Consider the following 72,089-nt stretch of genomic DNA (forward strand, 5'->3'; position numbering starts at 1 on the left):
TAGGCTATGTCACATATATATATATATATATATATATATATATATATATATATATATTGTTACATAGCCTATGATTTCATCATCCTTTGTGTAATTCTAGCCACAGTGTGCTGCCTGTTTGATCACTTGAGCGTCCCCTTCTACCGTTATAGCAAGTCGTTCTTTCTGTTGTTCAGGCGGGATTCAACTCTTTGTCCCCATGGCTTCATTTGCATCCTGCACAAGTTGTATCCAAACTCTGCCGGCCCCTATATAATGAGCTCGAGTCTCTACATTAATTGCCACTTAGATCTACTCCTCATTTTGCTCACATCTCTGTCCTCCCCTATTACAGTTGTTATTATTGTGAGTGCTCAGGAAGTCTCAACCATCTAGCAGCTGTTTATTTGAATATAACTGTTATTGCATTTTTTTCTTGTACTGTGTAGCATAGGGTTAATTCTTAGGCCTAGTGAGGTTTTTGTAATTTGTGTAAAGGTTCTTGTTGTCAGCCATCATTAATAATAATTTGTATCTGTAATAATATATCTGGCATTCACTGAGTATTATCTTGTATCTCATTTTAACAGGGCTGACTTAGAGTAAATTACTCATGCTAATTTCAGGCTATTACAGTGTATATATTTAATCTGTTCTTGCCATTACATCATCCTTATGAGTCCTGAATGTTTTGTTGTTAGTTTGAGCATTAAACTTTAACCTTGTAATTTTACCTAACTCTTTTGTTTTGAACCTGGAACACGGGACAGTAGTGATTAGTATTCTCACTTAAAGTGTACATTATTTTTCTCTGTTCCGTAACACATAAATTTGGGGACCTCTTATCAGGATATTCAGGATATTATCATAAGGATATTGCTTGATATTTTGTGGCTGTATTTATTCATGATGTCTACTATTACTACGCTTGATGAAGCCAAAGATTTTTTGTCAAAATGTGCAAACAATGTTGGATGTAGAAAACAGAACAAAAATGAACTTAAGCTTGTTGCTCAACAATTGAATTGCTGTTGCTCTCATCATTCTAAAGATCAAATTGTTGACATGATTAATGAAAGCTTGTTTAATGTAACTCCTCAAAACAAACACAGATTGAATTAGCTAAGTTACAGCTAGCCCTGCAGGAGGCTCGAGGCTAGAGAGGCGGTCAGTGCTAAGGAGGCTGAGATTTCAGGCCCGTTCTAAGGAGGCTGAGGCACAAGTTGAAATTGCTAGGATTCAGGCAGACCATGAGTATCGCATGAAACAAGGTGGAACTGGATCATCTAGCTCTGATGATTTTGATGTGGCTAAAAATGTTAAACTTGTCGGTCCTTTTAATGAATCTGATTTAACAAAGTATTTTCAGTTGTTTGAGAGGGTAGCTACAGGTTTTAATTGGCCCAAAGAGTATTGGCCAGTGCTCCTTCAAACTGTTCTCACCGGTAAAGCTCAAGTAACTTATGCATCTTTGCCTCAGGATCAATCTGATAATTATGATGTAGTTAAGAGCTTGATTCTTAAGGCCTATGAGCTTATTCCTGAAGCTTATAGAGTAAAATTTAGGACAACTTACAAGCAAGATAAGCAATCCCATGTTGTGTATGCAAAAATCAAAGAAGATCTGTTAGAGCAGTGGTTAAATTCTAAGAATGTGGATTCTGATTTTGGTAAATTTAAGCAGATGATTTTGCTGGAGGACTTCAAAAGGTGTATTAGTAAAGATGTAAGCCTATATCTTGATGAGAAAAAAATAGATAATTTGTCTGATGCTGCAGTTTTAGCTGATGAATATGTTCTCACTCACAAGAGATATTCTAAAGAAAAGGGAAAGCTGAGAGTAATTACTTTGCCTCTACTCAGTGTACAGGTAACAGGAAAGAGAATAAAGATGATGTTTCTCGGGAAGTAAATACCAGCTTCACCTCTAGATTTCAGAAAAGTCTATCTATCTATTGCCAGACGCCTCAATCCCGTTTGGGGTGGCAACAAACAAATCGCCTCCAAGTCGCCCTGTCCCCCGCCATTTCACTGCCCTGCTCCCAACTCACACCCCCCTCTCTCATATACCTCTCCACCCCATCCTTCCATCTCATCCTCGGCCTCCCCCTCCCTCTTCCCCCCTCCACCTCACTCACATACACTCTCTTCGTCAGTCTTTCACCCTCCATCCTCTCCACATGGCCAAACCACCTCAGTGTGTTCCTCATAACGCTTCCTATCACATCCACATCCACACCACAACGCTCCTTTATATCCTCATTCGTCAGCCTGTCTCTCCACGTGACTCCACAGGCTCCTCTTAAATAACTCATTTCCACTGCTCTCACTCTTGACTTGTGTCCTTCCAACAATGTCCAAGCTTCACTTCCGTACGTTAGAGTTGGTATCACAATACTGTCATGTAGTAACTTTTTCACTTCCATGCTCACTTCCCTGTTTCTTATCACTGCTTTCAAGGAACCAGCAACCTTTCTTCCCTGCTGTACCCTTTCAAGCACTTCACCCTCCAAACCTCCATCCTTACTCATCACACTACCCAAATACTTAAACGTACTCACATTTTCCAATTCCTCACCATCTAACCTCGCTGTACATTCACTAACTTCACCTCTCTCAAAGAGGTAGTAAGCTTGGTCATACTACGGAGAAATGTTTTAGGAGACAGCGTGATGTGAACAAAAAGGAGTCTTTAAATATTCAGTCAATTGGTCAGGTGTCCACTCTTGAGAGTTCCCAGAATTCTTTAACTGAGTTAACTGAACCTGCTTTGAGAGGTAACTTAAATTCTCATGATGGAGCTCCTCTTTTGAGCAGTAACGTGGGTGACACTCTCAAGAGTTCATGTGCTAATTTCCTGTCTGATGGTTTTGTCAATCCTCTGGGCAGTAATGACAGGAAATCAGTTAAAATATATCGTGATACAGGTGCTTGCCAATCCCTTATGCTGACCAGTGTTCTAGGCTCTAATGTTAATTCCTCTGATGAAACTGTAATCTTACAAGGTGTAGGGAATAATTACTTCTCTGTCCCTCTGTGCAGAGTGAATTTAGAGTCTGGTTTTGTTAATGGTTCCGTTATGGTTGGGTTGGTTGAGACACTTCCAATGTCAGGTGTAACTTTCTTACTTGGAAATGATATTGGTGGAAGTCAAGTGTGTCCAGCTCCTCAGTTGTCTAGTGAGCCAGTGGCTGCGGCCCAGGATTGTGATGTCCCTGATGAGTTCCCTGCATGTGCTGTCACTAGGGCTAAGTCTAATGTTACTCGTGATTTAGAGGATAATGATGATGATGATGTTATCCTAGCTGACACTTTTCTTGCTAATTTGCATCACTCACCAGATAAGGCAGTACCCCGTAGTGTTGATAAATTGTCTCGTCAAGAGTTGATTGAGTTGCAGGTTGCTGACCCTGAGTTGAAAGGTCTAGCTAACTCTGCTTGCAGTGAGGAAGAGTCAGCTGGTGCTTCTACTTGTTATTATATAAAGTCAGAAGTACTTATGAGGAAGTGGAGACCCCCAACAGCATCAGCCGACTGTGAATGGGAGGTTGTACATCAAGTTGTCATCCCTCGTGTTTGTAGGCAGGATATCATTAGAGTGGCTCATGATTCCAGTTTGGCAGGACACCTTGGAGTGAGGAAGACTGTGGCACGCATTTTGAAACACTTCTACTGGCCAGGTATCTTCAGGGATGTTTCCTGGTTTTGTAAGTCTTGTCACACCTGTCAAGTTGTGGGGAAGTGTAATCAGACCGAAAAGGTTGCACCTCTAGTTCCCATTCCTCCTTTTGAGGCGCCTTTCACCCGTGTGTTGGTGGATATTGTGGGCCCTCTTCCTAAGACTTCTTCAGGATTTTCTTATGTGTTGACCCTGATTGATATGGCTACTCTTTATCCTGAAGCCATTCCACTTAGAAATATCTCAGCAAAGAACGTGGTTAAGGAAATGCTAGGGTTCTTCATAAAGTTTGGTCTGCCCAAGGAGGTACAGTCAGACCGAGGAAGTAATTTCATGTCAAATGTTTTCAAGCAGTCTCTGAAGGAGTTGGGCATCACCCAGATCACGTCTTCAGCTTACCATCCCCAGACTCAAGGAGCGTTGGAGAGATATCATCAAACACTCAAATCGATGCTCAAGAAATACTGTTTGGAACATCAGAAAGACTGGGACAAAGGTCTTCCATTCGTTGTATTTGCCGCAAGAGAATCTCCAAATGAATCACTGGGCTTCTCACCTTTTGAACTACTGTTTGGCCATGAAGTAAGAGGACCCCTTAAGTTACTCAAGGAATGCTGGCTGTCAGAGGAAGATGACGTCAACCTGCTGGAGTATGTGATGAAGTTCAAAGAACGGCTGTCCGCTGCTTTACAGCTGGCGAGAGAGAATTTAGGAGCTCCTCAGGAGAAGATGAAGACTTGGTATGATAAGAAGTCCAGGTTACGCCACTTTCAGCCAGGAGATCAGGTTTTGATTCTGCTACCGGGGCATGGGCAACCTCTTCAAGCCAAGTTTAGTGGTCCTTATTTCGTGGAGAAGAAACTCAGTGATGTCAACTATTTCATCGCCACACCGGATCGTAGAAAGAACAAACAACTATGTCACATCAACATGCTAAAGTTATATCACAGGCGGGACGAAAATAATCCAGTCTGCACTGTAGCTGTTCCACCCGAGTCTACAAGTGAAGCTCTCCCATGCAGTATGAGCCTGAGTGATGGTTTGGGGAAGAATCCTGATATCATGAATGATCTCCAGACTAAGCTTTCTCATGTACCTCCCGAGGAAAGGCAGGAGTTTTCTGCATTACTGCAGGAGTACCCGCAAGTGTTCCGTGCCACTCCAGGAAGAACCACTGTGTTGATGCATGATGTCGATGTTGGAGACGCAAAGCCAATTAAATTGCCTCCTTACCGTGTGAACCCAGTGAAAGTTCCTCTCATCCAGAAGGAGTTGGACCACAAGATGATTGAGCCCTGTCAGAGCGAGTGGAGTTCTCCTGTCACTCTAGTCCCTAAGCCAGGTGGGTCACAGCGGCTTTGCATTGACTACAAACGTGTTAATCAGATAACCAAAACAGACACCCTCTCCCTTGTGTGGAAGATTGCATAGACAAGATCGGAAAGGCTAGGTACATAAGTAAGTTTGATTTGTTAAAGGGATACTGGCAAGTACCTATGACTGAACGTGCTAGGGAGATCTCATGTTTTGTAACACTAGGAAAGACTTTTGCATGTTCCGTAATGCCATTTTGGTATGAAGAATGCACCAGCCACATTTCAGAAGCTCATGAATGTTGTAACAGAGGGTTTGGCAGGGTGTGTTGTTTATATTGATGATGTATTAATCTTCAATGACAACTGGAAAGATCACCTATGCCATGTCAGTAAATTTCTTGAGCCTTTGGGTCAGGCTAATCTTGTAGCTAATTTATCAAAGTGTGAGTTTGGTCAAGCTAAAGTTCAGTACCTTGGGTACGTAATTGGTGATGGACATGTTGCACCACCAGGAGCTAAGGTTCAGGTTATAAGTGATCTTCCCAGACCTAAAAGTAGGAAAGAGCTACAAAGATTTTTGGGAATGGTAGGTTATTACAGGAGATTTGTTCTTAACTTTTCAATTCTTGTATCACCACTTACAGACCTACTGAAAAAGGAGTTAAATTTGTCTGGACCGATAACTGTGAATCCTCTTTCAACAAACTTAAAGCTATCCTATTAAGTCAGCCAGTGCTAAGCTACTCCAAATTTTGCTAAGCCTTTTAAGATGGCTGTTGATGCAAGTGATACAGGAGCTGGGGCTGTTTTGCTGCAAGAGGATGATCAGGGTATTGAACACCCTGTATCTTATTACAGTAGAAGTTCACTCCACCTCAGAAGAACTACTCAACTATTGTGAAAGAGCTTTTTTCCTTGATTTTGGGTTTACAGCATTTTTCATTTTATTTGTGTTCTGGTTTTTATCCCATAGTCATTTATACCGATCATAACTCACTGAAATTCCTTAGAAAGTTTAAAGATAAAAATCAGAGATTGACAAGATGGAGTCTACTTCTTCAGGAGTATTCATTAGACATACAACATGTCAAGGGGAAAGAAAATGTTATTGCTGATTGCTTATCTAGACTTTAGACAGATTGTTTTAGAGTAATAAGAAATTTCCTTTGTAAATTTCTTTTTTCTTTGTGGGGAGGTGTTACATAGCCTATGATTTCATCATCCTTTGTGTAATTCTAACGTACAGTGTGCTGCCTGTTTGATCACGAGCGTGTTCTACCTTACTCCCCCCCTTCTACCGTTATAGTAGAGTAAGTCGTTCTTTCTGTTGTTCAGAGCGGGATTGTCAACTCTTTGTCCCCATGGCTTCATTTGCGCGTCCTTCTTACAAGTTGTATCAAGCTCTGCCGGCCCCTATATAATGAACTCAGTCTCTACATTAATTGCCACTTAGATCTACTCCTCATTTTGCTCACATCTCTGTCCTCCCCTGTACAGTTATTATTATTGAGTGCTCAGGAAGTCTCCAACCATCTAGCAGCTGTGTAATTTGAGTATAACTGTTATTGCATTTTTTTTCTTGTACTGTGTAGCATAGGGTTAATTCTTAGGCCTAGTGAGGTTTTTGTAATTTGTGTAAAGGTTCTTGTTGTCAGCCATCTTTTTTTTTTTTTTTTTTTTTTTTTTTTTTTTTTTTTTTTTTTTTGCTTATCGACCATTGAATCAGCCATCATTAATAATATTTTGTATCTGTAATAATATATCTGGCATTCACTGAGTATTATCTTGTATCTCATTTTAACAGGGCTGACTTAGATAAATTTACTCATGCTAATTTCGTGTTAATAGAGGCTATTGCAGTTAACCATATATTTAATCTGTTTTTGCCATTACATTATCCTTATGAGTCCTGAATGTTTTGTTGTTAGTTTGAGCATTAAACTTTAACTTGTAATGTTACCTAACTCTTTTGTTTTGAACCTGGAAGTTTACGGGACAGTAGTGATTATTAGTATTCTCACTTAAAGTGTACATTATTTTTCTCTGTTCCGTAACAAAATATATATATATATATATATATATATATATATATATATATATATATATATATATATATATATATATATATATGACAAATATCCCCAACCCTTTTCAGCTCAGAGGGTGGAAAGATGCCGTCAAATTGGACGGTGGATTTGACTGTACTCTTGTCACTGCATCCTACCCCAAATTTTCCTCTTTTTGTAGCTTATTTCACACAGCACAGTGACAGAAAAAGACAATACCGTAGCTCTGCATCCTGTCCTCGGCACTTTTTCGTGACTAGCGTCATATTCTAGTGTCAACCTATTGTTTCAACACTAAAGATGGAAAGATAACAGATAGGCCAGGTTTAAAAAGGAATAGTAACCAAGGAGACTCATTCATACCTCATAACTAAGGTTCATTAGTTTTCGCACAACCACAAATTAGTATTCAAGTTGTCGGAGTGGCCTAGTTCTGTTAGGTGAAAATAAACCAGCTATAGGAATTCAACACGGATATATCTTTCTTGAGATGTAGGTGTGGGTGAGTCAGCGGGGCGATGGTGGTGGTGGGAGCGTGTGCTGGTGGGCGTGTGGATGCTGACGGTGCTGGTGCTGACGAAGAGCTATTCTGGGCACCTCATGTCCCTCCTGGCCGTCAGACACATCGACCATCCCTACCAAACCCTCAGGGACGTGATCGACGACTCCAATGTTAAGATCATACTTGTCGCTGATATTGCAAGCACTAATTATTATCGGGTGTGTAACAGGCACTATACACCTTTCACCTTAACTTCGCCCAGAGTTTCCTTTTGCAGCTTATGATACTGGCAGTAAAGACAATACGCAGGCTCTCCATCCTTTTCATAGCACTTCGTGACTAGTTTCATAATCTACAGTTCTTTCACCTTAACTTGACCGAGATTTTCGTCCTCTTGCAATATATTTCGCGTAGCTCAGTGGTAAAATCAGACAATGCTACGGCTCTCCTTCCTTTCCATAGCACTTCTTCGTGACTAGCGTCATAATCTACAGTTTCGGCCCAGATTTTCGTCGTTTTGCAGCTGATCTCATATACCCCACTGGCACAAAGAGACAATGCTATGACTCTGCATCAGTTCCAACGCACTTCTTCATGCCTATCATAAATAATCTACAGGTCTTTCACCTTAACTTGGCCCAGATTTTCGTCCTTTATCCACCTATTTCACGTGGCTCAGTGGCAGAATAAGACAGTGTCACAGCGGAACATCCTTTTCATAGCCATTCTTCGTGATTAGCATCATTATCTACAGTCCACTTACCTTAACTTGCCCTGGGTTTATGTCCTTTTTCACCTCTCACGTACCTCACTGGCACATAAAAAACAGTGCTAAGGCTCTACGCTCTCTCCATATCACTTCTTCGTGACTAGTATCACAAGCCAGTATTAATCTACTGCCAGATATCAACATTCAAGATAAAAGCGACGGTAATTTTAGGCCAAATTAGAGTTAAAAAAAATGTATAAATATCAAAAATAATTAAAAAGAGAATGATAACTTCCACGCCACGAGGGAAAGTTAATTATGACAAAATCCTGCAAATACTGAAAGGCGAATATCGGTATCAGTAAAAACAGATAAAAGTATTCAGGCTATTTCCTACTTCTTCTTCTTCTTTTTTTTTTTTTTTTTTTATATACATGCATATAGAATCCATTATGAACTGCAAGTGTTCAGTTGTGCTGGAGAGGGACTCTTCCCGTGGTGGCATCAGTATAGGGTTGGTTGGTTAAGATTCGTCCATCTATATTTTATTAGTATGGACACGGGCAGAATGAAGCCCGTCAGGCATCAGCATGAGTTTGGTTGAATAATATTCTTCAATCTATAATTTAATTAATGTGGACGGTAGAATGAAGCCCGGCATCAGTATAGCCCAGGGATTCTACTGCCATGTTATAGAAACGTCCTATAACTCCTTCCCTGTCTTTACAAGGAGGGTGGACTGCAGGAGAAGGCTACTTTGGTCCGTATTCTCGTCGCGTAAGGAGACTCCCTAACACTTCTTCCATAGCAATTGATTTCTGGATATCGCTGAGTAATACTGCTTTGTATGGTAATTATGCAGAGTATGGCGATGTTTTAAGGATTGGTTTAACACAGAATAGGACAGCAAGGTGTAATAATAATTTACTTAGCAAAAGGTGTTAGGGAGCTTTTGGACTGACGACAATCCTGGGATCACAACATACATACAGTGCATACATACGTGCATACGCATATACATACATAATATGCGTGTGTTTACCTATATAGCTATGATCTACAAGAGTCATGTGCGCTTTCAGCCAGAATCTTGCTCATCCTTGTGGAGTGGATGCGGAATTGTACTAAAACAACTGGACAAAATTCGGAACAAAGGTATCAGAATTATTAATAACCCAGCAGTTACAAAATTAATGAACTAACTCCCCTACAAGTTAGGCGGATGTTGCCTTCCTTGCAGTATTTTACAGATACTTTTATGGCAAATGTTCAGAAGTAGTTGCATCCATTGTGCCACCTCTTCATGCCTTACCCTGTGCTACACGAGCATCTGGTAGCGCTCATTACTGGACTGTCACAGTGCCAGATTGCAGAACTTCTGCCCATCAAAATTCTTTTATTCCCCGAAATGTTCCTCTTTGATACATGTTTCCCCAGTTTAGTTTCCCCCAAACTTAAATCTCCAACAGTTTAAGTCCGACTGTTACGGACAATTGTAATCTGGTGTACGGATTATTTAAATTTCTTTTTATTCCTTTGTTCATCTTTTGTAAAAAAAATATATATATATATATGGGGTATAACTTGATAGGAAAAATGAAAAATGGAAATTGAGCTTTCCTATATTCTTTCAAAATACTGTATCGTCAGGGCATTTCCTAACGGGTTATATCTTACCCGTATTTGTGATTTAATGATAATATACATATTTATTTTACTACTCTCTTTTTACTCTACTGTAACTTGGCTCAGATTTTCGTCCTTTTGCAGATTATTAAATGTTGCTCACTGGCAGAAAAAGGCAATAGTGCGGCTCTACATCCTTTCCACTGTATCGCTTTGTGACTAGCATCATATTGTGGTGTTAATCTGTTGCTACAACTCTGCAGTCAAGGTGGAGAGTGGGCAGTTCAAGGCCAGTTTAAAGTAAAATGAGTATAGTGACAACCCATTTCCTAACAACACAGGCAAGGAATAGAGAGAGAGAGAGAGAGAGAGAGAGAGAGAGAGAGAGAGAGAGAGAGAGAGAGAGAGAGAGGCATTTTGTTAGCATGGATAAAAAGGACATTGTTTTGCATCTAAATATATTCCTGTATCGTAGTAATTCTTTATTCCGTTAGAGTACTATAGGAGGAATTGTGAAAATAACAGAACAGAGCTAAGATGAGGTTTTCTTTTTAGAAGAAAAATTTGATTTGTACATCAGTTAAAAAAAAAAAAAAAGAAGTGTGGAGTAACAAAGGCGATTCTTGATTATTATTTTTTCGATGTTTACCGGAAGATAATGATGGATTATCATTTCACGTGAAGAACTGAATGTGAAAGGCTTCATATGCTGCTGTTTATATTAATTACTGACCAATGAATGTGTGGTGTCCACGAACTACTCTTATCTCATTGAGGGTATAAGCACTGTAGAAATATCAATTCACTATTGAGAATATTAAGCTTACACGTTTGTAACAACAGTTGTCACCTATACACTTATTGCATTTTGTTGTTTCAACATCGGGATATGCAGCCAGAACTTGTCTGGCTCAGGGAAGATGGATGCCCCTGTCCCGCATAATTCTGGGTCACTGTTGGGCAAGGTGTACAGCACCCGTAGTCCGCCAAAAAGGTAGTAGGTGGACGGTTACCATCGTGTCGACAAGCAGTACCATCGCAGTGATATGGGGCCTTGCACAACATTCAGGCAGGGAACACACCCACGTTTACCAGGTACTCTTACGTATCTCATATATACAGCTCATTCAGCTGGGGGGCTACGATTCCTACAGTTTCCCTGCATCTCGGGATGTGGAAGGACCCTGTTCCGACCCTGGTGACACGCTCTCTGATACAGGAGGGCAGCTTCTTGCTTGTGACCGATGGATCTGCTCGACCAGACAGAACGGAGTAGAATAGCAACAACAATATTAACAACTCTTTCACTGTTGCAGAGATGTTAAATCCATATCAGAGTGAAAAGCGCCTTACAACAAATAAAAACTAGTATAGAAATAAACTAGTGGCAGATTACCGTGTACTGGGCACTGGCGGATTTAGGGAGGGCCACTGGGGTCATGCTCTCCCCCCAGGAGGTATGTTGGCGCCCTCTGTAATTCCTTCCAGTTGTTTGCTGTGCCTCTTATTTTTTTCAATTCCTAGGCCCATAGGCAAGAAAAAGCGTCAGGCACCTCACCCTCACCCAGACATATAGATGCTGCACACGAAAAGTATGTTTTAATACATGCGTGTGTGTGTGTGTGTGTGTGTGTGTGTGTGTGTGTGTGTGTGTGTGTGTGTGTGTGTGTGTGTGTGGAAATGGGGAAGTTAGTGATCACTGTAACCTTCCAAAAGTTACTCATAAGAATTAGATATATACAAAAGAAGTAGTGAAAATTTAAATATGCTGCCTACTAGCGGGTGCCCCTTTCGTGCTTAGTCTCCCCCATAATAGCCATATATGGCGCCCCTTTCTTGCTGGACCCCCCCCCCCCGGAATAGCCATCTAAGGCGCACCTTTCTTGCTTGTCCCCCCCTCAGAATAGCCGTCTATGGCGCCCTTTTTGTGCTTGCTCTCCCCCAGAATGGCCATCTATTGTGCATCTTTCTTGCTTGCCCCCCCCCCCAGAATAACCGTCTATGGAGCCCCTTTCTTGCTTGGCCCCCCCACCAAAAGAGCCGTCTAGATCCTGGTACTGGGTAGGAACATTAAATCTTCATTGTTAATAGGGAAAGGTGAATGTACATTTATATCTATTACTTAGAGAATGTGTGTGTGTGTGTGTGTGTGTGTGTGTGTGTGTGTGTGTGTGTGTGTGTGTGTGTGTGTGCACTTTTTATGTGTTTATGTGTATGTGTATGTGTGTATATATATACATTTTTTTTTCAGACCGTGAAAACTGGTATATTTCGTGAATTGGGTGACCTTCTTGACACGGAGCGAGTTGTATTCAAGAAGTTGGGTGAGATGGCGGACAGCATGAGCACGCTGGTGAGGGCGCGCACACACATGATCTTCGAAGTGGACACCATCTTTCACACCATGATGGCTACAGATTTTTCCATTACAGGTAGGGTCTTTTAAGCTCTATAGGTGTAAGTGAGGGTAGTAGGTTCGTTTTAACCGCTGCTCACCAATGTAAGTAGACGTAGCCGAGGGGTGTAATTATACAGAGAAGGTTATCTGGCCACCAATCTCGATGGCGTTGTTTTAGGTACTTTTAGTGAGATAGGGCACTTGATTATGGATCGTTAAGCTCAGCCAGAATTAAGTAGTGAGACGTAGTGTCAACGAGGTGAGTTACAGCACTCTTGGGTTACAAAGTTTATTGCACACAATTATAAAAGAGATGAGTTACAGTTCAGTAGAGCGTGATACTAGCATTGGACCTTCTCACCAGCCCTTCTCTCCCCTTTCTCTCTCTAACCCCCTTCTGATCCAAAGGGAATCTCTCCGACATTGTATAAAGCATAGGGAGGATGTGTATGGTAAATTTCCTATCACGTGGACTAACTGGCTAGGGATGGTTACTCCACATGCTTTGGATACGTCATGAAATTCTTGTTCGTCTGGCCTACGAGGAAGATAGAGATACATCGTATGGCTTAAGAATTCTTGATGGTCTGGGACAACAAGGGTTGTGGATATACATTATGTGAATTGACATTCCTGGTTCGTCTAGGCAAGGGGATGTGTTCTTTAACTCTTCCCGGAGGACTCAGACATAACTACCTGTTCTACATATTGTTACCTATAGTTATATACAGTAGTTGCATATAGTATTGTGTTATATTATGCCTACATATCGTCTTTTAAGCTTTATAGGGTCTTTTAAGCTCTATTTGGTCTTTTTAGCTCTTTATGGCTCTATAGGGTCTTTTAAACTCTTTTTGGCCCTGTAGGGTCTTTTAAGCTCTCTATGCCTCTATAGGGTCTTTTAAGCTCTTTATGGCTCTATAGGGTCTTTTAAGCTCTCAATGGCTCTGTAGGGTCTTTTAAGCTCTCTATGGCCCTATAGGGTCTTTTAAGCTCTCTGTGGCTCTATAGGGTCTTTTAAGCTCTCTATGGCTCTATAGAGTCTTTTATGCTCTCTATGGCTCTGTAGGGTCTTTTAATCTCTTTTGTGACTCTGTAAGGTCTTTGAAGCTCTTTGGCTTTGTGGGGTCTTTTAAGCTCTATAGGATCTTTTAAGTTCTTTTGGTTACGTTGGGTATTTTAAGATGTTTTTTACTCGAGTCTTTTAACCACTTTTTTGGCCTTTTTCTGGGCCAAGAGTCCTGAGAGTCCGGCGGTATAAAGCTGTTTTTTTCTAGTTTTAATTCACTTATGCACACATGCCTTTCACATCTGTTTCCCACCTCTTCCCACATATGCTCCCCACCTCTTCCCACATATGCTCCCCACCCCTTCCCACATATGCTCCCCACCTCTTCCCACATATGCTCCCCACCTCTTCCCACATATGCTCCCCACCTCTTCCCACATATGCTCCCCACCTCTTCCCACCACCTTTCAACTGGTCTCACTCAGCCACTGAATGCCCAGCTTACTATTCTCAATCACAGTTACTCTCTCACTTTCACAGTTTGTATCTCTTTGACAATATCATTAATTTGACATATGCCAATTGAGTCCGTAAACATTTTTCTCGCCCTCGTTTATCGCCTTATGGACTCTACTCAATGCTTTCTTTTATAGCCTAGGCGCAATATGTACAGAGTTTCATAGAGTAAATATAAAGCCTAATTGTTCCAGGCCATGCATTTATATCCTGCATTATTCTCCTTTTCAGGTGGCTGTGACTTCTACATCGCCAGGAGTTCTTATCTGACTTACCCCATGGCAATGCTGGCTCAGAAAAACAGCCCACTGACTCCAGGGATAAATAAAGGGTGTGTGGCAATGTCCTGCGTTGTACTGTTGGCCCCACTCCTGCGTGACCCACCCTGCATTGCAAGCGTTGTCTCAGCAGTCGGGATAGTGGTCCAAGCCCTTTTCTTTTCTTCCTCTATCTCCTTCTTGACAGTGGGTTACGAATCTGGCTCACATGTCGTAGTTATGGATTTACACTTCAGGACATAATTTGCAGTTCTAGGTGGGTCTCGTGGAGGTGAAGCCAACTGCACCGCACCTAGTCCTCTGGATGAATAGTGTCAGAGCTACAAAGGATCAATACACTAGGAAGGACTTAAAAAAAAAATGTGGGTAATATCTTTGAAAATTGATAGAGGAACGTACTACAAACATTTTCAGAGCTGCTTGGCTGGTTGAATCTGGCCTGTTTGACAAATGGCTGAGGTACTCACAGCCCAACACCACGTCCTGCCTCAACCCGCCCAGAATCATAACCGTCACTGATGTCCTCTCTCTCACAAATTTATGGGTAAGCAAAACAAAATGACGTAAACATAACCTAAAGGAAGAAAAGTGTGCCGATGCTCTATTAGGCTTTCAGTAACAAGATAGGGATGGCTTCGATGCATTCATTCAGTTAAGCCGACGAAATCAATGTTGCTCCCAAACACAGACTTACTGCTTTTGAGAACAACAGGACAAAGGTCAAGGTCAAAGGTCATGGCTAGCTGAATATTTTTTACTGTTTTACACCAAGTTTTGAATTAGGCTGAGGGTCAGGGAAGAACAAAGGAATTCAAGAACAGTTAAAAAGGAATTTGAGAACAGTTAAAAGTCAAGGTCACAGGGCAAGGTCAAAGGTCGAGCCATGTGTCTGTGGGTTAACTAAGTGGCTGAAACAGTTTTGACATGATGTGGACCAAACTCGGTGGATGGGTTAAGGGTCACCCAAAAGCTTGAGCTCTTGCTCTTAAGAGAAATAGGTCAAAGGTAAAAGAATTTTATGAAAGGGTCAAGGATACACAAAATAAAAAGAAATTCGGTTTTTAAGAGCAATCAGCCAAAATTCAAGATCTCAGAGAAATGTCGAAAGCTCATGGACACTGTATGAAACTAACTCGAACAAACCTAATCTGAGGTGAAGCAAAGTTGGTAGTAGGATTTAAGCTTGGACAAGACTGTATGATTATTATTATTATTATTATTATTATTATTATAATTATTATTATCATTATTTCTTCTTCTTCTTCTTCTTCTTCTTCTTATTATTATTATTATTATTATTGTTATTATTATTATTATTATTATTTTTTTTGGAGAGGAATCCATCGAAGGTCAAGGTCACAGAGCAATGCCAAACACTCGGCCTGTCAAGGTTTTTTTTTTAAATAAATGCAAAATTAAAAGATAATGATAATAATACTGAACAGCAGGAACAAGAATTGTCTTGCTAAATCAAGCAATGATTACTTTATGCTGGCTTGCTTCGCACGATTCTCTAAGAACGATAATTTATAAACTTTCTCAACAGTACACAGCAGAGACTAATTACTCAATTGCTGTTTATTAGTACTGTTAGCCTCTGGAGAAAGTGACTTCACCCCTGACAATAAATAACTAATACTATCAATAATATCAGGTTCTTGCTGGTGCGTAACTCCTAGAAGGCACAACGGATTTTAAGCTTAATACAACAAGACTGGCCTAAGTACCAGTTATGAATGGCAAAACGTTTATGCAAGCTAGGAGCTATAAGGGAAATAAGCTTAATTGTGGAGAAATGAAACACGAGTTTACATTACATTAAGCTCAAGAAAAAGAACTGTTAAATTTATTGATTACAAAGAAATAAATTTAACGTTACATTTCAAATGAATTCAAATAAAGAGATCGTACTCACTCACTCACTCAAAAGCTAAATTCTTACGCCTAGGAAAAGCACCTTAACTAAACTCTTAAGTCTAGGAAAATGAAAAGAAAATACTGGTCAATGAATGTGGTGCATCACCAACGAAGGGTGGGAGCCTGGAGAACTGTAGTCTAGTGGAGTCTGGGTGCTAGCTGACCTCTCACTCTCTCACGGCTGGAGCACAGAACCTCACTCCGTCACGACAGACACTTGACTGACTAACTCGTGGGAAAGAAAGGGAGCACTATGGCCACATTTTTTTAACGGTTGAGGCAGACAGGGGCGAACAATAAAGAAACAATAATATCGCTCAGTAGAGCACTTAATGACGTGCATTAGATCGGTCACTTTTGAAACAGTGACGAATGTTTTGAAAAGTATACCACCGAAATGGAGAGAGAAACGGTTAACTGAGCGATACACAGTGAGTTTTCCACTAATAGTTCGTGGTTTCTCACAAAAGGAAAATGTTGCGAATTTGATTCGTGACATTACGCCCCTACAAAATGAATTTTTTCCTTATGGGAAAAAATTTGTGGATATATATATATATATATATATATATATATATATATATGTACACATCCTAACTTAGTCACACAAGATTCACACTGTGGTGTGTGTGTTATCCTGCTACAGGAGAAAATCACTATCGCCAATGAGCGTAAAAACCTCGTATTTACGTTAATAGAGGCAAGCTTGAGGGAAAAAACTCCGTGACGACGGTGAAAATCCTGAACTCAGGTTAAACTGAGCGAAAGTTCGATACATTTACACTGACAACTAATTGTTGTGTAGCGTGGTGTATGTAATACACGGTGTAGGTGTGACAGTTGTAGTGTAACTGTACCTACGTGTAAAATGACACAGTAATATTAATAATATGGCGACGATGAAGGCAGAGGAGAAGAGGCGGCAGCGTGCGGCAGACGATCAGCTGGCCCGCACAGCAAAACTGCTACACCCATTGCTGTACCTGCAAAATCATTTAAGGTGGAGCATCAAAAGTGTCAATGAGACAAAAATTCTTATTACGTTATAATTACTCTCTCTGCCTAGCAGTCAATACATGCTATGAAAGGTATGCTCTAGCTGGAAAACACGAGTGACAGCCTAAGCTTCGTACATTCGAGGTCGCCATTAATTTATTAGGTAGATTATTAACCAGGAAACGTAGTCCCTGGACGCCGTTGTCTCGAGGACTCGTGTAGTTTACTGGTTAAACTTAACTCTACACTTACGATTAGTGTCGGCAAGTTGAGAATCCTTATGCAAACTCGGGCTCACGTAACCTCGAACTGCACACGGGTCCTCAACCTGTGCCTTAACCTAGTGCCTGTATTAATATCGGGGAGCTGAGAATCCTTGTGCAAACTCGGGCTCGTGTGTCCGCAGACACAGCCTCGAGTCGCCTATGCGAGGTTCTCTCTCGAACTTCCCCCTTAACCTACAGTACTTATATTAATATCGGGGAGCTGAGAATCCTTGTGCAAACTCGGGCTCATGTAGCCTCGAGTCACCTCTGTGGGGTTCTCTCTCGAACATCCCCCTTAACCTACAATACTTATATTAATATCGGGGAGCTGAGAATCCTTGTGCAAACTCGGGCTCACGTAGCCTCGAGTCGCCTCTGCAGAGTTCTCTCTCGAACTTCCCCCTTAACCTACAGTACTTATATTAATATCGGGGAGCTGAGAATCCTTGTGCAAACTCGGGCCCACGTAGCCTCGAGTCGCCTCTGCAGAGTTCTCTCTCGAACTTCCCCTTAATCTACGGTACATATGTATGTACAGGCCCTGGACATACTGTGTCCTGTGGGGTCAATGGGCGAGACGTCAGGTCTGCACCCACTTCACCACTACCTTGTCTCTCAACTGTCTCAGAGATTACGGGTGTGGTTATGAATGGCACAGGAAGGACATGTCCCTGATTAGTGGTGTTACTTTGACACACAATGCAGGAACGCACAAAACTATCTATGTCTCGTCCCATCCCTGGCCAGAAAAAGTCAGCTTCGATGCGGCCCTGGGTCTTCCTTTTGCCCATGTGACCTCCTGAGGCTGAACAATGACCCCATTCTAACACTGCTTGGCGGTACTTGGCGGGAACGACAAACTGCAGTCGAACCTCGCCCTCGGGTGTTCGTGACTCACGGTAGAGCCATCCTTGTTTGCGAAGGAACTTGGCTCGACCTCCCCATGAATACTTAATCACTCGACCCCTTTGTTCCGCACGGCAGCAAGTGTCGGATCAGAATGTTGTTCTTGAACAACAAGACTACACATCAGATCTTGCGGTGATTCAATGGTCACTAGGGTGACACAGTCTGGAGCCTCAGCCATGGCTCGTGTTACTGTAGCCTAAGTCTGAGTAGCGTCATGTTCGGTGCATCTATCCTTGACACCGGGAATGTTGCCTACGATTAGGTCAAACAAAGGTTCTGGGATGACAACTGTGAGTGTCGTACCAGTATAAAATGGAGATGCCACCTGGATACATGCCTCAGGGAACAATCTCACTGATCCATCAATAAGGTCTGCATGGATCTGTCGACCTGTATACTGCTCAGGCCGAACTAGACTCTGCTTGACAGAGCAACCTGAGAAACCATTGTCTCTCAGGACCTTCACAGGGATGCCTCCCACAAACCCTGGCTGAACAAGGAAGGTACTGTCACCTGTGGGAGGGCCTGTGGAGGAAGCAGCTAGCCACTCATGAGGCTGCTGAATAATTGATGCAGCAAACATAGTCCCCCGAGAATTTGATACTTGAGGGGTCGTACTCAGTGCCTGTGAAGATGGAACATTGGCCATCTGTGGAGGGGGGTTCACTGTCACTGTGGGACTAGTGAACTGTGGTTGAGTACCTGTACTGGTAGAGATGGCACCACCGTGTGCTTGTCGTGGAATGAAGGCTGCGTTTGCCTCTTGCCTCCGATACACTGATTGACCTGACTGAGGGTTATGTGGCTTGTCCTTGTATTGCTGCTGCTGCTTGGAGAACTGCTGCTGGTTGGGGTGCTTGTTGTACCGCTTCCAAGCAGGCTGCTGTGTATTTTGCCCCTGGTCCTACTGCGGTTTGCTTGGACCTTGGCCATTACTCTGAGAACGGCCTTGGTGCTGGGATTCAGTCTGAGACGGCTTCCCAGACTTGGCAGTATCTTTTCTGCTGTTCCAGGTGTTTTGCTTACGAGTTTGATACCCGTATGCAGTAAAATATGCGTCAGCCTTTTCTGCCATTTGGCTGGCATCTTTCACCTGGTGGATCTTAAGCTGTGCTATGAGCTCAGCAGGCCACGACCTCTCTAGCTGTGTACGCAGCATAAGGTCAATTATCCCCTCACGTGTGGAAGGAGTTTCATCTTTCTCCATCCACTCATTTAAGTAAGCAGTGAGATGATCGAGGAATTGAACAGCTGTCTCCTTGTCTTGCAGACGAGCTCGCATGAACTGAACTTTGGCGTCGTCTACTGTGAGACCATACGCCTTAATGAGTGCAGCTTCCATCATCTCATACGTGAGACTGTCGCCACGAATTCTGTGGAGAATATCAAGGGCAGGGCCCTCAAATAAACTAAGAAATTGGAGCTGCTTAGCTGCCTCATCCAGTTGATACATCTCTGCCATGTCCTCAAAACGAGCTATATACGGCTCGATTCACTCGCCTTCCTTGTATGAAGGAAGCTTGATGCGTGGGGTCGCCAGGACATGTGCAGGGAGAACGCTCGTGGAGCTTGGAACAACTGCACCAGATGTGTCTGAAGCCAAGGAATCTCGCTTGAGCTTCAAAACCTCAAGCTCATGTTTTTCTCGTGCCTCATGTTCGGCACGTTCATATTCACGTTGTTCCTGCTCGTGTTCTAAGTCTAGTTCGCGCTGTTTTCGCTCGTGTCCTAAGTCGAGTTCACGCTGTTTTCGCTCGTGTTCGCGCTGTTCTCGCTCGTATTAGCGTTCCTTTTCACGTTCCTCACGCTGTTCTCGCTCGTGTTCGAATTGGATTCTACGCTCTTCACAAGCATCTTTCTCACGTTCTTGCTCGTAATTAAACCGTGAGAGAACGTAACTCTGAATTTTCTCTGGGTCTGTGAGGCCCATTTCTTTAGCTTCCTGTACATAGACACTGGCTGCCATGATGCTAGCTCAATCTAAATAACTAGCGACTCAGTACTGATTGCTGCTTCACAAACGAATGCTAATAAACACAAGTAAAGAATACAGACACAAGCTAGTGGTGACCAGTCTTATCTAGTTAACTGGAAAAGAATAAAGCAAAAATGCAAATGACTGGGAAGACTCAATAATTAACGCAATGGGTACGGCAGCTACCCAGGAGCGAATAAAATCGTCTGGCGTTACCAAGAATAAAGTACTAAATAGAGTTAAGTACTCTGTGGATTAATAAAGCAAAAATTCACTTGCTAAATTAATGGTAACCACCAGTAAACTTGTGCCTATAAACTTTAATGATAAATACCTAAATATGAACGAGTGAGTACTATCTCGTGAATAGCTTTAGAGCTAGGAGTTAATATCCTGGAATGAGGTCGCCAATTGTCACGGTTTTTTTTTTTGTTATAAAAGCAATTTTATTAAATGATAATTGTTCAATAATACTGAACAGCAGGAACAGGAATTGTCTTGCTAAATTAAGCAATGATTACTTTACGCTGGCTTGCTTCGCACGATTCTCTAAGAACGAGAATTTATAACTTTCTCAACAGTACACAGCAGAGACTAATTACTCAATTGCTGTTTATTAGCACTACTAGCCTCTGGAGAAAGTGACTTCACCCCTGACAATAAATAACTAATACTATCAATAATATCAGGTTCTTGCTGGTGCGTAACTCCTAGAAGGCACAACGGATTTTAAGCTTAATACAACAAGACTGGCCTAAGTACCAGTTATGAATGGCAAAACGTTTATGGAAGCTAGGAGCTATAAGGGAAATAAGCTTAATTGTGGAGAAATGAAACACGAGTTTACATTACATTAAGCTCAAGAAAAAGAACTGTTAAATTTATTGATTACAAAGAAATAAATTTAACGTTACATTTCAAATGAATTCAAATAAAGAGATCGTACTCACTCACTCACTCAAAAGCTAAATTCTTACGCCTAGGAAAAGCACCTTAACTAAACTCTTAAGTCTAGGAAAACGAAAAGGAAATACTGGTCAATGAATGTGGTGTATCACCAACGAAGGGTGGGAGCCTGGAGAACTGTAGTCTAGTGGAGTCTGGGTGCTAGCTGACCTCTCACTCTCTCACTGCTGGAGCACAGAACCTCACTCCGTCACGACAGACACTTGACTGACTAATTCGTGGGAAAGAAAGGGAGCGCTATGGCCGCATTTTTTAAACGGTCGAGGCAGACAGGGGCGAACAATAAAGAAACAATAATATCGCTCAGTAGAGCACTTAATGACGTGCATTAGATCGGTCACTTTTGAAACAGTGACGAATGTTTTGAAAAGTATACCACCGAAATGGAGAGAGAAACGGTTAACTGAGCGATACACAGTGAGTTTTCCACTAATAGTTCGTGGTTTCTCACAAAAGGAAAATGTCGCGAATTTGTTTCGTGACAGGGCCCTTGGATTAGTTGATGGACATGTGTGTTTTATTATAACTATCTGTCTATTGCCAGACCCCTTAATCCCGTAAGGGGTTGCCACAAGCAAATCGCCTTCATGTCGCCCATTCTCTCGCCATTTCACTGCCCTGCTCTCAGCTCACACACCCGTCTCTCATATACCTCTCCACTCCCCCTCTCCATCTCATCCTTGATCTCCCCTCCCTCTCCCCCTTCCACCTCACTCACATACACCCACCCTCCTTGTCAGTCTCTCACTCTCCATCCTCTCCACATGGCCAAACCACTCCAGTGTGATTCTCCTATCGCTTCCTATCACATCCACATCCACATCACCATGCACATTCATTTCCTCATTTGTCAGTCTCTCCATGTAACTCCACATGCTCCTCTCAAATAACTTATTTCCACTCCTGACTTCTGTCCCTCCAAGAAGGTCCAAGCTTCACTTCCACATGTTAGAGTTGGTATCACAATACTCTCATGTAGTAACTTTTTCACTTCCCTGCTCACTTCCCTGTTTCTTATCCCTGCTTTCAAGGAACCACCAACCTTTCTTCCTTATTGTACTCTCAAGCACTTCACCCTCTAAACTTCCATCCTTACTCATCACACTACTCAAGCACTTGAATTCAATTACATTTTCCACTTCCTCCTCATCCAACCTCACTGTACATTCACTGACTTCACTTCTCTCGAAGACCATTCCGTTTCTTACACACTCTCCCAAACTCATCCAGCAAGCCTTGCAGCTCCCCTTCGTCTTCATTTAACAACACAGTATCATCTGCAAACAACAGTACAGGGAGTTTCCAAACACTGCCCTCTCTCATTAGGGCCACTCCAACATCCACTGTTCTACCTTGTTTCTCTTTTATAACCCACTCCATATACAGATTGGACACAGCCCTGTTTCAGTCCAATCTTCAAACAGAAAAATTCATTCTTTCGCCATCCACATGCACTGCAGCTTTAGCACCTTCATACATACTCTTCACAGGATTCAACAGCTTCCCATCTGCTCAGTATATTCTTAATACTTTCCACAGTCCTTGTCTATCTACCCTGTCATATGCTTTTTCCAGATCCATGAAGGTCACATACAACATTTTTCCCTTCTCTAGAAACATTTCCACTAAAGATCTAAGAATGAATATCTCATCTGCACAACCTCTTCCCGTCTTAAAACCTCCCTGTTCTTCTCCAACTAATTCCTCTGTTCTTTCTCTAACTCTGTCAATAAGTATCCTACCATACACTTTTCCTATTATACTAAGAAGACAAATGCCTCTGTGATTACCACACACTTCTTTTTTCCCCTTTTCCTTTGTACAGGGGAATAATTATACCTGACTTCCAATCCTCCGGGACTCTACCTTCCTCCCAGGCCAATCTGCACATCTTCCACAGTCATGCTACTACTGTCTCTCCCCCATGCTTCAGCATTTCACCACACACTCCATCAGTTCCTGGGGCTTTCCCCATTTTGACTTTCTTCATTGCTTCCACAACTTACATCCAACTAATTTCTTCTTCTCTTCTCACATCCCTCCGCCTCCCAGCCATTCCCCAGCCATTTATACTCATATTATTTTCAGTCTTTATGTGCAACAGTTCCTTAAAGTGTTCTCTCCGTCTGCTCACTTTTTTTTCCCTTCCTCACTAGTAATCTACCATTTTTATCTTTCACTCCCCGACTAACTTCTCTGCCACCCTGTCTAACTCTCTTTACTTCTTTCCAGAACATTTTTCTTACACTTTACACTCAAATTCCTTCCAAATTCCTCATCCACTCTCTTCTTACTCTTACTCAGTAATCTTTTCACCTCTTTCTTCCTCTCTGCATGTAACTCCCTCTTCCATCTGTCAACTTCTTCCACACCCCTGTTTGTCATCCACTCACTGTAAGTTTTCTTCTTTTGTGCCACAGCCTCTCTCACCTCTTCATTCCACCATGTTGTTCCTTGCATCCCCTTTCGTCTTCTCCTCACCCCACACACCACATCACATACTGCCCAGATTTCTTCTGTAAATATCTTGCACACACTTTCCACATCCCCCATCTGCTCCAATCCATATTTACCCAGTTGCTCCTCTACTTCTCTCTTATATTCTGTTTTTTTGCTATCCTCTTGTAACCTTTCCACCCTCCTTGCATATACTACTTCCTCCTGTCCTTCCCTTCTATTTCACCATTTCACTTGGACCTTGATTCTGACCACCACCAAGTAGTGGTCCGAAATTCCACTCCCCCAACCTCTATATGCTCTTGCATCCATTACACACCTTCTCATCCTTTCATCCACATACACATTCCATTCATTCAGTTCACCATCCACCCCTCTCATTACTCGCCACGTATGCCTAGGATAATTTTGTCCCTGAAGAGGGTATTGGCTATCACCAATCCCCTCCTGGCACAAATGTCCACTGACGCACTACCATTCTCATCTATTTCAGCAGGCACACCACACTCATCAACTACTCCATCCACTTTCACACTCGCTACTTTACCATTCATATCGCCAATCAAAAACACTCTCTCATTCCTTTCAGACTTTTCCATGCACGCTTCCACACTTGTCCAGAACTCATCTCTCACTCTGCTTGCACGATCTTGCGTTGGTGCATACACGCAGACAGTCGCCCACATTTGCCTTCAATCTTATCCACACAATCCTCGAGCCAACTGATCCATACTCTTATATTCTCCTTCCATCTGTTACTCACAACAGTACACACTCCTTCTTTTGCCCTCTCATTCTCACCTACTCCTGCGCATATACCCCATCCATATTCCCATTCTCTCACACTGTCACCTCGCCATTTAGTTTCATTTAATCCACATACATCCACTTTCGCACCCTCAAGCACCTGGACAATCTATCTCTGTCACCTCATCATTTGTACCCCTTACATTCCACGTTGCAATCCGTACCACGTCCTTTGGTCGGTCCTTAGTCGTTGCTTTTTGGTCAGTCCTGGTCTGAGGCTTCTTGTTCGTATTTTTAGTTAATTGTTTTCCGGGGAGGGGCACTAACCCTCCGCCAACCCATTAGTTGGCACGTAAGGAACACGTGTTGCTTGGTTATAAGGTTACCACCCAACATTGTAAATACTTTCCTGGTTTACAGGAAATCATTTGGCTTGCCACGCACTGTAGAGCTACCCTAAAAGAAAAAAAAGTACCACTACACTAATCATATATCATTATTATTATTATTATTTTTTCATTATTATTTATGATGATGATGATGATGATGATATAGTAGTAGTAGTAGTAGTAATTATTAATTATTAATTTAAAAGTCTTACATCCCTGTGGGAAGTTTTCTTGTTTTTGTCAATATTATTATTCTAGGGAAGATCTAAATCGCTGCCATCATTCGCACACTGTTTGAGCTACAGCCTTCATTCTTTATCATATTGTAGCACTGGTTGGTCACATCAACCGATCTGACTATTGGAACCCAGATAAGATCTGGAAAATAAAGTGACCCTAAAGCTCAAGAACTACCTAAGATACAGGTCTAAAATTTATATGGTATACACCAGGGACATGGCCAGAATGCGATGATTAACCCACCGCATCCCGTTGATGTGTGGATACGTCACCACGTTTAGTCACGGTGACACCTGACGTACCCAAACGTTTTGCAATTGTGTGGTCCGTCATTTGCACATTTTTCAAATTTTGCACGTGAATTTTGATATGTATACACGGGACACCTTCCTCTACCCGCTGCCAGGCGGGGACACTGCCTTACCCTGCGTGACCTCCCCCCCCCTGCACGCCATTGTCTCGGCAACTCACCTGTTACCAGTGACCTGGCTAGTAAAGACATGTCATGCCACGGTACAAACTTCAAGGTGAGAGTGATTCCCCAATCGATGACGATGCGGAGGACAAACATTAGGTGGCACCTGAGGAAGAATGTTAAATTATTCGGTTGTTAAGACATTCTTCAGGATTGTAAGGCGTAGTGAGAGACCTTGTAAGTTGGTATGTCTATTGGGCTATGGTACAGCAGCAACTGAGCTCGTGCCTACCATCACGAAACAAGTAAACAATGAACACCAGCACTTGGTTTCGAACCATTAGATTTCAAACCACATTATGGAAGCTTCATATCCTAACATCCTTCCCTTTTCATTTTTTTTTTTTTTTAATAGACTGCCTAAACTACATCATTAAGTTCCACAATGATCACCAACAGTGTTCACATACATGCTTACCATTAGTAGACACCCATCTCTTGAGGACAATTAGATAATTAAAAGATATGTTCACTCTCACAGGGACGTTACACATACTAATATAAAAACCTATAAACATAAAGCAGAAAAAAGACATCATACAGCATATGGAAAATATAGGACAAAACATAAAATCATTTCACTTTTACAAACATATGGTAAATGACACTGAACAAACCTATCACCATAAAACACATAACAAACTATTATTATAAAGAATGTACACATCAGGAGTATGTGTTCTCCATAACATTGTTACCAAACCTGACCGAAGGCCTAACAACGCGGCCATACCTTGTTTTCGTTACTGCTTTAGCATGTGGTTCACCGTTCATATTTTGTTCTTTATTTCGCCTCCCTTGACCTGTATCAGAGTTTACATCCTCAGAGCTACTTTTATCATGGCTCTGCATGTCCTCTCTGTTCTCGCCCTCTGTGATCACATTACCCTCATCTACTTCGATATATGAACCACTGAATGAGGGCTCTCTTGTTAGCTTTAAGTGACACCTGTTTCTACGATAAACCACCCCATCATCTGTCTTCACCTCATACAACCGATCCTTTAACCTCCTAACAACCCTTGCTTTCTTCCACTCCTTAACTCCTAACTTAAAGGGTTTCATCCTAACTACATCACCCTCTCGTAACTCTGGTAGTTCATGGGCACTCCTGTCATAGTAATATGCCTGCTTTTGCTGCAACTCCTTCATTCTATCCAGATCCTCAGTCACAATTACTCGTGGCCTCAACAAACCTTCCTTAGTTGGCAACACTGTCTTGGTCCTCCGACACATCATCCTTTGAACTGGACTAGTGTTCATTCCTTGAGTCGGGGTATTTCTTATATTAAGTAAAGTAAGATATTGATCCTCACCTGTTCTCAAAGTTTTCCTCAACATTTTCTTTGCAGATTTCACGGCAGACTCTGCTTTACCATTTGACTTGCTATTGTAAGGGGATATAGTGGTATGCTGAATGCCCCACTTCCTAGTGAATTTACTCATCCCTGAGGAGACAAACTGAGGCCCATTATCACTTACAATCTCATCAGGGATACCATAACGTGCACAGTGAGCTTTTATTTTCCCAATTACAGTTCTCGACCTCGTGTCATATACCCTGTCTATCTCCCAAAAGTTGGAATAGTAGCAAACAGTTATAAGATACTGTCTCCCTTCCAGATCAAACAAGTCAATGCAAATTCTACTCCAAGGCCGCCCTGGACACTCATAACTATGAAGAGGTTGTCTGGGATTAGAAATCTCATAAGATCTACATGTTTCACATGCTTGTATCATTTCCTTTATGTCAGCATTCATGGTTGGCCAGTACACATACTCACGGGCCCTGCGTAAACAACCCTCTATACCTGAATGTCCTATATGAATACCATCCTTAATCTTGGCTCTCATCCTCTTAGGAATAACTATCCTCTCTCCTCTGAAAATCAAGCCATCTGAAACAGTTAACTCATCTCTGACATTGAAATATGGGGTCACAGCTGGCTGTAGTTTTGACCTATTTTCTGGCCAGCCATTAATTATCACATCCCTTAAATTCTGTAGTGCCAGATCATTTCCAGTTTCCTGTCTAACTTCCTCAAGTCTGTTTCCTGGCATTGTTACATGGTCTACTGCATTTACCTGTTCAATTTCCTTGCCAAAATCTTTATCTCCAAAAGGCAAATATGCTGTACTTAGTGTATCAGCAAGTACCATCTCCTTACCTCTTAAATATTTCACCACAACATCATATGCCAGCACTCTTACAAGCATTGTCTGCAGTCGCTTTGGTGCTTTATCTAGAGGTTTCTGAACTATTGATTCCAAAGGCTTGTGATCCGTATATACAGTAACCTCCCTGCCATGGGTAAATTGGTGCCATTTCTCCAATGCATGTACAATAGCAAGCATTTCCTTCTCTATAACTGCATACCGACTTTCTGTGTCTGACAAGGCCCTACTGACATAGCAAAGAGGTTTTCCATCTTGAAGAAGAACAGCTCCTATTCCTTGACTACTTGCATCAGACTGTATAGAGAGTGGCTTATTAGGATCAAAATAAGCCATGATCGGTGCCTGCATTAATAGTATCTTAATCTCCTGGAAAGCTTTCTCTTGAGCGTCTCCCCAGTTCCCCTCTACTCCTTTATGGGTTAACAGAGAAATTGGTCTTATGACTTCAGACAACTTAGGTAAGAACCTTGACAAATAATTAACTATTCCTTTAAACCTCTCCACACTCTCAATATTAGATGGGGATTCCATCCTCAGAATTGCCTCTATCTTCCTAGGATCCGGTTTAAGTCCTTCTGAACTAATCCTGTGACCCATGAATTCAATCTCAGACAATCGGAATTGACACTTCTTCTTATTAAGTTTGATTCCCAAATTATTACAACTCTGCAAAAACTTGTTCATCCTTGTATCATGTGTTGTCTCATCACCATAAACTATCACATCATCATCAACACATTGTATTCCATCCAGTCCTTCCAGAGCCTGATTTGGTCTCTTCTGAAATATCTCACTGCTTACTTTTAACCCAAAAGGCAGTTGCAACCATCTATACCTGCCAAGGGGAGTAGCAAAAGTAGTTAGCAGGCTTGATTCATGATCAGGTTCAAGATGATGGTATCCTGCCTTCAAGTCACATACCGAGAACACTTTTGCTTCACTTAACTTAGGTAAAACATCTTCCATGACTGGCAAGTGATAGTGCTCTCGTTTAAGCGCTAAGTTTAACTGTCTTGGGTCAATGCATACCCGAAAGTCACCAGATTTTTAACTGTCAGTGACATCTGATTCACCCAGTCTGTTGGCTCTTCAACAGGTGTTATTTTGCCTGATTTTACCAGTTCATCTAGAGCCATGGCTGCCTCTAGGATTCTACGAGCTGGTCGAACACTGCACTGTACTTTATCAACCAGGGTTAGATGAACTAGTGGACCTGGCAATGACCCCACTCCACCGTCAAATACTGCGGGATAAAGATCACAGAAACTAACTGAATTGTCCAGCTTACAAACACTCTCAAAATTGTGATAATCTATGGTGATCAAACCCATCTTCACCGCAGTGCGAGCACAAAGCAAAGGGACCAATCCTACTCTATCATCAACAATAACAAATTTAACAAGGTACTCTTCCCCAGTTTGGGGGTTGACAGCATTCACCTTCCTTTCCCCAAAGCTTTCTGGGTGGAGCCGTCCCACATCTTTAGTGTTACTGTCACTTTCGAAATCAAATTCGCTTGCACATATCTCTTTGGCAAAACATTAACAGTGGCTCCACAGTCAATCTGCATCCTTATTCGAGAGCCATTTATCATCATATTACAATATATACTCTTACTTGGCTGAGACAGTGAGCAAATTCTTTCCACAGTACACACCCTCTCTGCATCGTCCAAGTCACTTTCACTGTCACTTTTCTCACATACATGATTAATCCTTGCTCTACATAATCCAGAAACTGCAAAATGATTCTCAAAACCTCATTTATTACAGCTTTTTCCCCAAGCAGGACACATCTCTTTGACCATATTATGAATTTTACAACAAAATTTACATTTAACAGATTTAGAACCACCTTTAGTTCCACCTGGATTGAAATAACTTCCACCATGCTTAGATGAAGGTCTAGGCATTTTAGATCTAAACTGACTCTGGTTCACCTCTGATTGGCCCAGTGTTGTATCTGTGCTCGTCTTTTCAGCCTTCAGCACCTTTTCTGACTCCATCTCTTTCATGTGAGCATTTGCCAGTTCCATAGCATTACATATGCTAATTGCTGAAGATAAAGTCCAATTTTCTCTGGGATATTAGTTTTTCCCTAATTTTCTCATCTCTCACTCCCATAATAAGCCTGTCCATAAGCAGTTTATCATCCATACAGTCATAAAACCCACAGGTCTTCGCCATGTTCCTAAGTACAGCTATATACTGTTCTATATTTTCATCTGGTCCTTGGTCACGCTTATTAAACTTTAATCTGTGAAAAAATTCTTTTTGTTCACCAACAATTATTTGCTCAAACTTTTTAATCGCATCAGCAAGTACTCCTCTGTTTTCAGCTGGACAAAACTTCATGCTGTTGATAGTCTTGAGAGCATCCAGCCCGATACAATTCTCAAACAGGGCCACCTTAAACTTCTCTGGTCTAAGCTCCATACCAGACAGCACCAAATAGTTCTCAAATACTTGATGCCATAGTCTCCAATCATCAGCTACATGGGAAGACTGCATGTCCAAACTCCTGGGTGGTGCAAGATGATGGGGAGCAGTCTGTACCCCTTCCACTGCAACCAAAGAGGACTTGTCACCATCTCTGGGGAAGCCAGTACTAGCCTCAGACGCAGTACTAGTGGTAGAGCCGCCGGCACTTCCTGTCTGCATAATGTGGTAACAGCAGCAGCACAGGACACACAGAAGAACCACCTCACCACCAAGGTGAAGGAATCCCACCGCTGCCACCATGTTTAATTATTCGGTTGTTAAGATATTCTTCAGGATTGTAAGGCGTAGTGAGAGACCTTGTAAGTTGATATGTCTATTGGGCTATGGTACAGCAGCAACTGAGCTCGTGCCTACCATCACGAAATAAGTAAACAATGAACACCAGCACTTGGTTTCGAACCATTAGATTTCAAACTACATTATGGAAGCTTCATATTCTAACAAAGAAACAAGCAGAAATGATGAGGAGGTAATGTTGCCAAGGAGGGTGCTGTATGTTGATGTGTTCAGTGAGTGAAACAATGCTTATATCACCTACATTATTGTGTAAAAACCAATATATTCTTGTACTACATATAAATTCGTACCAAATGAACAAATATCTACCTTTTCTGAGTGGTTTGCAATAGTTACCGCTACATAGAAAACCCGATACCTGCAGCACAGCTCCAGGGAACACGGTACCAGGTTTTTAAAGGGTCACCTGTTTAGACCACTTCTTAGCTCAGGTGAGCACTTTTGGGGGCATTCTCCAATGTTTCTCATAGAAAGCTGAGGTTGTAGCCATTTTTTTTTTTTTTATCTGCTGCGATTGGGGGGGGGGGGGTCAGTGGTGAAAAATCGGTCAGGATGCAGCGTGTTAACATAGTCCAGATCGGATACTCTGAGGTCACCTGTGGTCCAAAATTTTGAAATACTCTAGGAAACAGAGAAGTCATCTTATTTTACATGAAAGAATAACGCTATAGTCACCACACTTGGTTGACTTATAGATCTTGATGACCTAAGGTGTCATGCAGAAGATCAGTGACCTTGACCACAAGGTTCCTTAACCCCTTAACTGCGGGGCGTCACTTTCGTGACGCTTGGGAGCAAGGGATCATACCGCGGGGCGTCGCTTTTGTGATTCTGTGTTATTTTGAATTCACCTGGGCTTCCAAGTGGGGGCTTGTATCATCTATCAGTACTGCCAATGTCCAACACTAGTCAGCACTCCTAATCTCATCTGTACTCCCATCCATTGTTGACAATTTAGCAATTTCTCCCCGTTCTGGACTCCCCTCCCTACCCCCCCCCTTCATTACCCTATCCTCTCGCCTGCCTGGCCGTGCTACGCTAAGTAAATCTTCCCTGGAATTTTTCACTGATTTCATCCATTGAAATAAGCCCTATGCCCTATTCTTATACCAAATAATATATACAAGAAAGAAATAAGGTAAGTGAGAGTGCCATACACCTGGAATTGGCTAATTATCACCTGACAACACCTCACGTCCACTCGTTCGCTAATTTTCGCTGTTTATTTCCCCTTGAAATATGCCATATAATCTATTTTCGTAATACATATACATAGAAGGAGAGAAGGGAGAAGCCTAAATGATATTTACATTCACCTGGAACTACCTAATTTATAATGTATTGTCTAGATTTCCTGTCAATCATTTCACTGCTAAAATTAGCTGTGTCAAGAGGCTAAACGTTGGCAGTACTGATTTCCCTAGGTAGGCCACCACCCCGGCCCACTCTTATCAGTTTACTCTCATCTTCCAGTGTGGGGGTACGTCTGTTCGCTCTTGCTAACTTCAGGGACTTTTCACCCCCATGCAAAGGGCCCTGTGACCTTTACCCCCTACTAAACCTCGTGTGGAAAGAGGTAAAGGGCTGACAATTGATAAAAGAGTGACTACGATCTTTCTATTGAGTAAAACAGTGCAAGTGGAATTGTAAATAATGTGTAAATAATCTGTAAACAGCAAGTGAAAGTAATGAATGTAAATATACGTGAACAGTGGAAAATAGTTTTATAAGTTACTTCAAGTGACAGTGCATAACACAGTGTAAATAAAATAGAAATGTAAATAACGTAAATAAAATAGAGAACGTAAATAGAAATGTAAATGAGTAGTATTATAAGAATACGAGTATATACCCTAGGAGTAATGAAAGTGAAAGTTTCACTCTAGCATGTCTGAATACTATGAGTTATGAGAGTGAAGATGAAAGTGACATTCACTCTCAATGCTAGTATACAGGACGAGAAAGTGAATGCTACGTATTTTACTGAAAGAAATTGAATCCCTACAGTGACAATAAACTAATACTACTGAAGGAAACTTATGGATAAAGACTGTAGATATATATAAGTGTTATATAGTAATAGAAATATAAAGTGTGAGGGGTTTTATGAATAATAAATGACAGAGTACCAAGAGTGAACTAGCGCAAGTGCGACGGTCAGACGCGCTCGTAATTTTCATTGCTTTCACAGTGTTTTTTTTTTTTGAGTATGGATCCCAAACTACTTGAAAATCATAGAGTAGTGTTTATAGTGTTAACATCTGGCTGTGGTAATCATATTACGGGTTGTCGGGAAGTGTAAAGTGGAGACTTCGTTACCCAAATTCAGTGGTCTCCACAAGTCCTACGGTAACTGTCGAAGGCTCAACAAACATTCCAGGAGAAAGCTGAAGGTATGTGCCATAAGCATATGTAATTTTAATATTCTAGGACTAATAACTGATTTTTGGCAAATATTTTTTGAGAGTCTGTCGGAGCCCGAATAACCCCGCGGCACACACAAAACATTGGTAAACATGCCCGTGGTGTAGGGGTTAATAGCTCAGCCTGTAGTAGGCAATGCCTGTGGGAAGTATTTCTTTATCAAAACTGTCCTTGGGTAAATCTATTATTATTATTGTTATTATTATTATTATTATTATTATTATTTCAGGGAGTGTTCGTTCTCCTGGTGGCTGGCCTGGGCGTTGGGCTCCTTCTGTTCATCACAGAGGTCGTTGTCTTTGGCGGGAAGCCCAAATAAAAGACTTGTTTGAGTCAAGAACATTAGTATGATAATGTTGATGGAGCAAAGGAGTACTTGACATTACTAAACCAATTGTAGCCGATAACCATCATTTATGTCATCATCATTATCATCTTCATCATCATCCAGATCTCCTTTCCCACTCCTAGGAGGAGTGAGGTATAGGGTCCAAACAGGAAGAGAAAACTTGAATATGTCGAATAAGACACACTCCAATTCAATCACCATTCAAGCTCCTGGAATCCTGGCGCCACCTGATATGCCATGTAACTTAGGTATATATATATTATTAATGCACTGTGTCATTCTTTTGAAGTTACTTTTCATGTACAAAATTAAAACAGTTCACTGCAATCGCTTCATTTTTTTTTTCCTTGTGCGCTTCCCTAAACTTATAAACAGAGTAAAACTTATCTTTTGTTTCCAGGGCTTTGTGTTTCTCTGTAACATTAACACTGGAGGTGATGTTATGTTCTCGGGATTTGTTTATGTTTAGTACCCAATGTTTACAGCAGTGTATTGAAGCCACACACCAACACCAACCAACCCACACACACACACACACACACACACACACACACACACACACACACACACACACACACACACACACACACACACACACACACACACACACACACACACACACACACACACACACACACACTTCTATATGCAAATGACACCGGGCATAAGCTGTGTAGCATCTACGGCAAAGCAGCTGAGGACTGTTCCCCTACACCGCTCATGCCACCCAGCATCTGTGTACAAATGGGCCAGCTGACCATCTCTCATGTGGTGCACAGAGGTTAGCACTGCGATATCTAGTGCCTGGCGATTTGAAAGTTTTTTTTTTCTCTATGTCCAGTAGGTGAAGCGATGATGTACAGCAGTGAAGGAAGGGATAATGAATGCAGATACACACACTATTCCCTGTAACAGATAAAGTCAAACCCACGAACAAACAATCCCCAGTTCACGGCTCCGCTGTCACATCCCACTGTGCAGTTACATCTCGTAATTTATATTGACTCTTGCCTTCATAGAATGACTGAATGAACGAAAATGTGAAATGGCCGAGCAACAGCAGAGGTCAAATGCCGCTGAACACAAACATTAAAAGAAAGTCAAAATATATAAGAAAAAACGATATAAAGCAAAGAGAAACGATGCCTAAAACAAACCAACAGTATAAAAGAAACAACCAAAACTAAAAACTTGGTGGAAAGATAGAGGTTAAAACTACATTATCATTAAAACACAAACTATAATATGGTAAAGCCCTACAGCTTGTGGAGAAGGCCAGAACTCAACACAAAGGAGAAGGTGCCTCCCCCCATGGCACAAGCCTCTTACCCAAGCACCGAGGAGAGAAGGTTCGATCCATTGCTGGCTCAGCACCCAGCAAGGTACCGTCAACGAAGGTCCCCAAGACTGGGGCATTTGACAAGGAGATGCCACACAGACAACGGAACTAGAGTACTTAGCGCATAGGGGGCACCGGACGCTCAGCTGATGGCCGCCATTTTCCTGCTAAATTCGTGCGCCGCCTGACTGAGACTCACGCGCAGGCATTCCGTTAGTTCATGTTTTTTTGGTGCTGAAAGCGGGCGTGATGCCGGGCTGTTCTGCCTATGGGTGTGCCAATCTACCGGAGAAAGGCTTTAAAGTGTTCAAATTTCCATCTGATCCAGAAAGAAGCAAACTGTGGAGGAATAAAGTCAATCGTCTGGGGTGGGAACCAACTTCTAAATCAGTCTTATGTGAGGTATGGTATGCTTAATGAATGTTTTCATGTAATTTGCTGGGAGCTTGTTCCTCTCTGCCGTAGAGATAAAAGAATTGTCAATGTAAGAGGGAACCACGAAAGTAGATAAGCGTATCAGGACGGGTTAATCATTGAGAATGAATTTGCATAAGAAGTGATGATTCACTAATTCACGGTTTTTTCATACTATGTTGATGTTAGTTGTTTATGGTTATTTACGCATATCTTGCATACGTATTATTATACTTCCTGTTCATATGAGTGCTTTGTGTTACTTGCGTATTATGCCTACATGGAAAATAGTATTACCGGGTATGCACAAAATAATAGTACGCTCTTCATACCAAGGTAGCCTACCTTATACTATCCTACTTTTATACTATCGTATGCTACTGTTCATACGTGTATGACATTTACCTTTCGTGTGTTTATTAATGTCTCGTGGTTTTACGCGTATTCTTACGTGCATTATCCGTACAGAATCTTTTGATATGTATACACCAGTCCTGTATGAGACAGCCCTAGCATGTATTCAGTATGGACGGTGGGTGTTAGCGCCGAAGTGGTGACATGTGGAGGTGTAGGAGGACTACTGGGCCTTGGGTTAGGCTACTGCCCCTGAGATATAGGCCTTGAAGCCTTTGCCCGGAGTCGGACACATAAAAAAAAAAAAAATACAACATGTACTCTTATTATTTCGTGTGTTGTGACAATACAAGGAACACAGAGAGTGATTCTTTGTACAACCTTATAGGCTACTGTGTTCATAGTGTAAAAAACACGGAGACCATTCGTGACGAGTGCCTGGGAGATGTAATATCATCGCCCCATCAGACAGCTCATAAAGCAGCAGACCTCACTTTACTCAAGGAATACAAAAAAGGAAGACTTACTGCTGTGTGAGACAAAGTATATGAGTCGCTGCATAAAGCAGAGCTGATGTTCAGGAAAGGTCAGTGTGATTTGATAGGAAAAGATAACATTAAGAAAACCATGATGAATGAAGCAGTAAACCTAACCAAAAATTATGATATTCCTACCTGTCACAACCTCAAAAACAAAATTCCAAGCAAGTTTATCAATGCTTGCTTGCATTTCAACTCCAAAAAGATTAATGATGAAGACAAAAGAAACACACAAGAAAAATATAAAACTTAGTAGTAAAAGTGTAGCCGTGAGGAAACTTGAACAGAATGTAATCATCAAGTCCTGTCCCTCAACAGGTTACTCCTATAATATAATATAGCATATTGTTAAATATTCACATATAAACATTGATTGTAAGCATCCTACTTCTTATTAATCACCTTCTGTTATGCTTTCGTCAGTATTTATAGCAAGTATCACCAGCAGGAGAGAGGGGACAGTAGGTCGGCGGGCAGGGAGTCGGTGCGCGCCGCGCGTTTGGCAGGAAAATGGCATCCTATGGCGGACTTGTCGCTACTCTCTCAGTATATAACCAGACAGTCATTACAATAGACAGGGGGCCCCCTCTCTATTAAAAAACCATGAGTAAGCCTAGTGTGGCCAATCCGAAGACGGGCCAAAGCTGTTTCCTACTGTCGGGACAGTCGCACATATCCCCCATTGCCCAGGTTCCTACGAATGCTGTGGAGTTTGTTCGTCCCTGCTGCATCCCACCTCCTCTTCCAGCACAAACAGACAGCCTCCACAGTGGCTTTGGGGGAAAATATTTCCCACTTGTATATATATATATATATATATATATATATATATATATATATATATATTTATATAATACAATATTACTATATCTATCTATCTATCTATCTATATATATATATATATATATATATATATATATATATATATATGAGTGTGTGTGTGTGTGTGTGTGTGTGTGTGTGTGTGTGTGTTTATGCAAGGAAGAAGGAACCAAAGGTCAGGATCTTGAAAATTGTTCCCTCCAAGAAAAAACAAGAGAGCCAAATTCAAGGTCCGCAAATTTCGAGATGCGAGATGCCTGGACAAACAGCGTTTAAGAGACTAGAGATCATAGGCAACAGGAAATATAGACAGTTCCATCCGTATATAAAAGACTGGGAGTAACGGGTAACTCTTGCTTTAGACAGTTGGACAGAAAAGGGATGAGAGTTTGCCCCTAGACAGGTGTTACGTACCCATCGTAGTGGTGGAAGATATCCAAGCAGACAGTTTAGAGGAGGAGTGACCACTGAAGTAGCGATAGATAAGAGACAATGATGCAACAGTGTGACGAAGAGACAGAGGTTGAAGGAAGTCAATAAGAAGAGAAAAGTAAATGAGACAAAAAGCCTTTGACTCCACCTTGTTGAGAAAAGCTGTATGTGTGGAGCCTCCCCACACATGAGAGTTGTACTCTACACAGAGGCGAATAAAAACCGTGTATAAAGTCAACAACTGTGCAGGGGTAAAGAACGCACGGAGTCGGTTTAGCACACTCAATCTCTTGGACACAGATTTTACAAGAGTGGTAATATGTTCTTTTCAAGATAAATTCTGAGAGAATGAAAACCCAAGTATATTATTTTAATCCTTCCGTGGCCGCCAGCGTCCAATGACATTTAGCTGATAAATGGCTGCAGGCATCGTTTGAGCGCGCCTATAAAAAACAGCAAAAATTTTTGGGAAGTGAACGAACATTCTGAACGTCTTCAGACTGACCTATCCTACATTCCCATATACCCCATATGTCACTACACTGCGCACTTTTGTGATGAGTGGACGTCCGAGTTCCACCTCTCTCCCGGCCCCTACTCCCACCCAGCGCCGCCCTCTCCGGTCCTGTAGGCTGCTCACCAGGCTTGAGATCAGGGCTGCACTTCAACAGGCCTTAGCGCCCCAGAGCGGTCCGGGGGTAGTGGGGGTTGCAGTGAAACCACCAAATACTTGGAGTGCGAATTCGCTTTTACTCTAGATATCCTTCTATCAGAATACTTAGCAGTTATGTATATTTGATCATTAGTAACAACAGTATTAATGTTACATGAATATTTGTCAGCAAAATATAATTGTAAATGCATATTGCCGAAATACTTTGGAAATATTTAAGCCGTAATGAAGAACCATAACAAATCCTGCCTTCGCCACAGCTGCTTCCTCTTGTAATTTCCTCCGATTCCGAAGACGAAATGAACCCAGCAGTGCAAGACTGCAGTGGAACAAGATGACTTTGGAAGATATGATCATTGTCCAGAGGTACTTCATGGAAGTATGATTTTCGCGGGAATGAATGAAAACAAACCCTCAGTCTGTACTCTTTGGATCCGCATAGCTTTTACTTTCATTAAGCCGAAAATCAATACTTAATTGAAATGAAGAGGGTATTGTAACAAATCTTTTCATATATGACATTTTAGCATTCAAAATCCGTTCACTCTCCCAAATTACACAGAATAATACCCTGGTATTTAGAGTTCTGTTATCCTTTACACGAATGTGATCTAAACCATTTACAGCTGTCAGATGTCGCCAGAGAGACCCACCTCACCAAATAGTTCCAACTGCGACGGAGGCCGCGACAACCCCCCCTTCACCCCCCACACTTTCCCTCTCGAAGCGCCGTCATGTTCCCTGGCGCTCCAGCTGTTGAAATGCAGCCCGGGGCAGAGCTGTTTCCCCGCTGGGGGGGGGAGAGCAACTAGGACCGAATTGGGTCTGACCTGGAGGTGGAGAGTATGGTGGGGAATAGTGAGAAGAGTTGTGATGAATGGTATCACTCTCCTACTACCGAAGAGGACGACAGCGACATCTCGGAGAGTGAGGAGAAGCCACCACCACCTTGCCGTACAGCTCCACCACCACCGAAGAGAAGACAGACGGTGGTGAAGCGGCTCTTCGCTGAGGGTGAGGAGGGAGGAAGGGAAGGCTAAGTGCAGGTGCACTCACCTTGCACTGCCTCGCCACCACACCCACCACCTCATCACAACCCCGCACCACCTCTCGCGCCACCTCACCACTTCCTACTACTTCACGGGCAGTGCATTGTATATAGTATATGTTAGTGTAGTGTTACCAAGTGAGATATTGAGGTGTAAGATGGTGGTAGTGTGTGAAGTAGATTATGTTTTGTATGTGACTTTTGTAGAAAGACTGTGTTCCCCAGACAATGACTTACCTGTATTGACTTTTGACGTTCTGGAGGAGGGCAGAGATGGGTAAAAGTTTGCCTGTGCTGACTCCTGTCATCGCATCATGTACTTGAGGTGAGTAATTAGTCTGCTCTGAATTCATTTCTCAAATGCCAGCCCCCATGTATTTCCTTATATTTTGACCGTGTGAAGTGTAGGCAAACATAAGCTTTACCCTTCTTCCTCACCCGGGTAGAAAATATCATACTTTCCCACACTCACGACATACAGGCAGCAACATATATTGCGAAAATAACAAAGTAAAATGATAGAGAAACATAAATGCGTTATTACGGGAATAATACGTTTTTTCCCATCCGTATACGTATTTATTTTTGCTTTGTCTCTGTATTCCTAATAATCTGACTTACGGTATTCCTAGTTTTGAACCTGCATTACGATACTATTTTAGCCATGCAGGTGGTGTGGGGGCGGCTAAAAGCGCCTCCACTCCCCTGTTCCTAATCAGAGCTGACCAGGTGCTAATCCACCCGACCTTCCACTTTCATCCCCCGTGGGAGAGCCTACCCTCGGGGGACCAGCAATTTTCTCACTTAAGACTGAATATTCAACCCATTCACTCCGCCTTCCAACCATACTTACACCGCCAACGTGCGGAATAACTCGAAACTACCATAAACATATTTTATACCAGAAATGTGAAAAATGTTCATAATATTTTTTTTTTTTTTAGCAAATCCTAACATATATATATTTTTTTATGTGCTTGACTCTGGGGATAGGCTTTACAGCCTGCTCTCGAGGCCCAGTAGTCCTCCTACACACCATACACCTCTACATGTCACCACTTCGGCGTTAACACCCACCACCCATATTGAATACATGCTAGGGCTGTCCCATACAGGACTGGTGTATTGGTATTAGAAGGGGTATTTTTACATGTCAGCGGGTCTTCTGGTAGATCAGTAAAGTCTGCTTTGTATGAAATTCAAATCCTTAAACTGCTCCCTGCCCCAGCGGGGATTTGAACCTGGGTCCAGTAGGACCGCAGGCCGCCTCTCTACTGATTGAGCCACCACCTCATTCGGTATCATCATATCATATCCAATATATGTGCAACATTTCAGCACCATTCACATTGTTTTGGCGGATCAAAAAAAAATAAAAATAACATGAGCAATGTTGCGATGCGGCAATACGCCACTGCTGCAGATATCCGTTGCCAATATTTCTGCAACTTACGCGCTCCATTGCAAGCCAAAGAATGGGCCTAGGAAGCTGGGATTTGCACTTTTAGGTGCGTCTGAACTTCCTCTTCAATATGGCAAAAAAAAAAAAAAAAAAATCAGTTTTCTAAACTTTAGAAAATGGCCCTGGCATTGGCCAGGGGCACACTCAAAATTCTGTACGTACAGCATGGAAGGGTTAAAGATGATGCATGATTTAGTTGGATATGAAAAATCAGAGGGTATTCCTGTGGAAGATGTTGTTGGGTTAGATGTAAGAACTGAGATTTTGATGCATTATAAAGAAGAAGACTACTTTTACCTCAGTCAGTGATATTAGCCAAGTCAGACATTGGGTGTACCATAGCCTCATCCCTTGTTTGTTATAACTGCTATGATGGATGCTTTGGGATGCGAATAGAGAGGTGAAGGGTGGAGTCATCAGCATATGAGTGGATAGTGTTAGATGTACAACTTAGAAGATCACTAATGAATACAAGGAAGAGAGTTTATCATCTCTTTTTCCGTCTGTCACATACTTTTTCCTTTTTCTTACTTTTCTTTTGTGTTCCTCTCTCTTTTTGTTTCTGCGACCTTTTACTCCCTCTCTGTCTCTGTCTGTCTGTCTGTCTGTCTGTCTGTCTGTCTCTCTCTCTCTCTCTCTCTCTCTCTCTCTCTCTCTCTCTCTCTCTCGTCGTCTTTCTGATAGGACAGCCCTGAGGAACACCAGGGCCCTAGGAGAAGAACGGTGGCCATCTACAACAGCAACTATAGAACGACCAGAAAGGAAGCTATCGATGAAGGCACAGATAGAAGGATGGAAACCGTAAGAGGGCAGTTTGGAAATTAAAGATTTATACCAGACTCGATCGAAAGCCTTTGAGATGTCAAGAACAATGGCAAGCTTTTCCCAAAGTCCCGAAAGGGGGATGACCAGGAGTCTGGAAGGTAGGTGAAAAAATCCCCAGTGCAGTGTCCCTGGAGAAACCCATACTGGCGATCAGAAAGTTGTGATAGGAAAGATGCTTAAAAAATTTTCTGTTAAGAATAGGCTCGAAAACTTTTAAACAGGATGTTAAAGCATTTGAGCGATAGGTAGAAAGTTGGGAATGGTCACCCTTCTTTGGGAGAGACTGAATGACTGCAAGCTTCCAGCAAGAAGGAAAGGTACAAGCTGACAGACAAAGACAAGAGAGTTTACCTATGGAGGTTGTAAGCACAGAAACACAGTTCTTGAGGACAACAGAAGGTACCCCATCAGGCCCATATGCCTTGTTAGTACTGAGGCCTGGGATGACAGAAAATACATCTATTGACAAAATTTTAATGTCTGCCATGAGGAAGTCAGAGAGGGGAAGTGATGGAGGAACAACACGGGAATCGTCTAAGGTGGAATTGGAGTAGAAAATCTTAGCAAATAGTTCTGCTTTATCAGTAGAAGAAATAGCTATAGAACCATTAGAGTGGTAAAGAGGAGGGAAGAATGATGAGGTAAAGTTGTTTGAAAGATTTTTGGCAAGGTGCCACAAGGAGCGGGAAGAATTCGAGTTGGAGAGTTCAGAACATTTAGTAGGTATGAAATTATTTTTAGGTGGGCGAAGAACAGACTTACAGTAGCATGATTCCGGGCAGAAACATAAAAGAGAAGAGATTCAGGAGTGGGTTAGCTCTGGTACCTTTTGTAGGCCTTCTCCTTGTTGTCGACAGCATTAAAACAAGCATGAATAAACCAAGTTTTTTTTGGCATTAGTCAAAAGATATGAGAGAGGAATGAATGCTTCCATGCCCGAGGGAATGGCCTCTGTAATGAGCAAGACACACTCAGATGTCTCCCAGCCATGGAAGCAATAATCATTGCAAGGAAAATCAAAGAAGTGCTGCCTAAGGACCTCCCAATCAGCAGCTCCAAAATGCCACAGCCGATGCTTGTTGGTAGGGTTGACAGGCCTTACTTGAGTGATAGGACAGGTTAAGGTGATAGGTTGTGATCGGAGGAGCCAAACGGAGAGAAAAGATTAACAGTGTAAGCACTAGGATTAGTTGTAAGGAAGAGGTCAGTTATGTTGGAACTCTCTCCAAGGTGGTCAGGGATACAGGTAGGGTGCTGTACAAGCTGCTCTAGGTCATTAAGGATAGAAAAGATGTAGGCTTGTTCACCAGGTGAATCAGTGAAAGGGGAGGAGAGCCAAAGATGGTGGTGAACACTGAAATCTTCTAGAATGGAGATTTCAGAGAAAGGAGAAATGGATAGGATGTGTTCCATCTTAGAAGTAACATAATCAAAGAATTTTTCAGTCAGCAGAATTAGGGGATAAGTAAACAGCACAGATATATCAAGGTAGAGAATGGCAGGAAAGCCGAAACGAGAGAGTAGAAGAGTTTGGAAAATTCAAGTTCAGGAACACGAGAACAAGGTTAGTCGTGTACACATTCGCAACAACCACCTTTGGCTATGAAACGAGTATTGAGAAAGTAGGAGGATCTAGAGAAGGGTTTGCCATCAGTCGTCTCAGGCAGATGAGTCTCAGTTAGGAAGAGTAGGTGAGGATTAAAGGAGGAGAGGTGGTACTCAACAGAGAGAAATTTAGAGGAAAAACCGCAAATGTTGCAGAAATAAAGTAAGACAGTTGTTCCAGACATCTCACTGGGTCGTCACCGGGAGAAGGGCAGATGGAGGAGGCGTTTATGGCCACCCTGCCCCCAGGGGACTCCGAGGCTTGGTTATTAGATGCCACTGCTTTTGTTAAATTTTGAATAGGAAGTGAGTTATGTAATGTGCATGTAGTTTGGTGTTGACAGTAAGGGGAATTTGTATTGGAGAGCATGCTGGCCTACTGTACTCTCTGTGTTACTGAAACTCTGAAAAAGTTCAGCAAAGAGGTATGGTAGGGAGGCAGTCCCAAGGGCTGATGAATCGGGAGCTCTAGCTCTCCCTCTCATCAGCTTTCCCTCCACCTTGGGAGTACCGCCCTGTTTGACAGGTACTACTGTGTGTTCTTACCTAATTGTTCTTACCTAATTGTATCTTTACAGGAATGAGTCAAGCTCGTACAGTCCCGTGTCTTAAACCATATTCATCGCACATATCCTTAAATTTGTGAATTGCTTTGGCACACACTATTTCATTCGGTAGTGCATTCCACTGATGCTCTATTTGGGAAACTAAATTTCCTTACGTCTTTATCACCTCTCTTTTTATGCCTTTTTTTTTTTGCAGTGTCCTCTTGGTGGTGCTTCCTCATAGGCTATGTGCTCATTTATGTCTATTTTCTCTTTCCCTGTGATGCATTTATATGCATAATCATGTCTCCTCTTTATCCTCTAACTTGTAATATTGGTAGGTTCAGTTTTTCTTGCCTTTCTTCATAGCTTAGATCCCTTAAGCTTGGTACCCATCTTGTAGCTGCCCTTTGTAGTTTTTCAGTCTTACCTGTGTGTTTTTTTGAGATGTGGATTCCAGACTACTGATGCATACTCCAGGGTTGGCCTGATGAATGATGTTAGTATCGATCTCAGCATGTCTTCATTTATATTACGTGAATGCTCTTCTTATATTGGCAAGTGGTGAATTCATGTTCCGTACCTTTTCACTGATGTAGTCAGCCTGAGATAGTCTTATTGATAATTAGTCCCAGGTCCTTCCCTTTTTCTGATGTGTGTAGGGTTGAACTTCCTAGCTTATAATCCCAGTCTACATTGAATTCCATATGTCATCTCTTGCTCCATTCATGAAACCTGTTTAATTCTTCTTGTAGCTCTTAGCAAGAGCCTGTGTTTGTAATTTCCCCTTGTATTTTTGCATCATCAGCAAATATATTTAGATATCTTCCATTTCCAATATTGCTCTCAGTTTCATTTTGTATTTACTAAAAACGTAATTGATGCCAGCACTGAGCCTTGTGGAACTCTGCTGGTCACTTCTCTCCACGATGAGTAATTTCCCATTAGTACAGTTCTTTCCCTTTTTCTGAGAAAATCTTGCATCCAACAGAACAGATTACCTTGGATTCCAACTTGATGGTACAGTTTCCATAAAAGTCTTTGTTGCGGTACTCAGTCTAATTCGTTCTGAAATTTAAATAGATACTGTCTAGCCATCCTTCTCTTTTCTGTAGTGTTTCTGCAACTCTGTTACAGTAGCTTAATAGATTAGTAACACGAGATTTTCCCTTTCTAAAACCGAACTGTCTGTCTGTTATCATATTGTATTTTCCAGATAGTTTACTCAAGTTTTGTTATCAGCTTCTCTAGTACCTTACATATACAGTAAGTCAGGAGGACTGGTCTGTAGCTGAGTGGATTCTGTCTACTTCCTTTCTTAAATAGGGGAACAATCTTTGCTTTCTTCCAAATATCAGGCAGTTTACTTTGACTTAAGGATGCCTTGAATACTAAATATATTGGTCTGCTTAACTCTTGTGCACATTCAAGTAGCACCCAACCTGAAATTTCGTGGGGACCATTTGCGTTCCCTTTGTGTAACTCTTCCTGTACCACTTGTTTTGATATTCATAATCTGGTAATATGAGTGGACATGCATCTTCCTTATCATCTCTTTCAAAATAACTTTCTTCTGTAAAAACTGATTGGAATTTTATGTTAAGTACTTTACAAATATCTTCTTCTTGGATATAGATTATCCCCTCATCCATGATGGACTGTATTATATCTTTAACTCTGGTTTTGCTTCGGATGTAGCTGTAATAAAGCTTTGGTTAATCACTACTTTTAATTGTAATGTCTTCCACAAACTCTATTTGAGCTTATCTCCCTGTCCTTATATAATCATATCTTGCCTGTCTGTAGCTGTTATATCCCCTTTCGCTATTGTGTCTTCTTTATCTCATCCACAGCAACTCTCTTTTCGTTTTTTCTTTTTTACATTTTATATTAAATCATTTTTTTTATCCTCATTTCTGTTTGTTTGTGCTGAAGGATATAATTTTGGTCTCCTATTTCATAAAATTCACAGGATTTTCTATATATAACATTTATGTCTTTCACTTTAGCTCCTTTTCCCAATCTATTTCTATGAAGTACTTCTTTAGGTCATGGTAGTTGCCCTTTATATAGTTTAGGCTCTGTTTGTAACTTTCATTACTGGTAACTATATCATATGCAGTCATGAAGTTGCAATTTAATACTGCATTGTCGCCTTTGCCGAATGGAGGGTGATACATTATGTTGTCAATATCATTATCTTACCTAGTAAATATAAGGTCTAGTACTGATGGATCATCAAGTCCCCTTTTTCTGGTGTTTTCCTTTACATGTTGTGTTAGGTAAAACTCCTGTACAAGATCCAGGAGTTTTTGATCCCCACAGCTTTCATTGCTTCTTACATCTAGATTATTCCAATTTATATTTGTACTGAAATCTCCAAATAATATAATTCTTTTAGATTTGTCTTCCATTCTATGTATTAGGGCTCTTAAAGTCTGAATTATACTTTCTGCCAGGTATGCATATTTGCCTCTTTCCCAAGTGTTTTTTTTTTTTGGGGGGGGGGTTGCATGTATAAATTTGCCATCATAATTTGCCCTTAAGATGTGTTGATCTCTACTGCAATTAATTCTTTTTGTGAGGGTGTTTCTAGTTCTATCCCTTTGACTCGTAAATTTTTCTTCATTAATATCATAACTCCTCCTCATTTTTTCAAATTTCTATCCCTTCTCCAGATATTGAATACCTCAAAGTTTAGGGTGTAGTCTGATATCCTTGGGATTAATTATGTTTCAGTTAGGCAAATTATATGAGGTTCCTTTTCTTTGGTATAGTCTTTTATCTCTAATAGTTTGGATACCATTCCATTTGCATTCTGAATACATCATCTTAATCATGTTGCTTACATATTTTACAAACTTTAAGTCTACTACCATCATTTTTTTTAGTCCTTGTTGGTTATGTAGCACTTTCTTACTTTTATCCCAACTTCTTTGTAAAAAAAAAAAAAAAAATGCTCCTCTCTCCCTTTGATCTTTCCTCATTTTTAGTTTTAGCTTCATTCCTCTTCTCCTTTGGTAATCCCCATTCCTCCTGAGTTGGATATCTTTCTATCCATTCTTTTTTAAATTCCTCTTTTTCCATGAGTTTGTTAACGTTTTTTTATATTTCCTCTACCGTGTTCACACTGTGGAAGGTTACTTTCAGCGGCCTTGACTTATTTCTCTCATTTTTTCCTAGCCTTTTGTGTTCCTTTATATCTTTATCAGATATATCCTCTGATACTTCTGTCAATATGTTTATTCTATTTATCATCTCCTTTTTGTATCTCGAGATTTTGCTTTTTATTTCATCTGCCGATTCCTTGACCAGTTTTTATGTTGTCTTTTATTTCTTTCACTTCCTTTCTTACACTTTTTTTCTTATACCTTTGTTTGAAAATCTTTCTTTACAGTCACCATTTTAGGGTAGTTTATACTCTGTCTTTTGCATTTTTTCATCATTTCATTCATCTGGGTTATCTTCCCTTCAGTATCACTGCTTTGGTCTAACAGACTGCATGCTTACCTAATTGTCTCTGTATCATTTTTGAATGCTTCCATAATTCTGTCATGGTTAACCACTGTACCTGCCATCTCGTTTTCTGTCTCAGCGAGTCGACCTCAACTGACAGCTCCTCATTTGTTGCGTCTTTTCTGTTTAATTCCTTTACTAAGTCTTCATTTCCTTCCAACTACAGGTGTAGTTCCTTTTTGATAACCTCATTTTCCACTGGAAAAGTTTTCTTCAGTTTATTTACTTTTTCAATCAGTTCCCTATATTCATCATTCTGTTTTCTACTCAGCCCTTCTCTTGGCACCTTCTAGAGACATTTTTCCAAAGTAATCCATCTTATAGAGAGAGAACTTTTACTTACAAATTGGCATCTCCCTGCTACCCTCCTGGTGATAATGACGACACGGTGATGTTTGCACTGTATCAACAGATTCCTTTTTTGCTAATACTTGCTCTACTGTATTAGAACATCACTTAATTTAGCCTAGTTCAGAGCTTGACTTGTACAGTATAAAGATACTGTTGGGTGTGGCCAGAAGTGGTCACAGTGTCCAGTGGTGGAGCAAAGTGACGAGTGTCCTCTCTTGCTGAGCTCTTTCTCGTGTGTGTGTTCTTACCTAATTGTTCTTACCTAATTGTATCTTTACAGGAATGAGTCAAGCTCGTACTGTCCCGTGTCTTAAACCATATTTATCGTACATATCCTTAAATTTGTGAATTGTTTTGGCACACACTATTTCATTCGGTAGTGCATTCCACTGATCAATTGCTCTGTTTGGGAAACTGAATTTCCTTACGTCTTTATCACCTCTCTTCTTATGCAATTTATTGCAGTGTCCTCTTGCTGATGCTTCTCCATATGTTAAGTAATCATTTATGTCTATTTTCTCCTTTCCTGATATGCATTTATATAGCATTATCATGTCACTCTTTTCCTTCTCTCCTGTAGTGTTGGTAGATTCAGTTTATTTAGTCTTTCTTCGTAGCTTAGGTCCCTTAAGCTTGGTATCCATATCTTGTAGCGGCCCTTTGAACTTTTTCAATCTTGTCTATGTGATTTTTGAGATGAGGACTCCAGACTACTGATGCATATTCCAGGGTTGGTCTAATGAATAATGTTATTATCCTTCTTAGCATGTCTTCATTTATGTATGTGAATGCTATTCTCATATTTGCAAGCAGTGTATACATGTTCCGTACCTTCTTGCTGATGTGGTCAGCCGGAGATAGTCTGTTACTGATAGTCACACCTAGGTCTTTCTCTCTTTCTGATGTGTATAGGGTTCTATTTCCTAACTTATAATCCCAATTAGGTCTTTTTCCACTTTTACCAAACTTGATTACATGACACTTGTGTGTGTTTGTGATTGGAGAAACATGCATTACACACAGGTGTAATGTGTGTTTCTCCAACATACAGGACGGTGCTTGTACTGGCTGGAAGAGATTAAAACTGCTTTTCCGAGTTGTGTGGGGCTAAGGAAAAATTCTGACGACTCTGAAATATATGTCATCATGTGGGTTCAGACTGAAAACTATCGTCCCATATTGGAGGTACTTGGTTCTTCAAAGGAATTTGTTTGAGTTTATGTTTGTGCAGGAACTTTTCCCACCAAGCGGAGCTCCCTCTCATGCCACCTGGGACTTGGCAGGCAGTCTAACTCAGGCCACGCTAGCGATAGGATGCACCCATGTCTAGACCTCTTAGAATAAATCTCAGGCCAGCCTTACTGTCTCTATTTCCCTCCTGGTCCGCATCCGATCATGGCACAGTGGAGTTCTATGGGTGACCCAGGGGCAGTGCTGCCAGTGCCTGAGTAGGCGAATCCAGAGCCAAAGGACTGGTTCTGCTGCATGGTGCCAGGAGATTAAGTGCACAGCAACATGTACAATATGCCACCATCCCAGCCACAATCTCCAGGGATAGGGACAGCCTACTAGCCAATGCATCCAGCTCTGCACCCTGATGTACCCAGCCCTGCACCCAGAGGCAGTGGCCCAGTGGCGAGTGCCAGCACCATCTGTGACTCCCAGTAAAGCTATTATGGGAATGCTGCCATCCCAGTTCAAGGAGAGGACCCACAGCATCAGGTGCTATAGCAGTGGTTGCAGGTGGACCCACCCTTGGCCGCAAGATACATGAGAGTGTTGTGTGATCCTGAAGTGCAGCAATGCATGGACGCACTGGTGGCTGAGCACAGATTTGAGGCCATGCACACAGAAGAGGCCGTCGACATGGTAAGAAGCGAGATAGTGGGACCCAGGTCCACTGAGGGAGCATGCTCAGACTTCTTCAGACACACGCAGGAACCCAATGATAATGTATGTTCATATGTGGTCAAATGTAGAGCCAAGGAGGTAGAGCGTGATTTTAAGTGCCCTCTGTATTTAACCCCTTAACCGCGGGGCGTCACTTTCGTGATGCTTGGGAGCAAGGGATCATACTGCAGGGCGTCACTTTTGTGATTCTGTGTTATTTTGAATTCGCCCGGGCTTTCAAGTGGGGCTTGTATCATCTATCAGTACTGCCAATGTCCAACACTAGTCAGCACTCCTAATCTCATCTGTACTCCCATCCATTGTTGACAATTTAGCCATTTCTCCCCGTTCTTGACTCCCCTCCCCACCTCCCCTCCATTACCCTCTCCTCTCGCCTGCCCGGCCGTGCTATGCTAAGTAAATCTTCCCTGGAATTTTCCACTGATTACATCCATTCAAATAAGCCCTATGCCCTATTCTTATACCAAATAGTATATACAAAAAAGAAATAAGGTAAGTGAGAGTGCCATACACCTGGGATTGGCTAATTATCACCTGACAACACCTCATGTGCAATCGTTCGCTAATTTTTGCTGTTTATTTCCCCTTGAAATATGCCGTATAATCTATTCTCGTAATAAAAATATATATAAGAAAGGATGGGAGAAGCCTAAGTGATATTTACATTCACCTGGAACTACCTAATTATTGCTGGCCACCACACTGTATTCTACGCTAAGTAAATCTTCCCTGGAATTTTCCACTGATTTCATCCATTGACATAAGCCCTATGCCCTATTCTTATACCAAATAATATATACAAAAAAGAAATAAGGTAAGTGATAGTGCCATACACCTGGAATTGGCTAATTATCACCTGACAATACCTCACGTGCATTCATTCGCTAATTTTTGCTGTTTATTTCTCCTTGAAATATGCCGTATAATCTACTCTCGTAATAAAAATATATATAAGGAGGGAAGGGAGAAGCCTAAGTGATACCGGTATTTACATTCACCTGGAACTACCTAATTTATTATGTATTGTCTAGATTTCCTGCCAATCATTTCATTGCTATATATTAGAAGCTGTCACAAGGCTGACATTGGCAGTATTGCACTACCCCTAGAGGCAGGCCAGCAGTATCAGTTTACTGTCGTCTTTCAAGGTGAAAGTACGTCGGATTCGTGCCTGTCAAATTCCACTGCTTTTTAGCTCCATGCAAAGGGCCCTGTAACCTCTACCCCCTACTAAACCTCGTGTGGAAAGAGATAAAGGGCTGACGAATGATAGAGAGTGACTACGATCTTTCTGGTGAGTAAAACAGTGCAAGTGGAAATGTATATAATGTGTAAATAATGTGTAAAGAGCAAGTGAAAGCAATGAATGTAAATATAAGTGAACAGTGGAAAATAGTTTTATAAGTTACTGCATGTGACAGTGCCTAACACAGTGTAAATAAAATAGAAATGTAAATAATGTAAATAAAATGGAGAATGTAAATGAGTAGTATTATAAGAATACGAGTATATATACTAGGAGTAATGAAAGTGAAAGTTTCACCCTAGCATGTATGAATACTATGAGTTATGAGAGTGAAGGTGAAAGTGACACTCACTCTCAATGCTGGTATACAAGACAAGAAAGTGAATGCTACGTATTTTACTGAAAGAGAAATTGAATGCCTACAGTGACAATAAACTACTATTACTGAAGGAAACTTATGGATAAAGACTGTAGATATATATAAGTGTTATATAGCAATAGAAATATAAAGTGTGAGGAGTTTTATGACTAATAAATGACAGAACACCAGCGGCGAACGATTGCAAGTGGGAAGGTCATACGCCCTCGTAATTTTCATTGCTTTCACAGTGTTTTTTTGGGGGGGAGTATGGATTCCAAACTATTTGAGAATCATAGAATAGTGTTTCTAATGATAATATCAGGGTGTGGTAATCATATTACGGGTTGTCGGGAAGTGTAAAGTGGAGACTTCGTTACCCAACTTCAGAGGTCTTCACAAGTCCTACGGTACTCGACGAAGGCTCAACAAACATCCCAGGAGAAAGCTGAAGGTACGTGCCACATGCATATTTAATTTTAATATTCTAGGACTAATAACTGATTTTTGGCGAATATTTTTAGAGAGTCTGTCGATGCGTGAATATGCCCGCGGGAGCCGCAAGTCAAAGCAAAACAAGCCCGCGGTTTAGGGGTTAATCTTAACGATTTCATGCTATTGAAAGATTGTGATGGGGCTGCTCAACCTCAGTAAGAAAACAGAAGTGCTGCGGTGACTTCCAGTGTTGTTATCTGTGGAAGAAATCACAAACGCCTGTGAAATGTTCGAATCGGAGGAGAAGACAGCAGAAGTGCATGGCCATAGTGATATGGCAGATGCTTCAGTGAATGATGAGGAGGAAATAGAAACAGTTGGTGCCACTCAGTTCTGGTAGGCGGGTGCATGGCCTCCCAAGCTTCGTGCCCCTCCCCCACCAGCAAAGGGCTGCTGGAGGTGTGGTGTCAGCAAGTGCAGTGGGGAGCATCAGTGTCCTGCCATCAAGGTCACTTGCCTCAGATGTGAGAGGTTCGTCCACTTCCAGCGAGTGTGTATGTCAGTGGAGCAGCCCAGGAAGAAATGCTGCTTCAGCATGGGCAGAAGGTCTGTTATGGCAAACCTGTAATTCACTGATGGGGTGCAGATGCAGTATCTGTCACTGCAGATGTGCAAAGCGCTGGGTGTGGTGCTAGACAATTTCCCCAACGTGCCAGTGACTGTAGGGGCCATCGAACAGGCAGAAGAGCCCCCAGTCCCCACCCCACCTGATTTTCCCACCCTGACAAAAGAAAATGTGAACCTGCTGAAAAAGTGGTTCATGGAGCACTTTGGGTGCACAACATTTGCAGTGAACTGTGCCCCCCTGCCAGATATGAAAGGGCCAGCCCACCACATCCACCTGCACCCCTGTTCAAAACCGTAGGTGGTGGACACGCCAGAGACCATCCCCTACCACTTCTACAATGAAGTTCGCCAGCAGTTGGAAAAGGAAATAAGGAAGGGTATCATTGAGCCCATATTGGCTGGAGAACCCATGGAGTGGTCTTCCCATATGGTGGTGATCTCGAAGAAGAAAGGGTGGCAACGCAGGATGGTGGACTATCAGTGACTCAACCAGGCACGCCAGCATGAGACCCACCACACCCTCCTCCCCTTCAACACAATCACCAGTGTGCCGAAACACACATTTAAAACAGTAGTGGACATTTCTTCAAGGTACCACCAAATACCCCTGAATGAGGAGAGCAAGAAGCTGACCACCTTCATCTTCCCATGGGGCCACTTCTGCTACTGGCTCACACCCAAGGGCCACTGTGCTGGGCTGGACGCCTTTACCAAGTGCTTCGATGACGCTACAGCAGAGATCCCCAGGAAACTGAAATGTGTCAACGACATGCTCCTGCATGACTGTAGCATTGCTGATGCTTTCTGACATGCATACCAGTTCCTGCGAATGTGTGCAGAAAATGGGATCATGCTCTGCCCAGACAAATTCTGCTTCTGCAAGAGAAGTGTGAAATTTGCAGGTTATCTGCTTGGCTGGGAGGAGTATCAGCCCAGCCAGGACTTGCTAAGCAGTATACCTAATTTCCAGATGCCGCCACGCTCCTCCCTCACAAATATCCAGTCATGATTCCGGTTGGTGAGCCAGGTGGTGCCACTCCTAGCCGTTGCACCACTCACAGCACCCCTCAGAGAATTAAAAAAAAAAGAAGTCAGAGAAAGTGGTGTACTGGGACAGCCAACTTCAGTCCATCTTTGAGTCGACAAGAGGCTATGGGCAAGCTTGCAACAGAGGGCCTCCAGTATTACGACGCCACATGGCCCTCAGCATGGCTTTATGGTCATGCAGCAGTACTGCATGTGTCTCAAGAGGTCCCCCTGTGCTGCAAGGATGTCTGGAAACTGGCCCTATGTGGCAGCCACCATCTAACATCAGCCAAGAATAACTACACAGTGTTGGAGGGGGAGGCCTTTGCCATTGCATGGTGCCTGAAAATGGTGCACCTGTTCCTGGTGGGATGTCCTGACTTCACCTTCATCACAAACCACCGTGCACTCACCAGTATCTTCAGGGACAATGAGCTGAAAGACATCAGCAACCCATACATACTCAACCTCGAGGAGAAGACACTGATGTACTCTTTTAACATAAAGTACCTGAAGGGGAAGGCAAACCCTGCAGCAGACGCACTCTCAAGATACTCCCTGCTATTGGGTGCACCGGACGAGACAGACCTGGTGGAAGACGAGGCTATATGTGCCATGGTCGTGGCAGCGATGGCTTGCACCCTAGAAGACAAAGAAGGTGCCATCATGGACCTCCACCAAGTGGAGGAGGAAACACACCAGGATGAGGACTACAAGCTCCTCCATGAGTGTGTGAGTGCCGGGGACTGGGCCGACCAGAAGGACGATGAGCCGATACCACTCCACCCATGCTACAGGATGAGAAAGCACCTATCATGCCAGGTGGACAGTCATGTATGCCAGTGATGAGGGGCACCTGTGACTCATTACTCCACAGCCCTTCAATGCAGTCCTAGCCAACCTCCACACAGATCACCAGGGCAGGGACTCCATGCTCAGGCACACCAGGCAATGCATGTACTGGCCCGGGATAGATGCTGAGGTGAAGCAGAAGAGGAGGCACTGTCAAAATAATTATGCGAAATCAACGCCCCATCACAACCTGCAGAAAACTTGCAGTCCACACCCCCACTGGAGTATCCCTTCCAGCAACCAGTGGTTGTATATATGAATATTCACAGCAAGTCCTTCTCATATATATATTGCATAATTGATTGCATTAGACTTGCCATTGTAATAGTTTAATATTACTATTATATTTATATATCCACAATACATGTACCATTTTATTATGTTACATTTATATTACTACAATGACCACAGTTATAATCACTGTATTATCACAGTTATGTAACTTTTACAATATGTACTTCACTTAATTAACTTGCAAATTACTGTAATTATAATGTGTATATGTATGTATTAATGGATTATGACAATATTTACTGTCGTTGGTACGACAGTGGGCGTGACCGAGCAATATGTAGGCATACTATATTACACTTCTGTATGTAACTGCGGCATGTAACTACATAGCTGTAGGTAACAATATGTAAAACAGGCAGCTATGGCTGAGTACTCCAGGAAGAGACTATTAACCCTTCATTAGTCAGGTGAGGTGTTTTGGCAACCCAATTTTTTTAAAAAGCTCATATTTTCTAACCAGTAATTCGAATATTTCTCTCCGTTCCAGTACTCTCCTGATTCAGTGAGGGGAGGGAGCATGTGGACTGGTTTAGTCCTGCCTCTGCTGTAGTGAGAGAGAGGGGCACTTCCCCCCCACCCCTGGGGTGTCCAGTCACCCCATCAGACTAACCATTTAGATCAGATTGTGATATAGATTGGCTCTTTATCTTATTTTTGCATATTGTTTAACATTATACCGATTTTAAAAATCAAAATATGGATTTTCCTGTGCGTGTTTACCTGACAAATTAGATATGAGTCCATTTGTTATTTTTTTACTGATATTATAATTTACTGTATTTTATTAGTATAAATTAATAAATACCACCTACACGGCATTCAATCTTTTCATTAGCAATTGCAGAGATATGCTGAAGCAGCAGTATGAATATATATTACATGTTAGTAACACAGCGTGTATTTTTGTATTGGGGTGTTGTGACAACCCACTGGACTAACCACGTTTGAATACCCCACAGGACTAACGAAGGGTTAAACATCCCATTACCCAAGACTAATCAAGAATGCCAAACACTTCTGGTCATGTGTTGGAAACGTGACTGACACACATGCACAAACGTACACACACGTACGCCCACACACTTTAGCCGGAAGCTAGAGGGGGATATAAGTCCGATATCACATGTAGGAGAGTTAGTCCGACACAGTAGGACAGGAGAGAACAAGAGTTAGACATGGAGAGAGCGACAGGGAGGAGAAGAGTGAGAGTAAAGCAGGAGGACAGCAGCTAGCACAAACTGCTACTAACCATAGGCTACACGGGTCACGCCACGCTCAACTTTTATTCAAGTAACTGTCTCACAATAAACTCCGCCGACCCAAATGTGCCTATTTCATCATCCCACTTAAAATACAAAGAGAATAACGGAACAGAGAAGACCTACACTGACATCTACAATGCCTCACCATTACTCTCTCCTAGCGACTCTCCCATCGACAAATCAACCAAATAACCTTCACTATAGAATTACACCCCTCAGCTACATCACTTACAGGGACTCCATGCTCAGGCACACCAAGCAATGCATGTACTGGCCCGGCATAGATGCTGAGGTGAAGCAGAAGGGGAGGCACTGTCAAGTATGCAAAATCAACCCCCCATCACAACCCACAGAAAACTTGCTGTCCACACCCCCACTGGAGTATCCCTTCCAACAAGCAGTGGCTGACTTGTTCCATCTGGAAGGGGAGGAGTACATCCCTTACACAGACAGGTTAACTGGCTGGCTGGAGGTGGAGTATCTGCCCAGGAGCACCACCAGCTCACAGCTCATAATGGCCTTTTGTAAATGGGTCAAATGGTTCGGTATCCTGGAGGTCCATTCTTTTGACAGGGCTATGAACCTTGTGAGCGGGGAAATGAGGACATTCCTATCTGCACGGTGTGTGCAGCTGAGAGTCTCATCGGCCCATTACCCACAGTCCAATGGCCAAGTGGAGGCTGCAGTCAAGTCTGCCAAGAGGCAGCTGACGAACAGTACCAGCCTGGGAGGCTCCCTGGACTCAGATGCAGCTACCATGGCCATATTGCAGTACCTCAAAACCCTGCTACATAACACCGATGCATCCCCAGCCCAGCTGCTGATGGGGCATCAGCTGAGAAACTCCATACCCACAGCCAAAGTACACTACAGGATTAGCAGGTGATGGGCTGGGATGCTAAGAAGCAGAGAATGGGTCATGGCCTACACTGGGGACACAGCGGCCACGAGATTCAGCTACATGGCACACAACCTCGCCCCTCTCAACCCAGGCCAGTGGGTGCACCTACAGTACCAGGAGACTTGGCGGTGGGACCGTATAGGGTATATTGTTGACACACTGGTCCCAAGGCAATACCTGGTGCAGGTGGACAGCAGTGGGCGAGCCTCCCTTAGGAATCGTCACCACCTACGCCTCTACAAGGAAATGGGAACAGCACCCACCATGCACATTGAGGGTGGTCCCCAGTGGGAGGACGACCACAGGGGGGAGGCCCCTCAGCCTCTCCCTCCCCAGGAGAGCCTTCAGCACGCTAGGAGCACCCCAAGACAACCTAGAAAACTATGTACCATGATATTGAAGTGTTTTGCACCCCTAGGCATGTTAAGGTGCATGTTAATGTGCATACACTTCTTGCACGTATACCATGATACCAGAGCAATGGTTGCTCCACCACAAGTAATTGAATTCCTAATTGTTGTAGTAATTATGCCATTCTTAACCCGCGGCGTCCCGTCGACGTTCTTTAACGTCCACACGTTTTGTAACTGCCAATCCCGTCGACGTACATAAACGCGAAAAAATTGCAAGGTCCCTAATTTGCACAATTTTCAATTTTCGCGAGTCATTTTTGGTATGTATACACGTGACACCTTCCTCAACAAGATGCCAGGCAGGGACAATGCCTTACCCAGCATGACCTCCTCCCCCCCCCTGCATGCCATTGTCTCAGCAATTCACCTGTTCTCAGTGACCTGTCCAGTATAGCAATGTCATGCCACGGTATGAAATTCAGGGCCAGAGTGATTCCCCTATCAATGACAATGTGGAGGACAAACTTTACATAGCATTAGAGGAAGAAACAGTTAGAAATGATGATCAGGTAATGTGGCAAAAAAAGGTCAGGTATTAGTGAGTGAAACAATGCTTATAATGCCTATATTACTGCTTGAAAACCAATATACTCTTGTACTACATATAAATTCATACCAAGTAAATAAATAAATACCGTTTATGAGTGGTGTGAAATAGTTATCCTCCCATAGAACTCATTTTCTTTGGTGCCAGCCTGATAGAAAACCCAGTAAGGTAAGGAGGTACTCCTACTTGTAATGAGTATTTTAAACCTCAAGTGAGCGATTTTTCTATGAATTTTCGATGTTTCTCACCAAAAGCGAAGGTTTGAGCCAAAAAAAAAAAAAAAAAATCCTAGAATGGTCGGGATTGGGGGGAGTCTGTGGTGGAAAAGTGGTTGGGATGGGGTGGGTTAAGTCAGCATATATGTGACTTGTAAATTTTGCCAGCATTGTCATGTAACACCTAGTCTTTAGTTATGATGAGTGACAGTATCTGCCCATTGTTTTGTTATAGCATTGACCTCACTCCTCCTCGGCCAATGTGCTTTGTTTTAATACTGCAAGAAGTGAGGAATTCACTGCACTGGAGAGGGGGTGTTGGAGTTAGTGTCTGCAATGGAACATTTCCTGCCAAGCAGAGCTCCTGCGCACGCCACCAGCCCGTGCCTAGGGCTTGGCAGGCAGTCTGACTCAGGCCATGCTAGTGATAGGACGCACCCAAATCTGGACCTCTTATCAATAAATCTCAAACTGGCCTAGCTGTTTCTGTCTCCCTCCTGGTCCTCATCACAACAGAAATAAGGTGGCTTCTGTTTATCACGCTGTGGTGTAATGACAGTGGTGCCTTGCATCTATCTATCTATCTATCTATCTATATACTCTAAACAGTGTTACCGAGAAACAGTTATTGTAAAATTATAATAAATGCACTTGAACAAGAATCAGCTGCCATCTGTCAAAAGCTTAAGCCCTGTCTTGTCAGATAAGATCTAATAAGCTTGGAATGGTAAACAGACAGTAGGAAAAAAATAGACACTGTTAATAAGTTGGATGGTAGGCTGGTTGGCTGGCAATCAGGAATGAAGCTAGTTTAGACTGACAGACACGGGGTTTGGAAATTAGACCAGACAGGTGAAGACAAGGAACTGCAGTAGAAAGTTAACCTCTTCAATCAGATGTCGTTTTTCATCGATGCTATTGTTCCAGTACGTTTTAATTATGCTTTTGGTATGCAGTCTTTTATCGGACTGACTTCACGAACCATGTGGGAAATATTTTCCCCTAGAGTGGTTGCGCTCTTTACCTTTTAAAATAGTTGTCCCTGTTAAAAGCAGAGGAAAACCCAAAGAGCGTTAATGACTAATTCATGTGGTTTTATAACCCAGAGATTACATTCTGTTTAATAATTCTTATTAATAACTAAAATGCTACTGCGTTTAACACTTCTGGACAACTGTTTTGAAGATACATCTAATTTCTTAGGAGTTATCTATTGACCTAGCTGTGCCTGCGTGGTGGGTATGACGTGCCCTCACATAAGAAGCTGATGAGGGTTAATACATTTTTTTTACAAAGATAAAGGGAATATTTGGCTTTAGTTTAATTTAAACTAAGATTAATTTAAGTTAGATTTGCCTTGTATATTTCATGAAATAATTTAACTGCAGGCAATTTTGTCTTTGTTATTAATAAGTAGTTGGCATCTTTTGAATCCTATGAGGGAGAAGAGACTCGCCATGTTTGCCACTGTTTCCAAAGCCTGTTCAAGCTGCATGCTGTAAAATACGCACCTAATGGTACTTGGATGCCCCAGGCACACTGACCGAGACATCAAACCTGTCGTCATCTGTTATTCCGACTCTATCTAGCTAAGTAACCTTTTGACTTGGCCAAATCTGAGGGGAACTGGCTAGGATATGAGGAGAATAATTATCGGTGAATTAGCATATTAAATTATTAATTATACCCTAATCTCTTAAAAGACTTGAGTAAATTTACTATTGGTCATATTTAGACTAACACTCGTCAGATAAAGTAGTGTATAAAAATTTATTACATATTTTTTGGTGCACCGAGTGAGGATAACAGATGTGTGCAGAGGCAATTAATGATTTTTAGGTCGAGTTTGTAGGGCACAGCCTACTTCCACAATCCGTAGAAGTGGAGGACACGGAAATACGTATTTACAGAGCTCCTAGTGGAAGGGCAAGTTCCTTGTCCGATGATGAGCGGCTAAATGCTGTATTGGACTGGGAGCATGACCACACTATCCTTTTCCTGTGAGGAAATGATATTTATGAAGATGTAGAAGTTAATTATTGAAAACATTCTAGCAGTGGTAGGAGCCATTGAAGGTTCATATAAATCCTCGGTAACCATAACCCTGCTTGAGCCTGGAAACCTACCAGTTTGCTACGGTACATATAAATTATTTAGCAGGGCCGTAAATAGGAAGTTGCAGAGGATAAGGACGGGAAAGGATTTTATCCACTTGAATGCAAAGTCTTTCCAAGCAACTCTAAAAGCCAGTGGTATACACTGGAATCACCATGGCCGAGAAGCGGTTCTGGCGAAATTTATATATTATATCGAGTTAAAGGAAGAACAATTCTATGCTGTACAGGCTTTGGGTGGTCCTATGTTATATTAAGCTGTTAACTGGTTCTGAGCTCAGGGAAATTTGGGTTATCTGGAAAATGAGTGTGGAGATAAAGACATAACCCCAGAGGTTTAACAACCCAGGGAGATTGGTTTAATACCATAATCCCAATCTCTACACTCCTCAAAATTTAAAATAAATTGGTAACTACTGAGTTCAGGTAAACTTGTGGTTGTAAAATTGAAAATAATGTTAATTCTAGTAACTTAGAAATCAGTCAAAATGTCTATTTCCCTGTTACAGAGGTCATCCAATGGTAAGGCAGGATGTTTCATTAGATGAAACACCTCAGTCCAGAGGGAAATTAAATACAGTCATTCTATTTTATCAAGGCAGTTTGGGTGGGGCTGTCTGGGACCTCACTCTGTTAGCTCTGTTGCCACATCGTCGCCACACACGTGCTCTCTCTCTCTCTCTCTCTCTCTCTCTCTCTCATGTTATATAATTACTACTAATGGTATTTTCTTAATTTTTTCTCTTGTTTTCGACTTTTTTTCCACACCATCCCTGAGGAAAAAGTCTATAGGTGTGTGTGTGTTTTTTTTTATAGCTTCCATGGCGGGAGACTGACCGAGTATGACCCACTCACGCAGGGCTGTCCCTTGTGTCACCACCTGACAACGTCTCAAAGGCAACGCTGACAAGTCTTATGAGATTTATACTATACTACATCTTTTTTATTGAATTACATCTATACAGAGTGTTTAAAATTCATTTATAAGTAGTTACTAGCTTAAAATAGGAGAGTGAGAGAGAGAGAGAGGTGAACACAAATAATGACACGTGTGTTGGCGGCAATGTGACAACAGAGCTAACAGTGTGAGGTCCCAGAGCGCCCCACCCAAACTGCCTTCATAAAATAGAACTACTATAGTCTTTTGAATATTCTAAAAGACAGATGGACTAAGTATGAAGAAAGTTGCATTAATTTTGAGGCAGCAATAATGAAAGGTGATGATAAAGATCTGGAGTCAGAGACTACCAAGTTTGAAGGTAAATTAGAATAATATATAACATTAGTGAAGTTCTTAGAGTCAAAATTGGCTGATACTGCCACAGAAACACAAGCTGTTGAACAGTGGAGTAAAGCTGCACTACCACAAATTACGCTTCCGGATTTTGAAGGGGAGCAAAATTGGAAATCATTTTAGGATTGATTTAAATACTTCATGATAGAACAGATCTCCCTAATGTAAACTCTCATATCTGCTAGGAATGGTCAAGGGGACGCCTTACAAGTTGATAAAGGAATTACCTGTGGAAGAAAACAATTATGAGGAGACTTTGACTATCCCTAGACACCCAGCAAACACACAATGTACGTACAACGTTGTGGGAAGGTTTTTTGTAAGTTATATTAGTTCTAACGTTGCAACAACGTTGTAAAAGCATTTACTTGTAAAGTTATATCGCAACCATGTAGCAACATTATCCGCAAACGTTGTCTAAATGTTGCTGCAATGTTTTCTACGTAACGTTCTGTAATTACGTTGTTCTAATGTTTATATAATGTATGATATGTGTATGTTAAAACGTGCAAGAAATATGCAAACAATACATGCCATTAGTTCTCATTTAAGTTTCAACGTGTGATCTATATATATATATATATATATCTATATATATATATATATATATATATATATATATATATATATATATATATATATTTATTGTTACGGAACAGAGAAAGATAATGTATACATTAAGTGAGAATACTAAGAGTAACTACTGTCCCGTAAAGTTCCAGGTTCAAAACAAAAGAGTTAGGTAAAATTACAAGTTAAAGTTTAATGCACAAACTAACAACAAAACATTCAGGACTCATAAGGATAATGTAATGGCAAAAAACAGGTTAAATATATGGTTAACTGCAATAGCCTCTATTAACACGAAATTAGCAAGGGTAAATTTACCTAAGTCAGCCCTGATAAAATGAAAATACACCAGGTAATGCTCAGTTAATGCAAGATAAATTATTACAGATACAAACTATTATCAAAAATGACTGACATAAAACCCAACATTAATAAAAAACCTCACTAGGCCTAAGAATTAACCTTATGCTACACAGTACAAGAAAAATGCAATAACACTTATACTCAAATTACACACAGCTGCTAGATGTTTGGAGATTTCTTGAGCACTCACAATAATATCTGTACAGGGGAGGACAGAGATGTGAACAAAATGAGGAGCAGATCTAAGTGGCAATGATGCAGAGACTGAGCTCATTATATAGGGGCCAGGAGAGCTTGATACAATTTGTAAGAAGGGCGCGCAAATGAAGCCATGGGGACAAAGAGCTGAAAATCCCGCTCTGAATAACAGAGAGAACGACTTACTCTACTATAACGGTAGAAGGGGGGGACTGAGGCAGAACACGCTCGTGATCAAACATGCAGCATACTGATTGTTAAAATTACACAAAGGATGATGAAATCATAGTGATATATATATATATATATATATATATATATATATATATATATATATATATATATATATATATATATATAATGCAATTATGTATACATATCGGTTTTCAGCCCATAATCATTCCCGTCAATATTATTATGTTCTGCGCACTTATCTCTTCATCAACACTTTCCTTATAAACTTCCCGTTGCAAATTGGTTTTAAGGTAGATATAATAATATTTGTGTACCCACACCTCACCCTCTTCCTTCCAACCCAGCTAGGATAACTTGCTGGCTCAACAAAATTTGGTTCAAACTGAGCTCTCGGCGCCGGCGTGAAGCGACTAAGCGAGCCAATCACAGCCGTTGTAGTGAAAAATCCTGACCCCCTCGATATATTTGACTCCTTGCATTCATTGCGCATGCGCCATCGGCTACCAGAAACATGCCAGACTTACAAATCATTCACTCTCTGACTCTGGAGAGAGAAGAAATCATAGCTGGTTATTTTGTCTTACGGTGAATACGGAATAGGGAATTTCACCCACGATAATCTACTGATTTATACTGCTGTGCCCTGTCATTTTTATCATTTTAGAAATTGATTTCACGTTTTCGTTCTTTTTTTCCTCTGTCGTAATGTATGATGGGTCTAATTCGCTGAGCCAAACAAAGTAAGGTTCGAATCCACTGAAACAAAGAAGTTGTGGTGTAGTGAGATATCTTCTGTGAACCACACTGGTTCTTCTTCCCTTTCTTGTATCCCTATATTCTTCCTCCTATAGTTACTTTTGAGAACACAATTGCGATTTTCACGATTCTCACAAATCTTTTATATTTTTCACCTTCTTACAATATTTTTCTTTAAATATGGAGAATACACATGGACTAGGGACAACCAGAAAAGTGTGGCAGATTATGCACTTGTCTCAGGAAAATTCTATGCTAAATATGTAAGTATGAAGATAGATGAGGAGCAGGAATAAATAGACATATCTGATCATAATTGAAATTCAACTTAATGTCAGACAAACAAGTAAAAACTATACGCGTAATAGCAAGGACTGGATATGCGGAGAGTACTACAAATCTGATAGAGAATCTTTGAAGAAATATAGAGATGAATTGGAGAAAAATATTGTACGTGAGAAGGTGAAAAATATAAAGAATTTGGCAGAGAGAATGGTGAAAATCGCAAATTTTATTCTCAAAAGTAAATATAGGAGGAAGATTATAGGGATACAAGAAAGGAAAGAAGAGCCAGTGTGGTTCAAGGAAGAAGTTTGGAAAAAGATTAAGGAAAGACGAAGATTAAATAGGAATTATAGGAATGAAGTTGGCAGAGAAGAGCAGCGGAAATGGAGAAACCTGTCTATGGAACAAAAAAAAGTACAGTTAAAAATTTGAAGAGATGAGCATACATGAAGAAAAGGTAGCAAAGGAAATAAAAGAAGATAAAAGTAATGGTAAGAACACATGGAAATACATATGGATGTTGAAGGGAGAGAAGGAAAAGGAAAGGACCTGTCTATTGGACAATGTATATGATGAAAACAACTAGAAATTAGGTAGAGAAAGGGTAAAAGAAGAAGTTGAGACATACTGGAGTGCTGTATGTGAAAAATATGTAAATGATATTAGAGAAGTGTGGAATAGAGAGAAAAGGCAGGAATATATAAGAGAAAGGGATGCTATTAAATTGAGCATAGAGAGAGGGAAACAGTGCCAGGTAGTTAGAAGGAGTGGTGAGGAAAATGGAGGCATGGAACATATAAACTTATGTAGTGAAGAAATTAGGGAGCACCTAGACATGGCATTATAAATTGAAAGTGGTGTGTCCTATATGGAAGAGGAAATAATAAATGAGGAAAATGTGAAAATGTGTATAAGAAAAATGAAAACAAAGAAAGCTGCAGGTCCAGACGGTATAAAACCTGAATTTTACAAAGTTTTCCTAGAAAGTAAGGTATTATTACGCACAGTCGACAGTGAAACAAACACTGGAAACAGCTGACATACCAGATGGTTGGAGGGAATCAAATACAGTCATGATACCTAAAACTAGGAAGCCTAAAGTTAATGAGTTCAGGCCTATAATGTTAACAAATACAGGTTATAAACTAATGATGGCAGTGCTAAGAATGAGCATAGAAGAACACATAGAGAGGAATGGATGGGGAAAAGATAATCAAGTAGGTTTTACAGCAGGAGGCAGAGTAGAAAACAACATTCTAATTCTGAGGTACTGTATATAAAAGGTAATTATGAAGAGAACAATATTAATACTTATATCAGTTGATTTAGCTAGGGCATTCGATAGTGTTAAAAGAGACTTGATGGTAAAGTTGTTAATGGACTACAAGATAAGTGAAAAAGCAATGGATATTATTACAAAACTGTATAAGGGGGACAAAACCAAGGTGAAGTTGGATGAGGAAGAAGAGCTAACGATACCAGTAAGTAAGGGTATAAGGCAAGGTTGCACAAGTTCAATCACTTTATTCAAGTTAGTAACTTTCAAAATCATTCAAAAACTGGAAGAACTAGATAGGGGCTGCAGAGATGCTTTTAAAATAACATCTCTGTTCATTGCTGATGATGGAATGCTGTTGGCAAGCAATGTAGATGCAGAAAGAGTAGTGGAACAGGTGGTGACAGCAGGCAGGGAGTATAAATAAATAAACAAAAAGTAATGTTATAATATTCAACATGAAAGAAAAACCCACAGGAGATAACTGGTATAAGGGTTAGTGATAGGCTGATATATTTAGGTATTACAATTAATGATAGTAAATATTTCTTCAAAGCACAGAAAGAGTTAATGATAGAGAAGGCAGTGAGAATGGCAAACATGACATAATAGTTGGAAGGAGCTGTTCAAGACTAAGAGGGAAAACATACTGGAAAAGCGTATCCCTCCCAGCAATACTGTATGGTTCCAGTGTAATAGATTTCACAAAGCAGGAGATAGATAGGCCGCAGAGAATAGAGAACAGTGTGTGTAGGAAAATACTAGAAGCTCCAGGCCATCCACAACAAGCAGCCGTGAGGGGAGAAAAGGGAATATCAAGTATGAGAGCAAGAATTATGGAAGGTCAGCTGAAGTATTAACAGTATATCTTGAGAGTGGAGGGAATGAAGTGATTGAAAGAGTTGTGGGAGAGATGAGTGTGCAAGCCAAAAAGAATGGATGGATAAAAGGTCTAATAGAGGGAAGAAAAAGGATGGATATAAGAGGAAGCAATATGACAAATGATGAGATAAAGTTCGAGCATGGGATACAAGAATTTAAAAGCAAGAGATGCAAGAAAAAGTGAGCTTGAGAATGTATAGTAAGTGGAGAGAAGAGATGGGTGGACAAGAGAAAATATATGATAATAGGGGAGCATCTGTCATTCTCTTCATGTGTACAAATAATAACATGAGCCTGAGAGGCAGAAGGTTGCAAAATGAATCAACAGAAGGCATTATTTGCGGATATAACACCGAGGACCTGAATCACTTCATCCTACACTGCCCTGCCTACAACAAGGAAAGAGAAAAATACAGTGTCTCGCATTTTAGCACCCATACCAGCAGGATGAAGAGTATATTATTGGAAAACTATTATATGATAACAGCAACACAGAAGAAAATAAATCAATGTTATACAAATTTTAGCAAATAAGGGAAAATAAAATAAAGGACTCAATGCCATAAGAAAAAGACACAGACCACGATAATACCGCAACAAGACCGCATCAGGAAGTGCCAATTCTAAGGCAATACTTCGCCATCCAACTGAACTGAATTGATATCTTGTTCCCCTGAAAATCTTCAGATGCCATTAAGCATTCAACATAGTGCACTTGCTTATTCTTTGAACACATGACATATATACAGGAACAACTACCTCCCCCTCATTATACTTAATTAAAATTTAGATTCTCAGCTTTTCCTTCCTCTTGCTGCCTCTCGTACTCTGTTCATTGTCTTTTCTCTCCTGTCTCGCCTGTAATCAATTCTTTTGGCCCCAGGTATAAGTTAAGCTTCATGTTGGTGGTCTGACATGCCACCTCCTGAACCCTTGTACTTATACATATTTGCTTCTTTGAAACTGTGGAGAAGTACATACTGTATACTAAAGAAAGTATAAAATGTTTTTTCCGGTACAGTACTAGGGTTCAGGTTAGTTACCATAGCCACTGCTGAAAATCATTTTGATAAAGTAACAATGTTTTAATAATATCGGTGCATTGGAATATTATTGCTTATCCTCAAGTTAAACTACACTCCTAATAAGGAAATCATGACGTGTGGAAATGCTGCAGAAGGCTTGTATATATGATAATACTAATTTTTAAATGTAATGCTTTATTAAAATATGTGACCATATTATTACTTGCAGTCTTTAACATCCTAACCCACCCAGGCCTTAATGAAATGGGTAAACACAACTAAACACAACTGTGTACAAACTTAGTCTAGCTTATATTGCATCAGACTTGGGTAGGTTAGGTATGCTTGTTGGCAATTTTACTTTAGGTTGTGAGGCTGCTGGAAAAATAATGTACTGTACCTGGTAGGCTACTATAGTTACACAACTAATCCAGTAAGACCCTCAGTTTCACTGGTTATCATAAAACCCACAATTTTAAAGTATTTTTCTTAATTATCTGTATTACCACCACCAGAGACTCAATATGAAGTCAGAAAGGACAGCTACAATAGAAATTTGTGATACCTTACCCATCAGTTTCATGAGTCGTACCTAAGCTGGGTAACGTTAAGTTAACCCCTAACAAGAATATGTACTTGTGAAATACAGAACATGCAATTCACATCCAAAGAAAAACACTTATTGGATATAATCCATTATTTAGATTGACAAATATGAAGAACTATGCTCGATAGTTTCCCACTCAGACTACTCATTGAATCGACTGTTGGAGTTTCCTGCTATAATCACATTGATTTAGATGTATGTGGTCTACTATTTGTATTATTATGTGTTCTGGCATTTTTAAGCTATGACTGTAGATAAAGAGTACCATGCAATATTCTGTGCCTTAAATATGGGGGTATAGGACAGTGATCTGAAAAGTCAGGGGGTATGTTGTTGTTGCTCCACCCCAGTCATATCTGGCCAGCAGACCCATCGGCCACAGGCAGGCAGGTGCTCCTATGGGATTTCCCCACAGGTTCTCAATGCTGTTGATATTGTGTCTGCATTTTAGTGTGTCCTGTGCTGTGTGCTAGGTTGTAGGGGCCCTCTCCACACGAAGAAAAAGATGGAGAACCTCTGTTTTAGGGGAATGAAGTCACAATGTACAGTGAATCTGACTGGCCATTTAATGGAATATTGATTCCTTCAAAGTTCTTCTTAGGTAGTTGAGATGATTAAAGATGTGAATATGGTGATCAAGGACATGAGAAAATTCAACATGGAAAGAGAGTTGTAGTTATACTGTAGGTATTAGTAAGAAACAGAGTTAAGTATGGAGTTACAGCACAGAAACCATTGCATGTCAGTACAGTATTGTATTTCAAAACTGATGTATGGAAACAGCATGGCCACTGCCGGAGAGTCACGTCTCATGTGAGAGCCACTGAAATGAGTTATCTGAATGGAGCTTTTGGAGTAGCCTGGATCTAGGCAGACAGATGAAATTTATGGACAGTGTTGTGTTCATGTGGATGCCTTGGAAAATATCAGGAGGAATGCCTTGGGGTAGTTCTGCCATGTGTAGTGAACAGAGGGTGCGTGAATGACTAGGGAAGTGTATGAATAAAGTTGAAGAGAATTATAATAATGGGAAGACTGAGGATAAGGTGAAGAGAATTATAATAATGGGAAGACTGAGGATAAGGTGGTGGAATAAAGTGGAGGAGTATGTGTGAATAGTCTGAAATAGAAAGAGCGACTTTCGTTGACTGGAAGAGGATGGCATAGAGACAGTTTACTTAAACCCAGTGTAATGAGGTCTGTAAAGGCCTGCGTTGCCTAGAGGCAAAGCAAGGATCCTCTGTTTGGCTCAGTGGTAACATGCACGTGTTTGAAGCACGAGGGCCTGCGATCGAATGTCAGTGGGACCAGTGAATATTCTGTTGAGTTTCCGTTGGGTTATTACATTGGTTGGCAGCGGTGTGTGATGTGAGTTGAGTCTTGGAGGGCAATGGTATTCTTGGTTAGCTGACAGCGTCCTAGTCCTTACATCCTGGAGTTGAGCTGTCCGGTGTGGTCCGCTGTGTCCCTGTAATAACCGAAATGAAAATTAACAAATTAAATACTGTCCTGGACGAGATTCAATCTCAGGCCCCAGCGCTTGATATGCGCGCACATTACCACTGAGCCAAAGAAAGGATCCCCGCTTTGCCTCTGAGCAACGTGGGCTTTTACACACAACGATACAGTGAGTTAGTTGATATAACAAGGAAAGAAGCGGTATATCCTGCTATGGATTTCCTCTTCACACGTGCTGAAGTTAACAAAGAGTGGGGTTGTCCCTGTAACATTATCAGAGAAAATTATCACTTCATGATTTTTTATTTTTTATTTTTTTTTATGTGTCCGACTCTGGGCATAGGCTTCACAGCCTGCTCTCAAGGCCCAGCAGTCCTCCTACATACCATACACCTCTACATGTCACCACTTCGGCGCTAACACCCACCGTCCATATTGAATACATGCTAGGGCTGTCTCATACAGGACTGGTGTATTGGTATTAGCGGGGGTATTTTTACGACATGTCGGCGGGTCTTCTGGTAGATCAGTAAAGCCTGATTTTAATGAAATTCAAATCCTTAAACTGTTCCCTGCCCCAGCCGGGATTCGAACCTGGGTCCGTTAGGACTACAGGCCACCTCTCTACCGATTGTGATACACTGAATTAAGTGATAAAACACACAAAAAAGGCCGAGGCAAATATAATATATGAATAATATTTGCTATAGGTGTCAGATCTAACATGAATATATCAGTGCTTTAAGCGGTGTACTGATTGTGGAATTGTTCCTTCCTCCTTTTAATTCTCTCTCTCTCTCTCTCTCTCTCTCTCTCTCTCTCTCTCTCTCTTAATAACAAGTTGCTTATATCAGCACAGTAGTGAAGCAGATGATGGAAATCAGATAAGTGTATGGACAAATCTGTGAGATCATAACTTGCACTTAACTCAGATTAGGATATAGAAGACGGCTTGATAGCAACACAAGGTTAGTATGGTTATAAGAACTCATTAAGGTAAAGCACGAAATTTGGACGCGAACGAGTGCATAGAAGTGTGGAAGTTTAGTTGGACAACCCACTGAGCACGGTTTGGAGACGGGGCCAGAATTGCTCGTAAATATCCAACAGGAAAGAGCCAAGCAGAGAGAGAGAGAGAGAGAGAGAGAGAGAGAGAGAGAGAGAGAGAGAGAGAGAGAGAGATTACCTAAGCTTTAACATTTTCTAATTATTTCAATGGATGACTTTTACTTACCCGACGTCGTTTTTCCTTACAAAGAAAAATCGTCTTATACCTTCCAACTTCAAGACCTACACAACAGTATTTTTTCAAGCCAAACTATCGATACTTGCAATAAGTCTAGAAATGCACCTAGCTATGTAAATGCTAAGCAAAGTATGGAGTAACGTTCTCGCTTGCCAACTGGTGGACGGGAGTTCGCGCCTCGCTCAGGTTGTGAAAAGTTTCACTGACGAAGTGGGTGGTTACTGTCCCCCTTGAGCAAGGGGACGGGTGTGCGTGTGTGAAGGTCACAGCCTTGCCCTTAGATCGGACTATATGAGCTCTCAGCTCCCTTCCGGGAGGGTAAAAGCTGACGATCACGACCATCAAGTGATCCTGACCGACCCGGTGAATTACACACACCGTTCGCCGGCTCAGTGGTAGCGTTCTCGCTTGCCATCTGGTAGACGGGAGTTCGCGCCTCTCTCAGGTTGCGAAAAGTTTCACTGACGAAGTGGGTGGTTACTGTCCCCCTTGAGCAAGAGCACGGGTGTCCGCGTGTGTGAAGGTCACAGCCTTGCCCTTAGATCGGACTATATGAGCTCTCAGCTCCCTTCCGGGAGGGTAAAAGTTAACGATCACGACCATCAAGTGATCCTGACCGACCCGGTGAATTACACACACACACACACACACACACATATTCCTACAATAACATTCTCCTAATTATTGAACTTTTAGTAATTAAGAAGCAGAATAAAGACATTGACTGGTAGCGAGAATGTGATGAGTAAGGCTATTATCATACTATACTTTCTTCATCTTAACTCGACCCAGATTTTCGTCCATCTTCAGCTTACTTCACATAACTTTGTGGTAGGTAAAGACAATGCTATGGCCCTGCATTCTTTCCATAGCACTTCTTTGTGACTAAAGCCATATTCTAGTGTTAACCTATTGTTTGAACTCAGGTATCAAATTGGAGAGAAGACATATTTAGGCCAAGTTTGAGTTAAATTATTATATCAGTAGTAGTTGTAGCTCCAATTTAATTTCATTGTGGTTCCAGTGAACTGCAGACCGAGGTTACACTTCTGCAGCCCACCATCGTCCTTTTAGTGGGATCAAGAGGAACTTGAGTTATGTTTGTATAACGGGATAGTTCCATCGCCCAGTTACATTGATGCCACCACGTGAAGGCGTCTTTCTAACACCGTAGCCAAATAAAGGATAACATTTATCAGACTTTACTTTGTTGCTCTAAGTTGGCCTAAAATTGTCATTTCACTTGCTTCACTACCTAGTTGCAACAGTTCACTAACAAGGGAATATGAGGCAAGTCACGGAGAAGTGGTAGGTAAAGTATATAGAGCTCATGCGTTGCCATTTTCTGGCAGTGAGTACGTAAAACAAGCTGCGTAAGGATGGAAATTGGAGCCAAGTTAGAGTGAAAGAAGGATTGATATTGTTCGAACTTGAAAGAGAGAGCTTGGATACATTCGCTTATGCATGCAGTCATGCACATTTACCCAATGATGTATATCCATTATTCATAGAGCAACGTACACAGATATTCTCTCTCTCTCTCTCTCTCTCTCTCTCTCTCTCTCTCTCTCTCTCTCTCGCTCGCTCGCTCGCGCGCGCAAATAACACGAAGATGAAACCCAAGTTATTCAAGCTTCAAAGAAGGAGAGAGAGAGAGAGAGAGAGAGAGAGAAAAGCAAATTTGCAAAATATTTTTCTGCTTTTTTTCAACCATGTTCTTATTATAAGCTTCAGAAATTCTTGCGAATGGTATGACAACAAATCCAAGACTAAAAGAAAGGAAGAGATTGCCAAACATCAACCTCTTGCACTTGCTGATGCCTTTTTTTTTTTTTTTTTTTAAATCTAAGGAAGGACGCCAAGTAGTGAATGGATTAGGAAAAAAATGTCATATAACCTTCACAAAACAGATGTCCCAAAGCTGAATCAAATCACCTGTAGTGGCAAGAACAAAATATTAGTCTATATTGTCAAGAACTATGCTTGGTCAGAGCTGTATTCTCTAAAGGGACGGTAGTCATAGCATTTACACAGAATACCTGTTTCAGTAAGAAGCCACCTCGTTCAGTTCATAACCCCTACTTCCAGACGATGGTATTCAGCTTACAGTACAGTATATGTGACTTTTCAAAAATGAGTTTCCTTTGTATAAAGTATTCAGTGATCCTTTCACAGTGAGAGATCCAACCTAACTTCTTTAACAAGAACTGCAATACATTGTTGACTGTGATGATGCTACTGTTTCCAACAGAATTATCACTCTCACTATGTCTGTCTGTCGATCTGCACTTGTCCACCAGTCTGTAGGTATCTGTCAGCCAATATTTTATTCCACTTATAATTGTGTTTATGTGTCTATCTGCGTCGAACTTTTTATCACTCTTATTCTCAGTGCCTGGCTGTCTGTTGATTTGTATATTTTAATGATTCTTTGTATTATCCACATTTCCTTTTATAAGGTCATTGTGTCCCCATAATCCAGTCAGTCTGTATGCAGCGTTTACATTTGATGGTTTTTGTTGTATAAAATAAAATTTAGCTTAAGGAAATCGTCACACAGGTGGTAGTGGCGGTAGTATCAGTCCCGTTCCGCACCAGTCTTATGATCAATAAACTGTGTGGACATTGCAATACTTTTATGGAA

The sequence above is a fragment of the Coenobita brevimanus genome, chromosome 11 (genome assembly GCF_032717465.1).
Source record: "Coenobita brevimanus isolate Jiangsu-jjx chromosome 11, ASM3271746v2, whole genome shotgun sequence".
In the NCBI taxonomy this organism is placed as follows: Eukaryota; Metazoa; Arthropoda; class Malacostraca; order Decapoda; family Coenobitidae; genus Coenobita; species Coenobita brevimanus.